The 72,089-nt window shown below is 39.6% G+C and overlaps 1 long non-coding RNA gene and 1 pseudogene across 2 annotated transcripts; one reads left to right on the plus strand and one right to left on the minus strand.

The window, feature by feature from the left end:
- Positions 1 to 30,212: 30,212 nt before the first annotated feature.
- LOC133784112 (uncharacterized) lies at positions 30,213 to 31,745 on the minus strand. 2 transcript variants are annotated; one of them, XR_009871139.1, is made up of 4 exons: positions 31,630 to 31,745; positions 31,055 to 31,165; positions 30,376 to 30,467; positions 30,213 to 30,295 (listed from the first exon to the last, which is right to left on the minus strand). It is a non-coding gene; the product is annotated as an uncharacterized LOC133784112 (long non-coding RNA). The 2 variants fall into 2 exon arrangements; XR_009871138.1 differs by lacking the exon at positions 31,630 to 31,745 and having other exon boundaries at positions 31,055 to 31,471.
- Positions 31,746 to 46,985: 15,240 nt separating this feature from the next.
- LOC133782362 (uncharacterized) lies at positions 46,986 to 49,647 on the plus strand (annotated as a pseudogene).
- The last annotated feature ends 22,442 nt before the right edge of the window (positions 49,648 to 72,089 follow it).

Here is a 72,089-nt window from a genome sequence, read left to right on the forward strand (position 1 = left end):
TATCATTATATGATTACGTGAGTTATATTAGAATATGACTAGATATGCATGTTTAGGTGTATTAAATATGCATGCGGTCCCATTTCTCATAAGAAGGGGAATTTTCATAATTTGGCCCGTTACGGGTATAATTGGAGTATATGTGCATATATGTAATATATGTGTGAGACCATGTTATTATGTGGATATATTTGGGTTACTCAACACGAGGCGATCCTAGGGAGCAAGTTAGCGGGAAAGTCATAATGGGACCAATACTCGACTCGGGGTAAGTCAAGGGGTATTTTGGGTATTAGTACATTACCAGGATATTGCGTAATGGGAATAAATATCCGAGGATATATTAGGAGTTAGCGAGATTAGGAGGGAATTCTGGGGATTTTGACCATTTTACCCTCGGGGACGTTTTTGGTACCCCAAGCCTTGGGATTTGCTTAAGGTTACTTGAACTCTAAGTAATCTCTCATAACTAAACAACACATAAAACTCTCTCTCGTTCTCTCATTTTTGCTCGTTAGTATTTTTTGAGGGAAACTCGAGTTTTAGAGCTCGGATTCAAGTGAGGTTAGAGTCATAATGATTCTAGGGAAGATTAGAAGCTTGATAACTTGGAGATTTAGCTGGAAAGCGACTTAATCAGAGGTAATTTAAGCTTTAAATTTCTGAGTTTTGTTTTCCTTGAGTTCTTAAGCTTAGATTGGATTTTATTGTTTCGGTGAGATTTTAATTTGTTTGAAAGTTGATTTTTGTTGCCTGGGATGTTGTGATGATGTCTTCGGATTGAATTGTGGGTTTGGTATTGTTTGGATGGGATTTTGGAGGGACTTGGCCTGAGAAAAATGGAGAAAAACCTGGGCTTTCATATCGAGTCACAACCCTATTCTTGGGGCACCGCGACTCTCATGAACCGAGGGAGAAGCAGGAGATGTCAAGCCATTTGAGACATGGCACCTGTAATGGTGCGCTGTGGCGTGTGTGGTCCAGAGGAGAGCCTTGGGCTCTCTAACTGTAGCGCACCAATTTTTTTTATTATTTTAATTTTGTGCTTTATTTTATTTAATTGTTAAGTGTTGTGAATTATTTTATTTATTTTTTTAAATGAATTGTTAGAATTGTTTGGTAGAATTTTTGTGAATTGTTTATTTATTTATTTTAATATGTGAATAATTGAGTTTTGGTTGAATGCACCAGGGTGCATGGTAGGTAGTGATGCACCCTAGTTATTGGAGTGTGCATGTGCATGGTTGCATGGTGCACTTGTGTAGAACTTTCTAAACACTTTATAGTTTCTTTTATTAGATTTATTTAATTATTTTAATTGAAAAAAATAAAAGAACAAGAGGAAATGGCTTGGGTGTGTGAAGCATAGTGGGAAAGTGAGTGATTCTATTCCTATTTTATTTGGAAATTAAAATGAAGGCAATAGCTATAGAGGGAATGAAGGTTGCCATCTTTATTTTTCTACCAATTAAGATAAAATCAAATAAAATTAAAATAAAAGAAAAATAGCAAGAAGAGGAAACTTACCCATTATGTTCATTAGGTTATTTTTTGCTAGGTTAGAATAAAGAGGGAATGAAAGAAGTGAAGAGCATTTTTGCTCAATGGGGCCGACGGCTAGAGAGAGAGAGAGTGAGAGGTTTCCATTTTTCTAGAGAGAAGGAGAAGGAAAAAGATGTGAAGAAGGAGAGAAGGAGCGAATGAAAAAGGAAAAGAGGAAGAAGGGCATTTGAAGTCTCTAAGGTATGGGCTCGGGTTGTGATTCTCTTATTCTCTTCTTCTTGGTTCTAGTTTAATGGAAGTCCTTGACAATGCTAGGTTCTAATCGCACAAGAGCATAGGGATTGTTGTTTAGGGTTTCGGCCTACAAGGGTAAGGGTGTTTTGATTTTCCTGATGTTGATTTATTTGGGATTCTTGGTTTTTTGGTCAAGTGATTTGGTGGTGACAATAAGGTGTTGGAAGCTAGCAAACAAGAGGGTGACCATAACTATTTTTTTGGGTTCTTTGATTTTGATCAAAGGAGGTAATGGAACCTCTATTCTTGATTTTGATTTTTATTGTTGTAACCTTTATATATATATATATGTTCATGGTATGTGTGTCTTGGATTGATTGTTGATGTTATGTTGCCTAGGGTTTTTCCTATGATTTGATGCTATGTATGGTTTGGCTTAAATGTTCTATGTGTAAACATGAAATGATTTGATTATTTTGGGCTATAAGGATTTTGGCCTAGGTGTGGTTATTCAAGCATGTTAATTCACCTTTATGTGCTCATGTCAATGTACTCTTAGAAGCATGATAGGTTTGTAAGATCTTAAATAAATTATTTTAAAGTGTTAATAGATGCATGCTAGGTTAATTGGATAAATGGAAGATTTGTACTAAATCCTTGATAAATTGATGTATTGGTGGAACATGAATATTCATAATTGAGTTTTGAAAAGCATGTGTTTGGAATGAAATTTTATGATGAATATGCCTGTTGATTTTGTGTTTAAGTGATGAGAAATATGATGAAATTAACAATTTTGCATGCTTAAATGATTTTGCAAATGCTATGATGTATTTTAGAAATTAAAGGGAATTTTAATAAACATTGAAATGGTGTTTGTCAATTTTTTCTTTGCTTTGACCTGAGGTAAGGAAGTTAGATAGAATTCTATTTGTTTATGCTATGCAAGGTAGGATTGGCTTGCTAAGGATAAATGATATATATTAAGCTGCACCATGTGATATGATGTATGAAATGATGTTGTGATATGATGATGAATGTAAGAAATCATGTATTTTTCCTTGGTTTTGATATGATTGGATTGCATGTATTTTTGTATGTTGTATGATATGTAATGGTTGTTAGCGTGATGAACGCGACACAACAAAGGGGTTACTAAAGATATGAAGAAGTAACCTGAGTTACTAAGGATATGAAGACATAACTCATAAGGTGGATGCACCGAGGATATTCAAGGTCCAAAGATTCTGTTTACCTAAAGATGTGACAAGGACAAGTTAGCGGGCCATGTTCACAAAGATATGATGATGATTTTTATGATGATAATGTTTATGATGTCTATGATGATTATGCTTATAATGATGATGTTTATGATGATAAAGTTTTGTATGATGTATAATGATGTACGAACGTTAATATGTTTGTTGTGTTTACTTGTGTGTTATTTGTACTTCCTTACTAGGCTTTTAGCTCACCCCCTTACTTTCCCTTCCAAGTGGCAATAGGTTTTCTCTTTGGCACGCGTGGTGATGTGGGGAGTTCCGACGTCATAGTGTGTGTAGTGACCCAAAATCGCTAATGAGGCTTGGGGCCTTGATCAACGTGCCTGGAGGGAAATAATTGTTATACTATATTAATATGTGAATTTAATGAATATGTGATTAGAGTGCATGTTTAGGCGATTAAATATGCATGTGAGCCCCATTTGGTTGTTAGGGGCATATTTGTAAATTTTAGCTCGTTGAGGGCATAAATGTAATATTTGTACATGTTGTGATTGATACCACATGTGGGTGGTGATATAACTGTGATGCATGTCCCGAGACGGTCCTAGGGAGCTGTTTTGCCAAAAGTCACAATGGGGTCAAATACCTGGCTCGGGAGGAGCTTAGGGGTATTTTGGAAATATTATAACTTGAGTATGGGAGTATTTAAGGAATGGTTAGTGGTACTTTGGTAACTCGGGTAACCATAAGTAACTTTTGAGGATAGTTGTTGTAAGTGGGAAAGTGGTATTCTTGTAAGAGATTAAGGAAAAGTCAAGGATGCCTTGAGGGTTATCTAGAAATTAGGCTAGAAAGGAGGGAAAATGGGTCATTTGACCTTAGGAGAAGATAATTTTGGCTGAGGAAAATTCATATACGTTATTTCACTTAGGCATAAAATGAATGTTTTGTTGGAAGTCTAGAGGAACCAAAAAGCTAGGGAAGGAAGGTGGAAAAGAGCTGAGTTTCTTTGAGGCTAGGAAGGAAATCAAGGCTGAGAATTGGGGCAACTAGAGTCAAGCTTAGGCCAAGAGCAATTCAGAGGTAAGGCTTCATCTCTGGTATTGGGTCTTTTTGTATGTTTTTGGGAATTTCAATTGAATGCTGAGAGTTGGGTTTTGGCTAGTGACTATGAGTTTCAGCTTGAGAATCAAAGGAAATCAAGCTTGGAGTTGGATTTGAAAGAAGTTCATAGTCGAATTTCAGTTTGAGGTAAGAATTTCGTGCATCTTTGAAGTTGATTGCTGGTGTGGTTTAAGTTTTGTAAGTTCTGGTTTAAGTTTTATGAAGTTCTTAACCAATTTTCGAATCATGGGTTTGAGTGTGTGTATGGGCTTGCTATTGATGTTTTTGGGTTGCCTTATGGTCTATTTGGGGCTTTTGAATGAATTTGGGACTTAGGTATGTCTTGAGGTTGATTTGGAAGAGTTTTGGCTCGGGAAAACGTTGGGGAAAAGCCCAGATTTCTGGGTTCGCATATGGGCGCCGCGGCCCTATTCTTTCGTGCCGCGGCACTAGGATGCATCAGGGGAAGGGCACCATTCTCGGTGACGCGGCCTCTATAGAGGGGTGCCACGACGCTAGGCCATTTCTAGGCAGTGGAAAAATGTGATGTTGGGGTTTTTGTTCAGGGGGCTCGGGGGATGCTTCCACCACCTTGTGGGGGGAAACGGGAGGTCCCGAGAGCTCGGGATTGGTTCCGGGAGACAATTATAAATTGGTTAGTAATGAGGGTACTATATTTGTGTTGTTACTAGGTGTTCAGCAAGGCTCGGATTAGAGGACCGTGCTTGAGGTTTCAATGGTCAAGAAGCTCGGGACATAGGTAAGAAAATCGATGTACCCATAGAGCAGGGCGAGGCCCCATAGTTGTGTTGCAGGGCACGACCCTATAAGATTATATGAAGGGCATAGCCCATTGATTATGCTAATACATGTTTAGGTGTTTGATTAATTATGCCATGTATGCAAATATGTAAATGATGGCAAGAGCCGGGAATGGTGAAGGTCGAGAACAGCAAGGGCCGGGAATGGCGAAGGCTGAGAATGGAAAAGGGGCGGGAGCAGCATTTAGCACGCGGAGTGCGAGTTGCCAGGGTAGGACCCTAAAGGATACTTGGGATATCCTTACGGTATAGACCGCGAACCCATGGCCTGGTAAGACGCCTGGGACGGCTCGACTGTATATGTTTAGCCTGTTGGCGGGTTTGTTATATGTTGAGTGAATGATATGCATATGTTATCTATTTGTGTGGGTTTTCTTGCTGGGCTTCGGCTCACGGGTGCTCTATGGTGCAAGCAAGGGGAAGATCGGCCAACCATGAGTATGGAGAGCGTGAGGCGACGCGTACATGTCTGGTCTGCTTGGCTGCCACGGCCAGGGGTATTTTTTGGAGATGTTTTGTACTGGAATCTTATTTTGTCGATTAGTCGACCTAAAGCACATTTTGAGTTGTAAATATTTATAAACAGTATTTTGGGATCCCTAATGTAAAACACTTATAATTTTCAATGAATGATTACATTTTCAAATTATGTGATTTTAGTACAATTTAGTTACACTTTTGACCTAAATGCTTGGTTAGCAAGTTAAATGCACATTTTAAACTCACTTAGTAACGACTCTAAGGTAGTAGGGCGTTACAACTTGGTATCAAAGCGAGCCAAGGTTTATGGTTCCTAGAGATTGACCGAACATGTACGCTCGCTATCAGTGACAAGCTCGACTCAGGGTTGGTTGGTAATGATTGACTTATATGCTGAATATGTGTTTATATGCATGTTTGCCTGCTTATTTCATAGAGAGCATGCTGAATGAATTAACATATGCATGATGCCAGGGCATGGCCCGTTGAGTGTTATATGCTATTGGTATGCTGTGTGGATTGTTGTTTGTGGTTGACTAATGTAATTGGGAGGTGGTTTTGGATGTTGTTATCTTGCCTGATGAGCGGCATTGTTGATTGCAGGCATATTGTTGTGATGCCTCGACAATCATCTAGACTCCACGGCAGTCGGGCCAAGGATGACACTCAGGGTCAGGACCCTCCACCTGCCCCGCAGAACTGGCAAGAGATGTTTTCCGAAATGGAAGCAAGATTGCAACGAACAGAAGAAGAACTCCGACAATTGAGGCAGTAGGCCCCTCCACAGGTCACTGGGCTACCAATTCAGCAGGGTGTGGCGCTAGTGTCGGTTCAGCCTGTGATGGAGAACAGGTGGGAACCTTTGTATGAAAGGTTTAGGAAGCAGCATCCTCCTACCTTCGAGGGTGGACCAAACCCACTACGTGCAGAGCAATGGATGAATATGGTTTCCTCTATCCTGGATTTCATGAGGGTTGAAGGAAACGAGAGGGTAGCCTGTGCCAGCTACATGTTTAGAGAGGATGCCCGCATCTGGTGGGATGTAGTGGTTCAGAGAAGGAATGTGGCAGTTTTGACTTGGGAAGAATTCAGGAATATCTTCAATGGGAAGTATTATAGTGTTGCAGTACGAGCTGCGAAGGTTGATGAGTTCATCAACCTAACTCAGAAGCGGTTGACCGTGACAGAGTATGCCCTGAAAGATGATTGATTGGCGAAGTTTGCACCAGATTTAGTGCCGACAGATGCGGCAAGAAAATACAGGTTTGTACGGGGATTCAACGTTATGATCGCCCGTGATGTGAAGATCACTTTGGATCCAGAGACTACTACCTATGCTTAGGTTGTAGACAAGGCCCTTACAGCTAAGGGGGCCGAGGACCAGATCTGGAGAGAGAGCGTTGTTAGGCAATATGCTAGGAGGACAGTGCCTCCTTTTATTGGATCAAGTCGGGGTAGTGGCCCCAGTGAGTAGAAGAGGAAAGCCCCAGATTCCTTTGTTCCTCCCAGTTTGGATAGGAGGGCACGGAGTGCTTTTAGTGGCCGTCAGGGCGGAAGTGACAACTGGAGGAGTTTTCTGGTGTGTCCTTGGTGTAGACGACTACACCAAGATGAGTGCAGGATCAGGGCCTGCTTTGTGAGCCAAAGCAGGGTGACAGTCTCGCTCCTGCCAGAGTGTTTACTTTGACTCAGACTGAGGCGGAGGCTAGCCCCTCAGTTGTGACAGGTCAGATTTCTAGTGATGGTTCTTTGTATACTACATTGATTGATTCGGGAGCTACCCATTCATTTGTGTCTGCTAGAGTGATAGATCAGCTGTGTAGACCTAGTGCTTTGTATGCTAGGGGTTTTCAGACTTTGTTGCCAACTGGGGAACTGGTAGTCTCTAGGAGATGGATTAGAGCTTTACCAGTAGAGGTAGATGGTAGGGAATTGTCTGCTGATTTGATTGAGCTTGTGATGGATGACTTTGATATGATCCTAGGGATGGATTGGCTATTGAAGTATGGGGCGACGATTGATTGCAAGCGCAGGATGGTGACTTTTGAACCAGAAGGGGAGGTACCCTATTTGTTTGTGGGGATGGTTAGTGGACCGCGGGTACCTATGATTTCGACACTGAAGGCTAGAGACCTGATGCAGGAAGGTTGCATAGGATTCCTAGCGAATGTTGTGGATACTTCCAAGGTTGTGTCGGTTGGACTGGGAGAGACCAAATTGGTATGTGCGTTTCCAGATTTATTTCCAGCAGATTTTCCAGGACTGCCGCCGCAGCGGGAGATTGAGTTCGTTATAGAGTTGGCACCAGGGGTGGAGCCAGTATCTAGGACACCTTATAGAATGGCTCCGGCAGAGTTGAAAGAGTTGAAAATTCAGTTACAAGAGTTACTAGACATAGGGTTCATCAGACCGAGTTTCTCGCCATGGGGTTCTCCAGTGTTGTTCGTCAAGAAGAATGATGGATCTCTTAGAATGTGTATTGACTACAGGGAGCTGAACAAGTTGACCATTAAGAATAAGTATCTACTACCTAGGATTGATGATTTGTTTGACCAGCTACAGGGAAATACAGTGTTCTCCAAGATTGATCTTCGGTCAGGTTACCATCAGTTAAGGATTAAAGAAGAGGACATACCAAAGACCGCTTTTTGCACGAGGTATGGACACTATGAATTCCTAGTCATATCATTTGGATTGACCAATGCCCCAGAAGCTTTTATGGATATGATGAACAGGGTTTTCAAGGACTATCTGGACAAGCTTTTGATTGTGTTCATCGACGACATTCTGGTATATTCTCAGTCAAAGACGGAGCATGAGCAGCATCTACATCTGGTATTGCAGCGGTTGAGGGAGCATAGGTTATATGCTAAGTTCAGCAAGTGCGAGTTTTGGTTACCACAAGTTACGTTTCTGGGCCATATTGTCAATAAGGAGGGGATTCTAGTTGATCCAAATAAGATTGAGGCAGTGAGAGATTGGCCTAGACCGAGCAACGTTCCAGAAGTTAGAAGTTTTCTGGGAATGGCAGGATATTATCGGCGGTTTGTTGAGGGGTTCTCCAGGATAGCTGCACCGTTGACAGAATTGACAAAGAAGAGGACAAAGTATGTTTGGACGGACAGATGTCAGAACAGTTTTAAAGAGTTAAAGTGGCGACTGACCACCGCGCCAGTGTTGAGTTTGCCGACAGATAATGAGAAATTTGTGGTTTACTGTGATGCTTCCAGACAGGGTTTAGGGTGTGTTCTGATGCAAGCTGGTAAGGTGATAGCCTACACATCGAGGCAGTTAAAGGAGTATGAACAAAGATATCCCACGCATGATCTGGAGTTGGCAGCGGTGGTATTCGCACTTAAGATTTGGAGACATTATTTATATGGTGAGAAGTGCCAGATATACACCGACCATAAATGTTTGAAGTACTTCTTTACTCAGAAGGATCTGAATATGCGCCAGAGACGGTGGCTGGAGTTGATTAAGGATTATGATTGTGACATCCTATACCGTCCTGGGAAGGCTAATGTGGTTGCTGATGCATTGAGCTGTTGGGGTTTTATGCCCTAATTAAAACTCAAATTCTTTGTAATCTCATTTTATTATCAATAAAAGAATAGAAATCATTTTTTGACTTGGTCAATCACTTTGCTCACATGTTTTATTTTCATGATTATTTGTTTAATATAAACTTCTATTAAATCCCGAGCATATAGCTAATCTTATTTATAGTGACGTAATCATAGTGGAATATAAATATGATGATATGTTCAAAATAAGTTAGTCCTAAGATTAGTCAGTGCACCAGATTTACACTGACTTGCCAATCTACGATATGATCTACTTACACATTACAGTGTTATGTTCTTTCCAGAACATTAGCAAAGTAGATAAAATCGGATGTATTTGTTACATCGGACAGGACTGATATTGACAGTTGATAAGATAAGTAAACATACCGTTATTATCTATTCTAGTCATATCATATAGTTGACCATAGGTCAATTCAATCTCAATTCTGAGTGGTTAGTATTCTAACTGATTGTATTATTTGAGTTCTTTGACTTGTTCGTTACCAGCTTACCCTACGGACTAGCCCATACTTACATCTTGGGAACTCGGTAGTATAATTGAGTGGGAGTGTTAATCATAGATATGAACATCTATAGCTTCTGATGAAGAAGTGAAATGATGGTTTCCTTTTAGTTTGGTTCAAGGTGATAAATGATAGAGATCTCATTTCAGTAATTAAATTAGTTTACTGAAATATCATTTACAAGGAACTAAGTGTTTTAAGGATAAAATACAATGCGAGGTAAAATGGTATTTTAGTCCTATCTCATTGTAGACCGTCTATAGAGGATTGAGTGACAATTATGGTTGTAATAATGGATAATTAATAGCGTATCTATATTTGTTATAGAGCGTTCTATGAATTCAAGAGTGCAATTCCAAGTCTATAGTGGAGTCACGAGGAATTAATAAGTTAGTAAATTTATTTGTTAGATTTATGATAACTTATTGGAGCTTGATTTCATAGGCCCATGGTCCCCATTGTACCTTGGATAAAATCATCTAGATCGTCTCAATTAATTGATTTAATTATCAATTAGAATTATCAAAGTTGACCAGGTCAATTTTGGATAGTTTCACAGAGTTGTGTAGTTTTGAGAAGAAAAGAGAAATTATGGCAGATTTATTAATTAAGATAAATTGGTATCTAAATTAATAAATAAATTTAAATCAAGGTTCAAATTATAAATAATTAATTTGATAAATGATTTTAATAATTATTTATTTAATTAAATCAATAGAAAATAATACAGGCCTTGATTTTAAGTCCAATGGGCTTATAATCAAATGGGAAATTTCACGGGCCTATAGCCCATGATAATTTTGACCTAGGGCTTCAAAATGGCTGTTATTTTATTGATTTTTTAATTAAATTAAATGGCCTAATTGAGTCTATAAAAGGAGTGCTTAGAGAGAAGTCAAAAGAATAAGTTTGATAAGTCATGTGTTGAGAATTGCCCACACTAGTCTAGGTGGTTCTAAGGATACATTGGAAGATTGTGAAGAAAATAGAAGATCGGTTCAGTTTCTTGATAATACTCTGCGACAGAAAGGATACAAGAGTTAGAGAAACTGAAGGAAGGACTCTTTAATTCCACTGCGTATACTGTAAGTATTATATTATTTGTTTCTCTTTGAATTCAATTTTAGAAACATGTGTTTAGGCTATCTTGTATTAATTTGTTTAATATTAGATATACATGAAAATAAATAAAGATCTTGTATAAGCTAATCCAACATGAGCCAGAAAGGCCCAGGACAGTTGTTCAGTTCGAGACAGATATCTGATAAGCTAGCTGAGGAGATGACTAGAGCAGGTATAGAGTTGGTGGTTGGTCGGTTAGCCAACATCACTCTTCAGTCTACACTCCTTGAAAGGATCAAGGAGGCGCAGGGGAAGAATTCCCAGTTGAGAGGTCACAGGGAGAATGTCTTAGTTGGAACGGCTACAGACTTTTCTATCTCGAAAATGGGGTTACTGAAGTATAAGGGTCGGATATGTGTTCCGATGGATTCTGATATCCGATGGGAGATCTTAGATGAATCGCAAACCACTCCCTATTCTTTACATCCAGGTACGACGAAGATGTACCAAGATCTAAGAGCATTGTATTGGTGGTCGGGCATGAAGAGGGATGTGGTGGATTATGTGGCCAAGTGCTTAACGTGTCAGTAGGTTAAGGGTGAACATCAGAGGCCAGCTGGGTTGCTGTAGCCTCTAGGAATTCCAAAGTGGAAGTGGGAGGATATTACCATGGACTTCATGGTTAGCTTTCCGAAGACCGTGGGACAGCATGACTCGGTGTGGGTGATTATGGATAGGTATACCAAGTCCGCCCACTTTCTACCGGTTAGGACGACCTATACTGTGGAGCAGTATGCTGAGTTATATGTGAAGGAAATTGTTCGACTTAATGGGGCTCCGAGGTCAATAGTATCTGACAGAGACCCCACCTTCACCTCCAAGTTTTGGGAGAGTCTGCAGAAGGCTATGGGCATGCAGTTACGGTTTAGTACCGCTTATCATCCTTAGACAGATGGACAGTCTGAGAGGATGATTCAGATACTGGAGGACATGCTATGAGCTTGTGTGCTAGATTTTGGGGTATCTTGGAGTAGGTATCTCCCTTTAATTGAGTTCTCGGACAACAATAGTTACCAGACGACTATCAAAGTGGCTCAGTATGAGATGCTTTATGGAAGGAAGTGCAGATCACCTATCCATTGGGATGAGACGGGAGAGAGGAGTTATTTGGGTCCTGAGATGGTTCAGAGGACCAATGAGGCAATTGAAAAGATTAGAGCTCAAATGCTCACCTCCCAGAGTCGCCAGAAGAGTTACTCAGACCTAAAAAGCAGGAGCGTAGAATTTCGGGTCGGCGACCATGTGTTCCTTAGGGTTTCACCTTTGAGAGGGGTGAAACGGTTTGGTGTTCGAGGTAAGCTGAGCCCTAGCTTTGTTGGCCCCTTCGAGATTCTGGAACAGGTTAGAGAGGTAGCTCACAGGTTGGCGATGCCTCCAGCCTTATCAGGGGTTCATTATGTGTTTCACGTATCCATGCTCCGGAAGTATATGTCAGATTCGACACATATACTCAGTTATGAGAATTTGGAGCTAGACCAGGATTTGTCTTATGAGGAGAAGCCAGTTCAGATTCTTGACCGGAAGGATAAAGTCTTGCAGAGCAAGACCATCACCTTGGTGAAAGTGTTGTGGAGGAACAACAAAGTTGAGGAGGCGACATGGGAACTTGAATTAGATATGCGGGAGCAGTATCCCGAGTTGTTCAGCTAATTTTGAGGACAAAATTTCTGTAAGGAACGGATAGTTGTAGCGACCCAAAATCGCTAATGAGGCTTGGGGCCTTGATCAGCGTGCCTGGAGGGAAATAATTGTTATACTGTATTAATATGTGAATTTAATGAATATGTGATTAGAGTGCATGTTTAGGCGATTAAATATGCATGTGGGCCCCATTTGGTTGTTAGGGGCATATTTGTAAATTTTAGCCCGCTGAGGGCATAAATGTAATATTTGTACATGTTGTGATTGATACCACGTGTGGGTGGTGATATAACTGTGATGCACGTACCGAGACGGTCCTAGGGAGCTGTTTTGCTAAAAGTCACAACGGGGTCAAATACCCGGCTCGGGAGGAGCTTAGGGGTATTTTGGGAATATTATAACTTGAGTATGGGAGTATTTAAGGAATGGTTAGTTGTACTTTGGTAACTTGGGTAACCGTAAGTAACTTTTGAGGATAGTTGTTGTAAGTGGTAAAGTGGTATTTTTGTAAGAGATTAAGGAAAACTCAAGGATGCCTTGAGGGTTAGCTAGAAATTAGGCTAGAAAGGAGGGCAAATGGGTCATTTGACCTTAGGAGAAGATAATTTTGGCTGAGGAAGAGTCATATACGTTATTTCACTTAGGCATAAAATGAATGTTTTGTTGGAAGTCTAGAGGAACCAAGAAGCTAGGGAAGGAAGGTGGAAAAGAGTTGAGTTTCGTTGAGGCTAGGAAGGAAATCAAGGTTGAGAATTGGGGCAACTAGAGTCAAGCTTAGGCCAAGAGCAATTCAGAGGTAAGGCTTCATCTCTGGTATTGGGTCTTTTTGTATGTTTTTGGGAATTTTAATTGAATGCTGAAAGTTGGGTTTTGGCAAGTGACTATGAGTTTCAGCTTGAGAATCAAAGGAAATCAAGCTTGGAGTTGGATTTGAAAGAAGTTCAGAGTCGAATTTCAGTTTGAGGTAAGAATTTCGTGCATCTTTGAAGTTGATTGCTGGTGTGGTTTAAGATTTCTGAAGGGTGGTTTAAGTTTTGTAAGTTCTGGTTTAAGTTTTATGAAGTTCTTAACCAATTTATGAATCATGGGTATGAGTGTGTGTATGGGCTTGTTATTGATGTTTTTGGGTTGCCTTATGGTCTATTTGAGGTTTTTGAATGAATTTGGAACTTAGGTTTGTCTTAAGGTTGATTTGGAAGAGTTTTGGCTCGGGAAAACGTTGGGGAAAACCCAGATTTATGGGTTCGCGTATGAACAGGGCCGAGGCGCTAGGGTGCATCAGGGGAAGGGCACCATTCTGGGCGCCGTGGCGCTAGGCCATTTATTGGCAGGGGAAAATGTGATTTCGGGGTTTTGGTTTAGGGGGCTCGGGGGATGCTTCTGCCACCTTGTGGGGGGAACCGGGAGGTTCCCGAGAGCTCGGGATTGGTTCCGGGAGACGATTATAAATTGGTTAGTAATGAGGGTGCCATATTTGTGTGGTGACTAGGTGTTCAGCAAGGCTCGGGTTAGAGGACCGTGCTTGAAGTTTCAGTGCTCAAGAAGCCCGGGGCTGATGGATTAGCTTATACAAGATCTTTATTTATTTTCATGTATATCTAATATTAAACAAATTAATACGAGATAGCCTAAAACATGTTTCTAAAATTAAATTCAAAGAGATAATCTAAAACTATCAGAAAATCTGACTTGTGACTTCTGTTTTGACTTCTCTCTACGCACTCCTTTTATAGACTCAATTAGGCCATTTAATTTAATTAAAAAATCAATAAAATAATAGTCATTTTAAAGCCCTAGGTTGAAATTATCATGGGCTTTAGGCCCGTGAAAATTCCCATTTGATTATAAGCCCATTGGACTTAAAACCAAGGCCTGTATTATTTTGTATTGATTTAATTAATTAAATAATTATTTAAATCATTCATCAAATTAATTATTTATAATTTGAACCTTGATTTAAACTTATTTATTAATTTAGATACCAATTTATCTTACTTAATAAATCTGCCATAATTTCCCTTTTCTTCTCAAAATTACACAACTCTGTGAAACTATCCAAAATTGACCTGGTCAACTTTTAATTCTAATTGATAATTAAATCAATTAATTGAGACTGTCTAGATGATTTTATCCAAGGTACAATGGGGACCATGGGCCTATAAAATCAAGCTCCAATAATTTATCATAAATCTAACAAATAAATTTACTAACTTATTAATTCCGAGTGTTCCTCGTGACTCCACTATAGACTCGGAATTGCACTCTTGAATTCATAGAACGCTCTATAACAAATATAGATACGCTATTAATTATCCATTGTTACGACCATAATTTTCACTCAATCCTCTATAGACGGTTTACAACGAGATAGGACTAAAATACCGTTTTACCCCTCATTGTATTTTATCCTTAAAACACTTAGTTCCTTGTAAATGATATTTCAGTAAACTAATTTAATTACTGAAATGAGATCTCTATCATTTAACACCTTGAACCAAACTAAAAGGAAACCGTCGTTTCACTTCTTCATCAGAAGCTATAGATGTTCATATCTATGATTAATACTCCCACTCAATTATACTACCGAGTTCCCAAGATGTAAGTATGGGCTAGTCCGTAGGGTAAGCTGGTAACGAACAAGTCAAAGAACTCAAATAATACAATCAGTTAGAATACTAACCACTCAGAATTGAGATTGAATTGACCTATAGTCCACTATATGATATAACTAGAATAGATAATAAAAGTATGTTTACTTATCTAATCAACTGTCAATATCAGTCCAGTCCAATGTAACAAATACATCCAATCTTATCTACTTTGCTAATGTTCTGGAAAGAACATAACACTGTAATGTGTGAGTAGATCATATCGTAGATTGGCAAGTCAGTGTAAATCCTGTGCATTGACTAATCTTAGGACTAACTTATTTTGAACATATAATCATATTTATATTCCACTGTGATTACATCACTATAAATAAGATTAGCTATATGCTCGGGATTTAATAGAAGTTTATATTAAACAAATAATCATGAAAATAAAACATGTGAGCAAAGTGATTAACCAAGTCAAAAAAATGATTTCTATTCTTTTATTGATAATAAAATGAGATTACAAAGAATTTGGGTTTTAATTAGGGCATAAAACCCCAACAAACTCCCACTTGCACTAATTGAAACTAATTCCTTAATTCTACTAATCCCATTTGCTTGATATGCTTATCAAATGTAGCTTCTGGTAGTGTCTTTGTAAACGGATCTGCAAGATTGTCTTCAGTTGCAATCTTCATACTCCTCTTGTGACTTCGAGGTTCTTTCGAGTTGGCTATCGCTCCTGTATTGTTACAAAACAACACAAGTGGTTTATCCATTTCTGGAATAACACCAAGATCCAAGTAGAACTTCTTTAACCAGACTATTTCCTTAGCTGCTTCTGACGCGGCTATGTACTCAGCCTCCATGGTGGAATCTGAGATTCGAGACTGCTTTACGCTTCTCCAAATCATAGCTCCACCCCCAAGAGTAAACACCATTCCAGAAGTAGACTTCCTGTCATCGATATCAGTCTGAAAATCTGAATCGGTGTAGCCTACAGGGTTCAGAACACCACCCTTATAGACTAACATATAATCCATAGTCCGTCTCAAATACTTCAGGATATGTTCCGGTCCTGGGTTTGACTGATACCTGCTCACTACTCCCACTGCATAGCAGATATCTGGTCTAGTACACAACATGGCATACAACAGACTTCCAACTGTAGATGCGTGAGGAACTTTTCACATTGAATCTTCCTCTTCAGGAGTCTGGGGAAACTGCTTCTTTGAAAGATGAATTCCATGGCGGAACGGTAGACGCCCTTTCTTGGAATTTGTCATTGAGAAACGTTCAAGCACTTTATCTATGTAAGCTACTTGAGATAGAGCTAAGAGTCTGTTCTTTCTATCCCTGATGATCTGGATACCTAGAACATAACTTGCTTCACCCAAATCCTTCATATGGAATTGAGTGCTCAGCCAATTCTTCACATCTGATAATTTCTTAGCATTGTTTCCAATGAGCAAGATATCATTTACATAAAGAACCAGGATTACCATTATTTGATTTGCCTTCAGTTGGTAAACACAGGGCTCATCAATATTTTGTTCAAAGCCATAGGTTTTGATTATTTCATCAAACCTAAGATTCCAGGAACGAGAAGCTTGCTTAAGTCCATAGATGGACCTATTCAACTTGCAAACTTTTCCTTCTTGTCCAGATACTTTAAATCCTTCTCACTGATCCATATAAATGACTTCGTCAAGCTTTCCATTAAGAAAAGCTGTCTTGACGTCCATTTGCCAGATCTCATATTCGAGAGCGGCTGCTATGGATAGGATGATACGAATGGATTTGAGCATGGTTACCAGACTAAAAGTTTCCTCATAGCCCACACCTTCTCTTTGGATATAACCCTTCGCCACTAATCGAGCTTTATAAGTCTCGATATTTCCATCAACACCTCGTTTCTTCTTGTAGATCCACTTGCACCCAATGGCCGTAAGGTCACTAGGTGCTTCCACAAGATCCCAGACAGAATTTGAGTACATGGACTCCATTTCCTGTTTCATGGCTTCGAGCCATAGTTCCTTTTCAGGGCTAGCCATTGCTTGTTTGAAAGACGACGGATCATCATCACTAGTGTCACCAACAACCATATTGGTTTCACCATCCAAACCATAGCGAACTGGGTTCCTAGAAATCCTCCCACTACGATGAGGCTCAGTGACTGTTTGCTCAGGAACAGTGGTACTTTCTTCATTTAAACCGACTTGCATCGGTTGGACGTGAAGAGTGGGAATTTCATCATCAACTCGCGTTGATGATGATGGAACATTAGTTGGATTCAATTCTTTAACCATCTTCTCTAAAACTACTTTGGTGCGAGGTTTAAAGTTCTAGACATAGTCATTTTCCAGAAAAGTAGCATTTGTAGAAGTAAACATTTTCTTTTCTGAATGACTATAGAAAAGTCCTCCCTGAGTACCTTTAGGATATCCAATAAACATGCAAACTTCAGTTCGGGGTTCTAGTTTTCCCTCCTTTTTCCTCAGGACGTGAGCGGGACACCCCCAGATTCTATAATGGCGTAAACTAGGTTCACGACCATTCCAGTGTTCTAAAGGTGTTTTGAGGATTGATTTTGAGGGCACTACATTGAGAATATCATTCGCAGTTTCAATTGCATGTCCCCGGAACAAAGTTGGTAGAGTTGAGTAACTAAGCATGCATCTAACCATTTCCAATAAAGTTCTGTTTCGGCGTTCCGCTACACCATTTTGTTGCGGAGTACCTAGGGCAGTAAGTTGTGATAAAATCCCAAGTTCAGTTAAATGATCTTGGAACTGCATATCCAAATATTCTTCACCCCTATCAGATCACAAGATCTTTAACGTTTTACCTAATTGGTTCTGAGCCATTGCTAGGAATTCCTGAAACTTTGAAAATGTTTCTGATTTCCTATGCATTAGGTAAAGACATGAGTATCTAGAGTAATCGTCAATGAAAGTGACGAAATACTCAAAACCACCCTTGGCTTGTACATTCAAAGGTCCACAAACATTTGAATGCACAAGACCAAGTGGTTCTTTGGCCCTATCACCCTTTGCAGAGAATGGACGCTTGGTCAGTTTGTCTTCTAGACAAGATTCACAGCCAGGTAATTCACCTAAGGGGAGTTCCCTCAAAGGTCCATCCTTTGTAAGTCGTTGAATCCTATCATAGCCAATGTGACCTAGTCTCAAGTGCCATGAATACGTCATATTTTTGTTATTGGTCTTTTGACGTTTATTGGTCCTAGGTTTAGCTACTTTGAATAAATCATTGTTAAGCGTGAGGGGTTCGTTAGGTCGCAGAATATAAAGCCCATTTTCCAAACATGCAATGCACAATTGTGATCCATTGAATGAAATAGATATATTAGAACTTGTGAAAGTCATAACAAATTGTCATAATTGCAACATGGAAACTGAAATTAAATTTCTACTAAAGTCCGGAATAAAAAATACATCTTTTAAAATTAAGTATTTATTTACGAACTTCAGACGAGCTATTCCTCTAGCTTGGACCTTAACGAACGCTCCATTCCCAACTCTAAGCTTTAAGCTGTCTTCGTCCACTTCCTCCCACGATTCAAGAAGCTGTAAAGAGTTACAAACATGGTTGGTAGATCCAGAATCAATAATCCAAACAGATTTATCATTCTCTAAAACACATGTTTCTAAGATAAATGAACTATAATCATTACCTTTGTTTTTCGCTGCTAGAAACTTGGGGCAATCTCGTTTCCAATGCCCCTTCTCTTTGCAGTGAAAACATTTATCTTTACCTTTCTTGTTTTTCATGTTCTTCCCCTTAGGCGTCTGTGCACGTGGTTGTGCACTTGTCTTTGCAGCCTTTGCAGGCTTGGGGTTGTTGTTTTGTCCACGTTTCATCTTGTTTCTAGCTTTTGAAGATGAAGTTGGGTTAGCTTCAGCCTTAGCTTGATCAACAGCAACATCTGTAGTATTATTTTCTCCTCCTTTACTAAGTCCACCCATGATAGGCTCAAAATTTTGAAGCTCATTCATGAGCTGCGATAGACCATAGTTGAGTTGATCACGAACATGCAGACACGGTGCCATCACGTATGTGTGGAGACGGTGTTATCCAAGCATTTACGGTGCTATCAAGAACGTGCGGAGACGATGCTCGTTCTGGGGATTCCTCAATCATGACGAACTCGGAGTTTTCTCCAATCAACTTTATGTTGATATTCTGCTTCCAATTAAGGAAATTTTTTCTAGTGAGTTTCTCCATTGAAAGTTGAGAAAGTATGGGAGTATACACATACACTACTTAACTTAAAACTACAAATTATCAATAAAGTAGAAATCAATCACATTTGCTCAATAAAACTTCTATTCACACAAATTTCAAGAAATAGCACAACATATACTAAAATATGTAAGATATGAGAAAAAAATACCAAAAACAATCATATCTCTATTTCTTTATGTTTTTAACTAATCTATGATATCCTTGTCCCGGTTGGCGTGAGTCAAAACTACCACTAGTTAGATAGAGTTGTAAACTCATTTAATAATGGACACCATTATTAACAGCCTACTATTCAATCAACATAAGAAAACAAAATCTCTTATTTTATGAGCTAGACCCACGGTTTCAATAATCATAGATTTAGTCCTAGTAGTCACCGTAGGGGTGAGTCTAGTTGAATTTGACCTATAATTATCTATCTTTCAAAATCTAACTTTGTCAAAATAGCTAATGAACACCTTCCGTAGGGGGACGAATCAAAGCGTCTCGAGGCCCCATTAAGCTATTGACTATGTTAAACCAACGGTGGATATAGAATAAAATTATTAAAATAAGCTCATTATAAATTAAAAATAGTATTTTTATTATTTATTTTTATAAAATTAATGACTATGGTTTTCCAAAAAAAAATTCAACAAATTAAATTTTTAAAACCAAAGTCCTATAATTTCCTATTAATTCTAAAGTGTCACATTGAAACAAATTCAATTAATTTTAGAATTAATTTTTTGCTAATCAATATTTAGGCTTAACTAATATAATGAACCTATACAATTAAGTCCAACTCAGGTAATTGGGCCTTAACAATTGGGCTTGTATGGAGGAGGGATGGGTCCAGTATGTCGTTCCTACTACAAAGGCCCCTATCTTCCATACAAGGTCCAAAAGACATGAATTTAAACCTTCGTTTTATTAATTGTTATTAATTGATTATGCCCACTATAGTCATACAAAGAAAATGGGCATTAATAAGTGGAATCACCCACAAGAGAGGAATTTAAACTTTACATTTTCTAATGGGCACAAATAAAACCTATCATTTTATGAATATTTTATTTGGCAAAATACCATATATCTAACAAACATATGGGCTACTATATGCATCTAAGTCCAATTGCAAAAATACCACATATAGTGCAAACAGACATGTTATAATTGGATGGGCCTAATCATGTTACTATATGAGAAATTCTATGAATTTATGCAAAAATACAACAATTAATTTTATTTGCAAAAATACCACAATTAATTGTCTAGAATTTATCAAAAAAATTCAAATTAATTAAATTTTTACAAAAAATAAGTCAATTTAAATGAAATTTATCAACAATTAACAATAGTTAATTTAAATTTCATTTATCAACAATCAACTTGGTTTTAGGTTAATTTGAAAAAAAAATATTAATTTAATTTAAATAGGATTTATCAACAATTAACCAAAGTTAATTTAAATCCCATTTATTAAAAATAATATTTTATTAATTGGCTGAAAAAAAATGATATTTTTCAAAATTTGACCAATTTTAAAATTTAAAATCAATATCTTAACTATTTTCCAAAAATATCTTGTGTTGTTACAACTATTAGCTAATATTTTAACCATTCAAAAAAATATATATATAAATAGTTCTAACAACCCTAAAATATCTCAAAACAATTAATCAAATTCAAATATCCATAAAAATATCTAACTAACAATATTCAAATTTCAAATAATTTAAATATTAAAAACTATAGAATAAAAATTGTATGCCCTGAATATCCGCACACACTTTGGCAAGCTAGAAACAACCAGCCCGAGCTGATGGATCGTTTAGCTGATCCTTGCATGGAGCCATTGTATCGACATAATAGAAGCCACGAGCTAGTGCCCCATTAAGTTCGTGGTGCATCAGAGGTCTAACACCCCCGAATCCTTATAAAGTCAACCACGCAATATAAACGTGCATATACCAGACATCACGTGTCTGTTCCATTCCTGAATTCTTGGATACGCAGTATAAACGTGTGTGTTCAGACATCCCACACCTGAGTTGGGCCATGCGGCCCATTACCCATCTTTACCTATTGATTAGACCACACTTCACTATAAGGTTTAGGAATTAATCATCGGTGTCACATAAATGACATGATGGATGAAGAGATCACGGGATGACCCCAATACCTACTCAGAGATCAATCCCCTATAAATACCGAAAACGTGGGTAGTGCGGGGGATTGGCTTCTTCTTGAAAAAGCAAATACTTTGTAAGAAATAGTAAGGAGATATCAATAATATCGACTGGTGGACTAAGGGGATTTTAACCTCTGAACCACCTAAAAAAAGGAGTGAACATCTCTTCCTTGCAATTAATTTCCACATTCTAGGTTACTATCATTTTCATATTATGGTTTATCAATCAACACTAATCCATCCTATTTATTCGTATAATTATCTGTTGGCGAAAAATCGCGTCAACAGTTTGGTGCTTTCATTGAGAGAAATTTAGATTAGTGCTATCGCGAAAGCTTGATCATGGTGGTTACTCGTTCGAGGCATGGTAACGAGGGGGATCAACATGGTGGGAGGAGGCCCACCATGCCGTCATATCCAACGAACCAAATCCAGAGGTCCAGCAGCGATCGGGAAAGCAGCCGATGGGCCATGACGACACCGGAAGTTCGGCGCCCCTACCGCCAAATCCGAACCCGGGTTACCTGATGGGGATAGAAATGGAGAACATGCAGTTGAGGAGTCATCTATCCAAAGCAAATAAGAAAATCGAGGAGGTCTTGGCCCGACTATCCCCTCTTGAAACCGATGTTAATGTCGGAAAGAGGCAAAGCAGGACTCGCATGTCCCGCAGGGATAGTCGATCCAGACCCAGTCGGTCGGTTAGAACCTCAACCCTGAGTTCTGCGCAATGTCTCACAATAACCAGGAAACTATGTTTGAGGAGTTTCCCAGGGCCAATAAGCAAGTTAGCCGATCAACTAAAACTTCAACTCCAAGCTCGGCTCCACCATCGAACGCACCTAGAAGGGCTCGTGGCAGCTCGCGGAGGAGGTCCGGGGAAAGCTCGCGCAGACAACCTGCTCCGGCTAGCCCTCCCATGCCGTGGGCAGACTGCCAGGCGCAGGAAGCTAGAGGCGGTAGAGTAGAACGACCGTGAGCTAGTTTGATCCAGCCAGATGGGACTAGGATCGCTTCACCAGTTAGGCATCCCCCTTCACTGATAAGATACCCATCTCCTCCTCATCGTGCTTGAGATATTCCTGTGCACGGGAGCAGCAGAAGGAATCCTCATCCCGCCGTTCCTACCCATCGCCCGAGAACACGCTGAAATGTCCCGGATCCTCACCCCCGGCAGCAGGCTCTAAGCTTTTCCAATGGGAGCTATTGGACCGAGAGCCTCCAAAGTGGCAGATCCGATGGAGACTTGCACAATCATCTAAGTTCGGCGCAAAGCCCTCGGGCCGCCTCGAGAACCGACCTTTGAGATCGCCTCAACTTGCAGAGGGGGGATACGAATGGAAATGAAAGTCATACTCACCGAGAGGATGGTCCTTCCGAAATACGTGACCATGGGAATATCCCACCAAACCAAGCTCAAGCTTGGAGGAATAATAACCCGCCTAACGCGTACAATGGAACAGGAGTTGTTGAACAGCCCCCGAACAACCAGGGGATCAAGGATCAGACCCTTGAAAGGTTACCTCAGATGAAGGAACTAATGAAGAAACTCTTATCAGAAAAAGGCAAAGATGAATATGACTCGGGAGACGAGATTGAGCCTTTTGCCCCCAACATAGCAGCCACGGCATACCCGCATGGTTTCCAGATGCCCCATCTATCCAAATTCGATGGGGACGGGGACCCGTTGGATCACATCGGGATGTTCAATACCCTGATGATGGCCCATAATATCGGCCTCGAGCTAAGATGCTTGATATTCCCTTCGACTTTGATCGGGCCAGCTAGGCAGTGGTTCAAGCAGTGTAAGAAATAGTCGATTAGCTCATGGAAGAATTTCTCTGCCGATTTTAAGAGGGCATTCCAAGCCTCTCAAGTGGCTCGCGTCAAAGCGGACACCCTGGCGAACATGAAGCAACAGCCCGGGGAACCCTTAAAAGCTTATCTGATGTAATGCCCCAAATTCTCCGATGTGTTTAACGGCGTGAATAGTAGGCCGGGAGGGCCATACTTGCTTAATTATGTTATTAATTGATAAGATGCATGTATATGTGGATTATATTATGATATGATGTGAAATGCAAGCATGTGTGTCCATATTTGTTATTACAGGGGTGTGATGGTAATTTGGCCTGTTGAGGGTAAATTGTTTATTTGTATGCATGTTGGTGATATATTTTGAGACCACATTATAATGTGGGTTTGTTCGAGCCATTCGGCATGAGACGATCATGGTGTGTTAATTATCGGTTTGGTCATAATAGGTTTAAGCTCGGGGCTCGGGGTGAGTCTCGGGGTGTTTTTGATGATTAGAATGTTACCGGGCATTAAAGGGTAACGGGATGTGAATCATTGGTGTTTGAGAATTTTGAGATTAGCGGGAATTGGGAAGCGTTAATTATGATTAACAGGATAAGTGGAAAGTACCAATTTTACCCTTGAAATGGTTTTAGAAGCCTTAAATGACCTAGGGGCATTTAGGTCATTTGGTTTGGATATATGTGAAGCTTTAGATGGCTGTAGAAAATAGAACAAAAACAGGGCTTTACTTCTCCTTCCCGTACATCCATTTCTCTCATTTCCTCTTTGGAGTGTTTGAGCTCAAAGTGTGGAATCAAGCTAGGAAATCAAGGGGCTGAGTTTGTAGACTTGGTTCTACCATTGAAGAGGGTTTGATTTCGAATTTGAGGTAAGTTTTATCCATTAACTTTCTGGTTTATCTTTGTTTTAGCTTTGAGTTTTCAGCTTGTAATTCTTTGGTGGATAGTTGGAATTAATGGGAGTTAGGTTGATGTTTTACTTAGGTTTTTATGAGGGTGAGTTATAGATGAAGTTTAGGGGTTAAATTGAGTGTTAGGTTGGTGTTTTGGATTGGTTTGAAGGGCTGGTTTCAAGGGAAAATGCAGGGGAAGCCGAGCTGGTGAGTGTTGGTTTCTGGGCTGTTTTGCGTAATGAGCCGCTGCATGGCATAGGTGAGCTGCGGCCCATGGTGCCTGTCAGGGTAAGGCCACCTCTGTTTGGGGGCGCGCCGCAGCGCAGCTGGGGAGGGTCGCGGCCCTTAGTGTTATTTTTGCCAGAAAAGTGTTTTTAGTTTGGGGATTCAAGCCTTAGGCCTTGGGGTCGATCCTACTACCCTGTTAAGTAGTGTTTGATGTCTTGGAGGCTAGGTTTTGGTTTGGGAACCTTTTATGATTCATTTTATTAATGGAATCCCATAATTGGTTATGACCAGGTAACTGCTAAAGGACCAAAAGGTTGATCGTTCTCAAGGGTCGTTCTTTTATTCATTCTAGCTCGAATCAGAGGTAAGAAAACTGCACTCCAAATGTGACATGCATGGTTATCCATGAGGCATGTTGGTTGTATGAATGTGGGCATGATTTGATTATGGAATACTTAGCAAATGTTGCTCACTTGTGCATGGTACTGACTCATTAGTCAGGTTCGACAGTGGTACTTGGCACTGGTCACGTTGCACTGACTCATCAGTCAGAATTGGCAAAGGTGTTAGTATCAACTGTGAAGCTGTGACTCATTAGTCAGGTTCGGCAGTGGTATTGGGCACTGGTCATGTTGCACTGACTCATCGGTCAGAATTGGCAAAGGTGTTAGTATCAACTATGAAGCTATGACTCATTAGTCAGGTTCAGCAGTGGTACTGGACACTGGTCACATAGCGCTAACTCATTAGTCAGAACGGCCTAAGCGTGTATCACGCAAGCCATCAAAGATTAGATCAAATCGACTATCAGCATTGAATGACTCAAAGAGCATTAATGCCAGACCGACCTCAAGGGTCGATGAACATTATAAGCGCTTGAAGGCTAGAGGCTTACCCAACAGCCACCCTTCCATTTGAATTAGTGACCTGCTTTCCAGTCACTCAGTATGGTTTATCGGAACCTCAAGTGATATACACTCATTTGTTTGAAAGCTTTATGCTCAGTCTGATTATAATGATAATCATTTGATAATGTTTACACATAATGTTATGTTTTCTTGCTGAGCTTTGGCTCATGGGTGCTATGTGGTGCAGGTAAAGGAAAAGAAAAGCTCACCCAGCCTTAAGTGGAGAGCTTAGGTGGTGATGTGTACATATGCGGCCGCTTAACCACCACGGCCAAGGAGTTTTCAGAGGAACTAGGGAGTTTACCCTATTTTTGCCGCTTAGGTCGGCGGGGTTTATAATTTTGGAACAGTAATGACCTTTTTGAGTTGTAAATAAATTGTAAATGTTCTTGTGGGCCCATGAACAGTTTTATGTATCAATAAAACATATCCTTTCCTTTTTATTGGTTTTCACCTTAACCTATTAATAACACTTAGAACACGTTTTTAACCAAAGGACTCAGGCAATGAGTCAAATTTCCAGTTCACCATTCACCATAACTGTTCTGGGGTAACCAGGGCGTTACATCTGAGCAGGTTCGCAAACGTTGCGGCCCGAGCTAGGGACGCAGACGATAGTTCCAAGCTGATGGCTATGAGGACTGAAATCCTTGTTGGGGGCGGGCTGTGGAAAGAAATCCAGAGGAGAGGTGTCAGCACTGTGGATGAATTCTTGAACAAGGCCCAGGAATGGATAAACTTGGAAGAAGTGCGAGCATTGGTCGCGGGAACCAGCCAAACCCTTGACCAGCCTGTTGGAGCAGAAACGGACGTCGTGAAAACGACTCAAACCGTTGCCCAGAATAACCAAGGGGTGGAGGCAAGAGAAAGGGGAACAGCGAGGGTGACCAGCATGGTCCAAAGAAGAACAAGCCCGTGGAAAAGTTCAAGCCAGTCTACGCAGTTTATAACGAGCTCACAAACACTAGTGAGCACATTTTCCTAGCAAATTATGCCTGCCTTCCCTGGAAAAATCCAGAGCCCTTAAAAAATCAGAAGGCCAAGAGAGACCCTTCCAAATTCTGTTGATTCCACAATGACATCGGCCACAACACAGATTATTGTAGGCATTTGAAGGAGGAGATTGAGACACTCATCAGAGCCAGACCTTTGGCTCAGTATGCATGGAATCGAGTCCCTACCAGTCAGCAAGCTCCGGAGGCTCCCATAAACCAGCTCGGGGCCTGAGTGAATCCAGACACCCGTCATCCCATAATAGGAGGAGAGATAACCACCATCTCCGGAGGCCCTCATCTGGCATAAACGAGCAGAGGTGCCTAGAAGAGGTACGTCAATGAGCTGAGGTCTCATAACGGAGTTGAGTTTATCCCGGAGCAGCATCTACCCAAACAACAGTGATTGGAGAGGCAACCAATCAGTTTTACCAAAGAGGACGCTAGTCATGTCCAGTTCCCACATAACGATCCTCTAGTCATAACTACCCAGCTCGCCAATCAGAGAGTTAGGAGGATGCTAGTTGATAATGGGAGTTCGGTGAACCTGCTATTCCGATCCACACTAGAAAAGATGGGGTTGTTAGTATCCGAGCTGAAGGCCACCTCCGTGATGTTGTATGGATTTTCTGGCGAAGGGTCAGCAGCGATAGGGACGATCGAGTTAGTAATAACCTTGGGAGAGGGACCCCGAACTGTCTCCAAACTCCTCGATTTTGTGGTTATCGACTGTCCCACGCGCACAACGCAATTCTGGGCCGACCTACGTTGATGGCATTTGAAGCCATAACTTCTATCTGCCACCTCACAGTCAAATTCCCCTCCTATACGGGGGTATGTACGGTCTGAGGTGATCATGTTGCTGCCAGGGAACGCTATAGAATTTCCATGAAGGGAAAATCACAACCCGGGCAGCAGACGATGACCATTCAGGGCAGATGCGCGGAATCTCAGGAAGTAAGATCTGATCCTGGGATATAAAAACCTCAGAAAGTCGATGGCGTAGGTACCACCTTGAGTGATGATATCAACCTAGGAATAAGCGAAGATAGATCCGAGCTCCAGGCCATCGAAGAGCACGAAGAGGTGAATATCGATCCTAGAGACCCTACGAGGGTGGTTAGGCTAGAGAAAAACCTTAGTAATGAGAGAAAGGAAGAGCTGTTGAAATTTCTACAAGAAAATCTAGGCGTGTTAGCCTGGTCTCATGAAGACATGATAGGAATCAGCCCAAGCGTCATCATGGATACCCTTAACTTGGACAAAAACATGCTTGCGAAGTCCTAGAAGCAGAGGCGCCTGGGCACGACCCGAGCTGAGGCCCTAGAAGAGGAAGTAGCTCGACTTTTAAAATGCAGCTTTATTCGCGAGGCGAAATACCCGATCTGGGTTGCCAATCTTGTTTTGGTCTCGAAACCCAACGGGAAGTGGTGGACCTGCATCGACTTTTCTGATATGAATAAAGCATGCCCCAAAGATTGCTTCCCCTTGCCGAGAATTGACCAATTGGTGGATGCCACTGCGGGGCACGAGCTCATGTCCTTCATGGTTGCATACTCAGGGTATAACCAGATCACTATGAATCCTTCGGACCAGGAACATCCTAGCTTCATGACCCCAACCAACGTTTATTGTTACAAGGTCATGCCCTTCGGGCGGAAGAATGCGGGAGCTACATATTAGAAATTGGTCAACAGAATGTTCGCTAATCATATCGGGAAAAACATGGAAGTGTATGTTGACGACATGTTGGTCAAGTCAAAAACAGCCAATAACCATGTTCTCGACCTAAAGGAATGTTTTGAGATCTTAAGGAAATATGGTATGAGGCTGAATCCCCAAAAATGTACCTTCGGGGTTGCGTCAGGAAAATTTCTGGGTTTCATAGTCAACACCCGAGGAATAGAGGTGAACCCTGATAAAATCAGATCGCTACTGGAAATGCCATCACCCCAGTCATGAAAAGACGTCCAAAGTCTGACAGGAAGGGTGGCAGCCCTTAATCGGTTCATTTCCAAATCAACCGACAAGTGTTTGCCATTCTATAACCTGCTCCAGGGAAATAAAAAGTTTGAGTGGACTGATGAGTGCGAGCGTGCCTTCCTCGACCTAAAAGCACATTTAACTGAGCCGCTCGTGTTGTCTAAACCAACAACAGGAGAGCCTATTTTTCTTTACCTAGCTGTCACGGAAGATGCGACTAGCGCCGTGCTAGTCCGGGAAGAGGACCGGTCTCAGAAGCTGGTCTATTACATTAGCAAAAGGCTCCTCAAAGCCGAATCTCGATATTCGTTGATGGAAAAAATGGCGTTCTGCCTTATCACGGCCTCCAGAAAGCTCAGGTTGTATTTCCAGTTCCATTCAATCCACATCATAACCGATCAACCTTTAAGGCAGGTATTGCATAAACCTGAGGCATCAGGACGTCTTTTGAATTGGGCCATCGAGCTCAGCCAATTCGAGATAAAATACGTACTGCAAACTACAATCAAAAGCCAAGCTCTGGCTAATTTTGTGGCAGAGTGCACTGGATTCCAAGAGGAACCGATGGAAGAACCGGTGCAGGCCTTGTGGAAAGTCTTTGTGGACAGTTCGTCAGATGAGAACGGGTCCAGAGCTGGAATCATTTTGATATCCCTAGAGGGACATCGTTTCCACTCCGTGTTACGATTCAGATTCGAAGCGTCCAACAACGAGGCCGAATACGAAGCTTTGTTGGCTGGGCTAAGCGTGGCCCGAGAGCTGAAGGACAGTGCCATCCAGTGCTATAGCGATTCCCAGCTCGTGGTAAACCAGGCGTCAGAGGAATACCAGGTGCGGGGAACCAAGATGGAAGCCTACATGGCCAAGGTAAAGAAGGAGCTGTCTGCATTTGAGTACAGCCTAGTCGAACAGATCCCTCGGGAGCAGAACACCAATGATGATGCCTTAGCAAAGCTCTCCACCTCCAGGGAGGCCGAAACCCTGGGCTTGATACCGGTGGAATTCTTGGAAAGGCCAAGCGTAGAGGAGACTACAAGAGAGGTCAAGATGATCGACGCCAGGCCAACTTGGATGACTCCCATAGTCGAATACCTTACAACAGGAAAGTTACCTGAAGAGCAAAGCAACGCGAGGAGGATACTTTACCAAGCTCTGAGGTATACAATCGTAGACGGGACGTTGTACCGGCGTGGTTTTTTTTTGCCTCTTCTGCGATGTGTTTTGCTAGATGAGGCCAAGACTATTCTGCAGGAGGTGCATGAAGGCTTTTGTGGGATCACGCTGGGGGGCGAAGCCTGGCCTTGAAGATATTGAGGCAAGGATATTATTGGCCCACTCTATTTCTTACGCCCAAAAGTGTGACAAGTGCCAGGGGTTCGCCACGATCTAAAGATGATCTCATCCCCGTGGCCGTTTGCGGTCTGGGGTATCACTACAAGAAAAAACAGTATTCATAACACTTAAAAACTGCTAACCAGGAGTATTGATAACGCTTCTGAAAACGCTAACATAGCCCTTGTTATTAAAAGTCCTGTCTTTTCTATAACAGTTTTCGAATGTTATGTTCGATGTTATCTTAAACTATTCAATAACACATTTTTAGTTGCTATTATATTCAAATTGTAACATTTAGTTAGAGTATTTGGTTATAAATTTGAAGTTTAATCTTATACTTTATGCATAACACTTTTTAACTGTTACATTTGATTATTTTGATAGCATTTTTAATTTGTTATATTATATAAATTATAACGATTTGTTATGCTTATGATATGTTTCGAAATCATAACATATTAAAAGTCCAGTAATAAAATTTTGTTACTTTATTTAGGATAATATATTTTAAATTTTATTATGATAAGGATACTTATAAGGTTTTTTTTTAATTAAAAGATTTTCATTATTTTATTTTGATAAAAAAAATCAAAATTAATCATAAAATGTAATTCTCAATAGATTGATAAACCATAAGTATTACATTAAACAATAACTAATTCAAACCATGAATGTGTCTACTTCATGAGATCTTAGTTCTAACTTAAGTATGAAAGCATAACATAATAAAATTTTATAATCTTGAACAATTTTTACTTCAAAAATGAAAAACGGAAAAAATTACAAGATACACAAAAGTAAACCATGCATGAAACTTGCTCCATCCTTCAATTCATCATCCTTTGTGCACTTGTCTTTGTTGTGAGTCCATTTTCTTAGCTACAACAAAATATAAATAATTAATGCTTCAACTTAAAATTAATAGTAAACTAAAAGTGTACATAAAAAAAGTTAATTACCTAATTATGACTTTATCAGCTGGCCATGCAATGTTAGTTATGATATCTTGTCTATCTCATAGAGTGAACCACAGGGAAACCAGTCGAAATATCTGTAAGCACACTTGTTAGTTTCTTGAGGAATAAAAATTACAACAATGACAATGTCATGTGTGATCCTTTTAACTAAAAATCATACAATTTCAGCAGTATATAACATAAAAGATAATAACAAGCAAAAGGTAACTAACTGACTTTGAGAGCCAGATATAAAAGACAATAACAAGCAAAAGGTTTCTACCTGACTTTGAGAGCCAGATAATAGCATGTTACCAAAGTATCCTTGGAAAGAAGTAAGAGGAAATCAAGGATTATAGATGTTATTTCCTTTTTTATAGGCTTTGTAGTTAATTATGTTTATTACGTTTTATTCTGTAATTAAGAGTATTAGTTGTATAAACCCTATATATATGTAATGGTTGTATTACGTTTTATTCTACAAGAAATACAAGGCAGTTTTGTTTTAAAAAAAGAAAGAAATATTTCATTAACAATAAAAAGCCTCAAGTCCAGCATGACCATCTCAGTTATATAGTGGAGCAAGTACTTGTAGTAGAGATAAACTATGCCCCAGAAGTTCTACTATATAGATGGTAGAATTATATTGAAGTAAAAAAGAAATCTTAACTCATCATTGTACCTGTGCAGATTTTCATTGAAATGGCCACTTTTAGTTTTGCTCACTCTGTGAATTATCTCCCATGTAAAGCAAGGAAAAATTCCAGTTTCCAGCATGCCAAGCAGCCTCATACTGCAAAATAATTGATGACCAAAAAGACAGATGGTAAATACTACACTAGAGAGGTCAGCTGATAATGATATCACCCCTAAGAAAAAGAAAAAAAAAGGGACAACCATGAGTACATGCTTATTTCATGAATGTATAACAATAGGATAATGACAGATGCAAGAAAGTTGAGCACAACAAACTTTCACTCCTCTTTCATAGATGTCCATCAGAATACAAGTGATAAGGTTTTAAATTTTCACATAACCTTGGCACATGGAACATACAAGGACAATTAAGGTAAAAGAAGTTAATTTTTTGGGAAGAGTGTGATAAATTAGTAACAAATCAGTAAATCTCAAAACAACAATCTCTGAAAAAAAAAAAGAAACCAATCTAGCTGGTCAAAACTATTATAGCAAAGCTTGTTCAGTTGTATTACTTACCTTTAACTACAATTCAAAGCTAAGTATACATGTATTACTTACCTTGTTGGACAGAATGATCCCATATAAGCTGTCAAGTTCATTGATATGAGTGACTGCTGAGACAAGTATCTCAATATGTTGAGGTAACTGAAGCAAAAGACCAAATAATACACATTAGAGAAATGGTATCAAACCAGAGGTCAAAAGGCCACCAGAAGTATAGGACTTTGCAACTGCAAGATAATCAATCGAAAGCCAAAACACTTGGGAACATAAACTTGTCAAAAAATGAGAAAGAAAGCAACAAAGTATCACATATATTAATTTCAAAAGTAACAAATCAATTGTAGAAAAGCATTGTGCCAGATCCATATATATGTAGTATTGAAAAAGAAAGATTCACTAATAATATTACTGAATGTATTTTTATTAATTGCTGTACATAGTATTACTCACTATTGTAAATATGCCTTAGTTTTATGATCTTGTACTAGTTACCTGTTGGTGTCTATAGCCCTTGTTCTATAAGAACCCATGTATACCTATATTTTCTGAGTAAAGACAACTAAAGTTTACAAGAATAATGGTAAATGGTTAAAAATATAAAGAGAATAAAATCTACTTAGAGGCTAGATGCAAATGACTATTCTTTGCCTGCTTTACATTTAATAGGTCAATCAAAGATGTGGTCTTCAACTCCACACAGGAAAAACCAAGGATGAAGGATGTATGAAGTAACAGAAACTAAAAGCCACATCATGAACTTAGAATATTAATGCATTAAACAAAACTGAAGGCCAAATTGTTGCTGTAGCCAGTTCCAAAGAAAAAAGCAAAACCAACCAAAAAAAAGTGTTGCATTAGCATATTCGCATGAAAAATTACCTTCTTCCATAAAGAAGTCGACAATGACATTGTAGCCTTTCCAGAAGATGTATGCATTGTGAGTAGAATACTCAACAACCTCAAAACAACAGAAATTTCAACAAATAAATAAGAAACTGTATAAAATAATATAGTATAATAAACCTTAGTATTTCCTTGCTTGGATTGTACACAATAAGATCTATATGTGACATAACATAATCGAAGTTCATTCAAGGCATTCAGCAAGACTTGAATTGATTTGGTGCTAAAAAATGTTGTAGTGAATACAAGATCAATAAAGTGACTATTCAAAAACTAGTTTTCTGGTTTGGTGCATCTTCCTTTGTGTTCTATTTTTCTTCTTGCTAAACTATTGAGATTTGTTTCTAGTTCTTGTAACTGTGTTCTGTTTCCATTTTGTACTACACGCTTCAAGTTAAGAAACTTCAAAATGAAATATATGCATTAGATAGTTACATATTAAAGATGGATACATCGGAACAGAAAGAAAATAAGATAAAATGAATAGCACATTTGGTACAGATCAAAGATACATACATCACCATGAATATTGACTACACAAAAGTCAAAACATGGATCAAATCACGTTTTTAACTCCTATGTATTGAGGATGTCATTGCAGTTAGGTTTAATGTGAAGTATGAAAAAAAGAAAAAGGGTGGAGGGGAATGTTTAGTTAAGCAAACAGGAATTACTTTAAGTTACTTGACACAATCACAATATATAGAACTTGATACTTAAGAAAACAAATCTGCAACTTGACACAAATCACAATAGCTAATTCAACAAAAAAGAACAAGTTTATAAAGTATACTATCATCACTATCAAAAAACTACTCATATCAACAAAAAAGAGTACCAACCCCTCACTTCTTTCTTTATCTGAAAATTATAAACAGTAAAGCATTGGAAACTTCATGAACTGAATCAGATATCCTTTTGGAGCCCAAAAGTACAAACCGTCACACAATAACTCACAAAAACAGAGAGAGAAAGAAAGCAAGAGGTTATTACACAAATATCAAACAGATTCACAGATGCAACCAAATTTTGAAATATATATAAAAATAGAGAAAAAAAACCTTTGGTTTTGTGTAAACTTTTGGTAATAATCTACAGAAAATGAACAAAAAGATAGCAAGAAGTAATTGAGCCTATAAGTAAAATTGCTTCAACCATGTATTTACAAGTGCAAAATGTTGAGTTTGAACCTCACCTGTATTATACATGGCCAAAGCTATGTCCATTAATTGTTAGGATTACAATTGTTGATGATTAGTAACAAATAATACACACTAATAATAGAATCCAAAACAAAAATAACAACCTTCATTCATTTTTATCACAATTGTGCTAGTCCAATAAATATTAAAAACTAAACAAGTGCTCCTTTGGTAAGAAATTACCATAAACTAATTTTAGTTTTCTAGATCCATTAATGTAACGACCCAAAATCGCTAATAAGGCCTTAGGGCCTTGATTAGTGTGCCAAGAGGGCATTAATTGAATTATTGTGATTTAAATGAGTAATTATATGTTTAGTAATGTTTATATAATAATTGATGATATTATGTGTTAATGTGATATGAAATAAATATGTGATATATGTGAGAACCACATTATTATGTGGACAGGTTCGCAGAGCACGACTCAAGACGATTCTAGGGTCAGATAGCGGGAGAAGTCACAACGGGACTTAAGATATGACTTTGGATAAGTCGGGGGTATTTTTAGATAGCGGGTAGCAATTTGGACTATCGGGTCATGAAAATAAATATATGGAGATATATTTGAGGTTAGGATGTCTAGGCAGGAATATTGGGGGATTTTATCATTTTGGCCTTGGGGACGGTTTCGGCACCCCGAGCCTCGGGATTAACTTAATGAGTGAGATAGACATAAGGAAGCCTTTAGAAAATACAAACCGACTAAAACTTTTACCTCAAATCTCTCTCACTCTCAAGGAAAACAAAGGGAAGGAAAAACACAGAGAACTTAAGGGGAACAAGCTGGAATTTCTGAGATTTGTGGTGAGGATTTGGAGGTTTAGCTCAGGAGTAAATCAAGAACTAAAACAGGGATTAAGGTAAGCATCTAATCTTCTTTTCTGTGGTTGAATTCTGAGTTCTAGCTGGATTTTGGTCAAGTTTTGAAGCAAACATGGTTTTGATGTCTTAAGGCAGAATTAAGAAGGAAACTTGGAGATTTAGCTTGGCTTTGGCTTGGTGAGGTGATTCAAAAGAAGAGGTAAGTTTCAACTCATGGTTTAGAGGTTTTAGATTGGGTTTGAATGGCTGGTTTGAATGTTTATAGCTCTTGAGTTTCAGAAATTGAAAAGAGAAGATTAGCGTGTGTTGGGTTGAGTTTTCTGTGGAAATAAGTTGTTTAAGTCATGTTAAAGGTGTTGGATTTGTTGGGTGTTGAAGTAGGGAGCTTAAGGTTGGTTTTGGCTGAGGTTTTGAACTTTGAAATGGTGTAAATTCTGGGTTCGAAGGGGAGGACCGCGGCTCTGTTCTAGAGCGCTACGACCCTAGCATGCAAAGGAGCCAAGGAGGCTCGGCCAAAGGCGAGCGCCGCGGCGCGTGTCCTCCTTCAGGGGTGGTGTTGGTTCTTTTTTGGGGAAGGGCCGCGGCTAGGCTTCGGGGGCCGCAGCCCTTGGTTGCACACATGAGTTTTTGAGGGTTTTAGGCACGAGAAAGTGGTCTAGGGTGCTCGGGATTGGTTTCACCACCGTGCTTGGTGGAATTTGGATTCCCGGGAGTTAGTTTTATAACTAGAAACCTATATTCGAGTATTAATGGAACCTTATACTTTGGTTGTGACTAGGTGATAAAGGCTTAGGCTTGGGAACGGATTGTGCTTGAGGGGCGTGGCTCGTAATTCAATAACTGTTCAAATTAAAGGTAAGAAAACTGCACCTGGTTGAATATATGTGACGGGACTAAGGGCTCCCTAATGTAAATGCTTGAAAGGATGGTATTATGCCATGAAAGCCATTTAGTGAACCAACAACCTAAGGGTTCCAAGGGTTTCACTAGCGCATAGGGCGCGGCTCGGCCACTGGTAGCCGAGGACACCTTATTTGCACTGAGCTCAGTTTAAGTAGGCCGGAGTCAGTGGGTTAAACAGAGGGTGCGGCCTAAGTCATCGACCCTGAATATTATGTGATATGGGTGTGATATGTGATTGATTATATCTTGAATCTGAATGTATGTGCTAAATATCTGTTGTGGTTTGTCTTATGGGAAATACATGCCTAATGAGTTAATTGTCTGTTATCATTGATTGAGTTGTATAAAATGTTTTCTTGCTGGGCCTTGGCTCACGGGTGCTACGTGGTGCAGGTAAAGGCAAGGGAAAATTAGACCAGCCTTGATTGGAGAGCTCAGCGAGTGGAATGTACATAGCCAGGTGCTCGACCGCCACAGTTGAGGTCTAGGCAAGGACGTGAAACCTGAAGACTGTCTGTTTTGCCTTAGTAAGGCTAGAGAATACTCATGTAATTTTTGGGAGTCTGTAAACTTATTCTAACCTTGTTTTCTTATGGGATCCCATGTTTACTACAGTTTACATATATGAATTGAGTCTTTTGAGACCAAAACCTTTTTAACCCTAGCTCCTACACGTTTAGTGACACGTTTTTGAGATAACGACTTGATTAGCGAGTCTTGCACCTTTATAAGTACACAGTGTAACGGTCTTGGCTATCCAGGGCGTTACAATTAATAATGGTATAAGTGGCTTAGTATTGATCACCAAAGGCATGTCTTCCAATGCATGTTGGTTTGTTATATCATGAGAATTAAATAGTAAGAAAAATAGAAATCTCCCCTGGCTGAATGATAAGAACACCACAACTTTCTAAAAAACTTGATATGTAGTTCGAGAATAAAAAATATGTGCGTAAACTCTGTCTTGATATGATGGAAAAGATACTAATATATAGTCACAAAAGTTGACTTTTTCCATACAACAAAAGTCATCTGTAAGTCTAACAATTGATTCAGTCAAAATACAAAGTAATATAGTAGTTGTGGCAACCATGAGAAATTGTTATATGTTATTTAATATATGACAAAGATAAATAGATAAACAAGAAAATATATATTAATATAACCCATTAATTTTTGGAGCTGACATAATATATATTTTCGAAGCTATTTTTGAAAGAAATGTGAATCTAGGTGACTAATGCAAAACAATAATAGAACTAACAACCAAATAAAATGAACAAGAAAGAAACATGACTTAATCCAAACCAACCATGATATCATATATGGCATGGGGAAGAATTTACATAACCCTATAAAAGACACTACAACCAATTCAACAACCCCAAATTTGAGACTAAGTGGCATGGAAGAGAAGATGTAGAAAGGTCATGTAAAATCATGTTATAGAACCAGTGAAGTTCTCTTATTTTCTGAAATTAGAGTTCAATATAAGGCAAGCATTTATAATCAAATATTAAAACTAAACACAATAAATGAGGAAAAATATGGTCTAATATATGAAAAACACTTTCCACTTGCAAGCATCTTAAATCTAGGCTTCCTTGGCAATATATAAGAATAAAAATATAATAGATACATTAGGCCAAATGTGGAGTAGAAAAAACAAGAAAAGATAACAAAATTGAAGTAAATTAGCAAACAATATAGAATAGTTAATTATATGTGCTTACTAACTGGAAGTCAACAATTGATATAAAGTGCAATGTCCAAATAAAAAATAATACTTAAAAAGCGAATAGTATAATTACCATAAGAAGACAACATAGGTAGACCAATTTCTCAAGCTTTTAAGAACCTTCATATAGAGTTTTATCATAAGATAAATAAGAGGAGCTTTTGTGCAATGAATGAAGAGATATACAGCTAGCTATATGACACCCAACAAAGATAAAGCAAGCAATTAGTAGCAAATCACAGCTCACAAGAGACAAAGACTCAAAAACTTAAACTAATAGATCATAAATCTGTATATGGTAAACTATCACAAAAGCTTTCAGTTTTTATCTTCAATATGTACTGTGAAACACTATCTCAAAAAATCATTTCAGAAGAAAAATAAAAATAATTTAGCTAGCATTGTTACCAAAAGTAAACTGAAAATAATGGTGAACCTCATTTGCACAATACAAAAATATCAACATTCAGGGCATTAAAGTATAGCAGAGGACAAAAAGAATGGAGAACTTACCCTTCCAATAGAGTAGACTATGAGACATAGTTGACCAAAGACTTTAGAGATGACTAGAGACACTCAAGAAGACCAGAGGAGAAGCAAGTAGGGGCACATCTTCAATGGTGAAATAGAGATTTTGTTTTCCTAAAATGTTGATATAGGGAAAATGTAAAAAAGAAAAAACCCTTACAGTTACCAAAAATACAAAATAATGAAGAAAATAAACAAGAAAATGCATACCAAAACAGTGATAACGATTCCCATAGAGTTGAGAGAGAAGCGGTTCCAACACAGAATATTATATTTACCAAGACTTTTATTTATTTAATTCAATAAAACTCATAAACATTTGAAATCTTAATGTCTAAGAAAACAAGGGCATCAACCCAGTGTCTCTTGAATCATTGAGCTAAAATAAGAATTCATAACCAAACTACCACTACCTCATGCTAGAAACATAACCAACCAAGGATAAAGGACCACTACCCAAAACAAAATACCAATTCGCTCTCACATCTAATTCTTTTGTTGCCTACTATACGTGAAGCATCTTGGAGGCCTATCACATCTAATACCTTTCCTAATTGCAAAATAAATAAAAAACTAAAACAAAAAATATAGAAAGAATATGCTGATATTGATGTTCGTGCCACACTAATCCTTCTCATTTGCTGAGAATGATAGGTCACAGGTGAAATTTCAATGTTTGATTACTGCCATGACTCATCCTTGTTAATATTCAGATATAGTGTCCAAATGTAAAAAGATCAACTTTGACGTTTTTCCCACAAGCAAATCCAAAGATGAGACCAAAAAGAGGGATTTAGGGATGTTAAAGGATAAAGTTTTTTATCATAAGAAAGTTTAATAGAGGAGGTCATGGCTGTCTGTATGTAGCTGAATTGAGCTGACTCTAACAAATATAGCAGCCTCAGTTTATGATTATCTAATCTCAAGTCTAGGTCCATACATGAAATTGACATATGAAAAAACCATTTGGCAAAATAATTGGGTAAAATAGCCTCAGTGGAAGCATCACAACCAAAAATTCAATACAAAATTTCCACAATTGAATCTTAAAAACTTCCGACATTTTTATTAGGAAGGCATTCCACTACTATTTTTATAGAAAATATTACATAAAAGGAACACATCATTGTTGTAATCAAACCAGCTAATAGGGCAGCATAACAAAAGAATTGGTCAAAGTGAATCATACTCTTTATATATATATATAATACTGGAGGAAAGGAACCCTTTTTGGTCACTAAAACAATAAAAATGGAACCCTAATTTAGTATAAAGCAAATGGCCAAATCAAGCACTGTCATATTCATATCTAAAATAGAGCACAATTCAAAACCAACATAATTGAGAAGAGTAGAAATTCCAATCCCAAATGATTGAAATAGAGAAGTACCTGAGAGCCAGCAAGCTCCTCAAACTGCTTGACCCAATCATCCATCATAGCATCATTACCCAAGTCCGGAACAGGTGGCCTGGCAAATAATATTAAGCATAACATTTTCTTTTATAATATTAAGAACTATTATAATGGGAGTTATAACTCATAAGTGTTATTCATGATAAACTTAAACCAGTAAATGAAATTGCAGTCTAAAGGAAAGCAAAAAATGTCTACAATCACTTCCAAGATACAATAATCCGCACAAAACCAAACCAGAATTGGTACAAAACTGAGCCAAAATTGGCACAAAACCAAACAAGAATTGGCACAAAACTAAGCCAACGTTACCACAAAACCCAGCCAAATTAATCATAAGAAATTATATAAAGATATAAAATTTGACTTATAACTATAGTTAAACACCCCTTGTAGCACAAATGTATATACGTGCAAAATTAATAAACCCATTTATAAAATTTTCTTGTTAAAGGAAAAGCAAAATTAGTGTGAGTTTTACCTTTTAATGCCTTGAGATATAGGTTCAAATACATATCTTTAAGCATAAGAAATCATAATCTTAAAGTACAGTAAGATTAATTAGGATACCTTCATTGTAGTCAATTCAATAGAATAATCATATACTTAAAGCTGATTATAGTTTGTTGTTTTTCCTTAATAATCACACAACATGACAACTAAAAATCAAGCAATCCCCTAATTCAAGGCCTGCAGTTTAACAAAATACAAAAGCCCAAGCATCCAGTAATTCACAATCCAATCAGCAATGTCAAACAAATCTTTAATATAAGATTAAAAAACCTAATTGTGTATAAGCTTGAAAATGTGAACCAAGAAAACTTTGAAAGAGTAGTTTAGACCATATAGATGCTATTTTATGTGTACCCCACATTCAGATTATATACACGCATACACATATCATCACAACATCATCAACACACAATACTTCAATATATATATATAATGAATATTAAAATTATACGGAAGCATTAATATATAATGAACAGGGTTTAGCACCGATCCAATCAAAGATTGCATCCATATACAATACTCTGATTCAAGAAATCCACAGATAATAACAAGATTCAAAAAGAAGATATACCTAGAATGAAGAACAAACATTTGATGTGGTAAACAACATATGAAAATTAAACAGTGTAAAAAGATTAATACCCTCATACGAAGACTACGTCCACCACGAATGGCAAGGTTAGCCACCAAAAGAGCACATATATATTACTCGGAGATCGTGAGCTCAAGCACCGCCGCACCCACGCCGTAGACCCACTGCCGCAAGCACCATCGCACCCACGAGCGAGCCACGCTGTAGACCCACGAGTCAAGCCTCCCTGTCACACGACCCAAGCCGCGGGCCCCCATCACCTTGTTACACACCTGCAACAAACAGAGAGAAAGAAAGAAAGATTGAACGAGAGAGTTGCTCAGATAGAAAGATAGAGCAAGAGAGAGTTATTGAGTGTGAGAGAGAAATAGAGGAGGCGTAGTGTTATTAGGGATTCTTTTGCTTTTGTCTTTCATTTGGCGCCTAAGTGTATCATTTACCGCCTAAAATTTTTAGTCGTGTCTTTTCTATTAGAAAAAACAATAGCGCTTTTTAAAATATGTTATATTTTAATGTAATATATGGGCATAATTGTTGTAGTGTATTGACTTAGTCAGTGCCCTACCCACGGTAAAAGGAGGAGTTTGCTATGCGGTAGTAGCTATTGACTACTTCACGAAGTGGGCAGAAGCGGAGCCCCTGGTGACAATAACATCAAAGAGAGTCCTTGATTTTATGTTTAAGAATATTGTCTGCCGGTTTGGGTTGCCGAAGAAGATCGTGTCGGATAACGGAACCCAGTTCGACAGTGACCTCTTCACCGAATTCTGTGGGAAGGCACGACATCCGTGGCCTACCCCCAGGCTAATGGGCAGGTCAAGGCTGTGAACAAAACGCTCAAGGCGAGCCTTAAGAAGAGGCTGGACGAAGCAAAGGGAGTTTGGCCTGAACAGCTCCCTCAGGTGCTGTGGGCGTACCAGACCTCACACCGAACTTCGACGGGGCATACTCCTTTCTCCCTGACTTTCGGAAGTGAAGTCGTCCTTCCTGTCGAAACAAAGATAGCCTCGCATAGAGTCCGGGCGTTCAGCCAAGAACAGAACGAATAATTGCTTAGCGCGTCCCTCGACCTAATTGATGAAAAATGAGAAGCTTCGCAGTTGCAGCTCGCGCATTATCAACAAAAAATCACTCGTTATTTCAACTCAAAGGTCAAGAAACACATCTTTAACTTAGGCGACCTGGTGTTCCGAAGACTCTTTTTAGCCAGTAAGGATCCCAAGGACGGAGCTTTGGGACCAAACTGGGAAGGACCCTCTCAAATAATAGAGGTTGTGAAGGAAGGGACCTTTAAACTAGCTCAGCTTAATGGAGAAACAGTCCCACGGACATGGAACGTGGTACACCTAAAGAAATATTATCAATAGTCATACTTTTGTAAGGCTTAATTATAAAAGCCACCCTGTTTTATTAGAAAAAGGAGAAGTATATTTCTTGTATCGTTGTATGTTTTCGTGTGCATATAGGCTTAAAAGAGCGGGTTCAAAATAACGAGGTATCGATAAAACTAATGTGAATTAAGTTTTTTCTAAAAAGCACGAGGGATCGATAAAACTAACGCGAACTAAGTTCTTAAAATTAATATCCTGGACACAACTAGGTCTTAAAACTTAGAAGTTGGTTAAATTGATTAACCAGTGTTTTTTCTAAAAAGCATGAGGTATCGATAAAACTAACGCGAACTAAGTTTTTAAAATTAATATCCTGAACACAAGCAAGTCCTAAAACTTAGAAGTTGGTTAAATTGATTAACCAGTGTTTTTTCTAAAAAGCACGAGGTATCGATAAAACTAAAGTGAACTAAGTTTTTAATATTAATATCCTAGACGCAACCAGGTCCTAAAACTTAGAAATTGGTTAAATTGATTAACCAGTGTTTTTTTCTAAAAAAAGCACGAGGTATCGATAAAACTAATGTGAACTAAGTTTTTAAAATTAAATATCCAGGACACAACCAGGTCCTAAAACTTAGAAGTTAGTTAAAATTGACTAGCAATACTTTGCAATCTCAAAGAAAAATGGTCAATAAACTAACACGAAGTAAGTATTTACCAAACACATCATATTAAAAAGAAAAATAAATTGGAATAAAACGCGAGGTAACTGAAATCAATAAATTGTTTCGAGGAGAAAAACCTCGTGGTGAATAGTTACAGAAATAAATAAAAATGAAAATACAAAAAAAATTCTAAGCCCCACCCAGGCCGCTCTAAGGATGTCACCTCTTCAACATCCTGCACGCCGGCAGCATAGGTCTCCCCGGTCTCAGTTGCCGCCGGCAGCTCCTTTTGCAGCCGAGCTTTGAACTTCTCAAGGTAGTGCCCCCATTCATCAAAGGCCATGAAAGAGAAGTTGCCGTCCTGGTTGAAGGCCCAGCAGTGGTACAACATACTCTCCATGGAGGATGCCGACGCTTTCTTCTCCTCCAGAACAGCCGCCTCGGCCTCCAGCAGTTTTTCCTTGGCCCCCTGCCCCCTCGAGCTCAGCCTGAAGGGCTGCCGAGGCAGCTCTCGCCTCTTGCTCACCTGCCTGGGCAGTGGTAAGGGCAGCCTTCGCTTCCTGCTCGCTCGCTTGGGCCACCGCCAAGGTGGCCCTGGCATTTTGCTCATCCTTCTGAGAGGTTGCGAGAGCAGCTTGGGCCACGGTCAACTCGACCTTGACTTCCTCATTCCTGGACCTAGCCCGGGAGATGTTGCGTTGAAGAGCCAAGACCGCCTACAAAAAGCAAAGGAACAGTTAGACGCATACCTGAAAACTAAGATATATATATATATAAAAGTGGTCAGGAAAAGTGCTTACTGTGAGTTTCATCCCGAGGGAAGATTCCATAACGTTCTCAGGGCTCCTCTTCTCAATTGCCCTCAGGTCGGTGGGTTTGGCCTTATAGTAGTGCTCCACCGAATAGTTTTCCATTTCGTAGATGGTCCCCCGAAAAGTGTCTGGGATTAGCTCTAGATCCTGGGGGTTGATAGGGATGCGAACTGTGGCAGCGGGGGCCACTGGAGCTTGGGGACCAATCGGTGCTACTGGTTCCCGAGCAGAAGGGGGAGGAAGGCGAGGAAGGGTCGCAATCGGTCCGGCAGCGGGTGCAGCTCCTTGGCCCGAGCTTTTCCCCTTAGCCGAGGATTGAGAGACGGTTGCAGCCGAGGGGGCGTTTTCTTGGAAGAAGGCTGAAGCCTCTTGACGAGGGGACCCTCGAGTGACTTCCCTCCTAGGAACATCGAGCGGATGTCCGGCTCCCCCCTCTGTGCCATCTCCTCGCCTGAAAAGTAGAATGAAAAATGTGTTAAGGATGCATGTATGTTCTTCAAAAGATAGTTATTAACAATAGACATACGGGAAGTAGAAAAATTCCTACCCTCCGACCTAGAGGAAGAGTCTATTTCCACAACCTCTGGCCTCGGAGTTACTATAGGGGAAGGAGAATCTAAAACAACCACTTCTTGGATTATGGGAGGTGCCGGCTCAGGCTCTACCTCAGGACTAGATTCCTCCACATATTGCCTAAGTCCAGGGGCGACTATACCCTCTAGAAGAGAGGGCCACGACCTAAGATTGGTCCTGTACTCCTCAAAAAAGGCCGACCTGAAAGACAATGTGTTGTCTACTACTACGGTGCCCCTGAGACGGTCGCGTCACCTCGCAGCACTAACTGATCTACGCATTGGAGTAAGGTTATGTTGCGAACTGGATCGTTTCGATGGCGGTGCACGAGCTGGTTTGGGTTAAACCTAGCTAACCTAAGGTCCGCTGCTGCCCTATCTAGGTCCCGAAAGGGATGGGGATTACCTTGGCCGGAGGGGCCGGCTACTACCCCTGATTAAGCTCGATCCAAGTCTGGATCCCAAGCAGCCTCTGGAGCTCTTCTCTTCCGCACGAGGGGCATCTCAGGCTCATCTTCCTGCTTGTCGGCACCGCCATCCGCGACATCGACCTCAGGAATGGTCTCCATCACGCCGGCTGCTGGATGATTGGCCCGCGTCCTCCTCAAGGCCAGGGTTTGGCCTGCTGAGATCAACTTACATACCAACACCGTGTCGTCTGACACGAGCTGGCGGTAGTCCTTCTCGCTGGGCGGAAGCCCCGCTAGGGTATCGTACTGACCCCCAAGGGTCACAGATTTGGCCGTCCTCACAAAAATAGTTGCACGACGATGTTCCAGTTAGTATACATGCGAAAGAAGGAAAAATAAAAGTTTTTCTTTACATGCGGGCTAAGGATGGAAAGCTTACGAGGATGGTTGAAGTAAATGGTACTCGCAGTTGCGAAACCCAGTCGACATGAAGAATTGGTCCTTGAAGTCGTTGGGATGGCTGGGCAGCTCGATGACTGCAGGAGAGTTCGGGAAGCGGGTTAGGTATTAGAACCCATCACCTCATCCCCGTTGATCCGGGCTGGCTTTGAGGCAGAAAAAGTAGAGGATGTCCGCGGGAGTAGGGACTTCCCACTTGTGTTTCAAGAAGAGGTACCTCAGCCCCGCCAGCAGACGGTAGGAATTAGGAGGCAGTTGAAAAAGGGCCAGCTTCACATAATTAATGAAGTTAGTGAAGTACTGGTCCAGGGGGAGGAAGGCCCTGACCTTGAGATGTTTGTCGCTCCAGGCCGCGAACTCCTCGTCAAGAGGCGCGCAGCTCCTCTCACCCTGAAGGGGAGGGCGGGCTATAAGGGCGCCTGTCCCAACCTCGATGTTATGGGACAGCAGTATCTTGTTGACCCTCCCTTGGGTCGTGATCTTCAAGACTATCCTCTCTACCTCGAAGAAAGCATCAGATCCCACCTCGACCTCCTTCTCCACCGTGGGACAAAACTGGGGGATGGGAGACTCCACCTCGATCTCTTTCCCTTTGCTGGACTGCTGGGACGATGAGCTGGCCGTGCTTTTCTTGGACATGTTCTTTCTAGGTCCCATCTGGTCGCCTAGCGAACAAGAACGAGGAAAAACTTAATAGGCGACCTGGAAGGTAAAAAAGGGAAAACAGCGCGAGAAGAAGTGATTTTCATACATGAGATAAGGTAATCTCAGCCCGCGGTGTGTGAGGCCACGCGTTGCCATGGTCACGTGCCCACGTTTCCAACGGATCCCTGATCTCCAGGGATCTTTGTGTTAAGAAGGTCAGATTATTGCTTGCCTTGTGTAACGCCCTGGTTACCCCAGAACAATTACGGTGATCAGTTAACCGGAAATTTTACTCCCTACCCGAGTCCTTTGGTTAAAAACGTGCATCTAAGTGTTATTAACAGGCTAAGGTGGAAAACCAATCAAAAGGAAAGGATATATTTTATTAAATACATAAAACTGTTCATGGGCCCATAAAAACATGTACAAGTTATTTACAACTCAAAATAGTCATTACTGTTTCAAATTTACAAACCCGCCGACCTAAGCAGCAAAAATAGGGTAACCCCCTAGTTCCTCTAAGAACTCCTTGGCTGTGGTGGTCAAGCGGCCGCATATGTACACATCACAACCTAAGCTCTCCACTCAAGGCTGGGTGACCTTCTCTTTCCCTTTACCTGCACCACATAGCACCCATGAGCCAAGGCCCAGCAAGAAAACACAATATAACATGATATAATATCAATAATGATCATAATAATCATTCAGGACTTTTAGTCAAAAACAGGTAAGTGACAGAGAAAAAGTCGCTAAAGTGGGTACAACTTCCTTTAGCCATGTGACGTTAGAGCCACCGGGGCTTAACAGATAAGTGAACCTTTCACTAGCTTTAACAGGATAGGTGCATGGTGACTAGTCAACAACATAACCATTCCTCATGACCATAGAGTCATAACCCTGGAACATCGTTCCCTAGCCATGTGACAAACGGTCACCTGGGCCTTAGGTCCTGGCTCTGAGTAACTAGCTTAGACTATTCAAGTGCTTATAAGTTTCATTGACCTTAGGGTCAGTCTAGCATTACTGCCTTAGAGTCATTCAATGCTGATATTGACTAGATCTAATCTTCATTCGGCCCCGCGTTCAGGACGCTTATGCCGTTTCTGACTCTTAGGTCAGTAATACGTGACCAGTGTCGTCCCTGACTAATCAGTGCCATACACAAGTAAACAACATTTTCTAGAACTTAATATGCAATCCATGTCCACATTTATCAACCAACATGCCTCAACAACACTCATGCATGTCATATACATAGGGTGCAGTTTTCTTACCTCAGGTTCGAGCGAGAAATATAATAAGAACAACTCTTGAGAACGATCAACCTTTAGGTTCCTTAGCGGTTACCTAATCACAACCAATTATAACCTCCATTAATGAAAATCAACATTGAAAGGGTCTTAACCTAAACACAACTCTCGGGACCTCGAAACATGCCCACACGGTGAGTATATTCGATCCCGGGCCTTAAGGATTGAAATCCCAAGCCAAACACTACACCAAACACCCATTACCATAACACATCATTATAATACTATTTAAAAAGAGTTATGGTATATTTATATATATATGTGTGTGTGGGAAAAAAAGGGCAGTAATTTATTTTGGGAACCCGCTTGCCTTATACTTTTTTACTAATTCCTTCTTCTTTTTCAGAAAAACTCCCCCATTTTCTTCCGTCTCTGAAGTCAATCCACGCTTCAGCTCCGACCACCTAACCACCATCCTCACAACCATTTTTCTCCAAGCCAAGCTCTAAATCTCAGGCACCCGTGAACCCAACCCCCAAACCAAGTGACCCCAGGTGAGAGCCCATTTCTGCGTGCCTTTGACCCAATGCGACTTCCATTTGTGAGCCACCACCACGCGCGATTCTACACCCGTTCCGCTATATCTCTCTCTCTGACTTTCTCTCTCTTCTGCAACCCAAAAAAGAGCAGTGTCTCTCTCTCTGTCTCTCTAAAAAGCAGCCACTTTCTCTCTCTAAAGCTTTTCGCTCACTCTTTCTTTCTCTCCAAGCACCAGAAGCGTGGTTCTAGATTGAGTCAGTTTCTGGTTTTCTGTGATTTTACTCGGAAGGTCCTTCGGTCATGGCCATGAAACTTGGTAACTGATTAATATAAGAATATATATTAATAATTATTGTATATTTTATATATTTTTTTTGTCTGTTATACTTATTAATAATAATAATAGTATTTAGGGTTAGGTTTTTATTGGTTGTTTTGTGATTTCAAATTTATTTGGGGGTTTTGACTGAGAAATCTTCTTTGCGGCCCTGAATTCTGGATCTCCTTCATACTGTCTTAGAGTTTCTCTATTTTTAGGGCCTAGGATTGGATTAGGTCAGTACCTCACTCTTCTTATGTTTATCAGATTTAATCGATTTTCAGGTCCTGTTTCTAATTCTGTGCAAGAAATGGTTGTTGCTATTTGCCTTTTCGTTTTTGTTTATTGTTAGGGTTTTCGGTGGGATTGTACGTCTGTCGGTTGGTTGGTCGGTCCCCATCCATAATAATGTGTGTTTGAAAAACTAAGTGAAAAGATATATGAAGTGGTATATATGTATTGGTTTATTTCAAAGTAGGAGGGTTCCTTTATTTTGACAATTATGGGTTCATTTGACTGGTAAGCAATGCATGTGTTGACTACGGAATCATATTATTTGTTCTAATTGAATTTATATTCTATTTCAACTGCAAATAGGAAAGGATTTGAGACCCGTGACTCATTTTATATTGGGAATCTTTTATCTTGAGCAATTAGGTTTATTTTATTGTGTTCAAATCATTATTTATTGTGGTGATTACGGGAATTTGAGAACCTACTGTTGGTCTGCTGGTCATTTAAATTGATGGGTTCATTTTTTTATTGCAATTTTTCAGAGGAACTGCTTTTGGGGTGAGAGAATGTGGAGCAAGAGGTGAGGTTTTATGATTAGAAGTTTAATTGTGGTGTCAATTTTTGAGCATGGGGGTTGTTTGTTGTGTTACTGTTAAGGAGAAGACTATAACAAATGGGTCGACTAGTGAAATTTTGCATCGGAACATTCGATGTTCCCCAACATGGAGCTTTCGATGGGATCATAGAGGACGGGTTGCTGGAGAAGAGACTTCAATGAGTTGGTTTTCTGATGGGGTCAGCAGGAATGGTGGATCTGAATCTAAATTTGAATCAGCATATGTTTCAGAGGAAGGAAGTCCATTAGAACATTCTCGAAGGCGTACATCCTAGAAGTCCTCATTTTCGGAGGGAGCTGCTGGGCATTCAAGAACTCCTGCCTCAGGTAATTTCCTAGAATTGCAACTACTGGCGAGGGAACTTTGCTTAGTTACATAGATGCCAACAAAAAGAATATGTGTAATTCCATATTTGAAGTTATATGAATGACCAAAAACAACACGTTTACACATGATTGTGTTCAACTAATAAAGCTTTCCATCATGTTGCTTAATATTTACATTGTTTTTTAATCGTGGGCAAATAGTCTCATATTTGTCCTGATTCCATTTCTAATGTTAATTTTGACATAGTAACAATAAATAATCCGATGTTTCTTAATATGTTTAATCGTTCGTTTCTTCTAGTGATATTGGATAAATTTCCAGCTGCCTTCCTTTTTATTTTTTTATTTTTTTACTTGTCAATTAAATCAATTTTCCTTTGCACGTTTGGCTAACTTTAGATGATAATTAGGCAACACAATTGCTTTCTGGTTTTGATGCTTGTTACTAATTTTTCTTTTTCTTAAACTTTTAAATAATTTTATTTGGTAATTGAACAACTTAATTGCGTTGTGCTTTTGAAGTTTTCAAATTTGTAAATGTTGATCTCTATTATGTTGTAATATTGTGATTTTATCTGAATTTTTCAATGTATATCTATGGCAGATAAACCTATTAGAAGGAATGCTTCAATGGATGCAAGTCTAGAACAGGTACATTTATTACCAGTTGAGGGAATTTTTTTCCTTGGGACTTTGTAGTGAAGGTTATCCTTTGCTTGTATGTTTTCATATTATGTCTTTTTTTTGTTCATTTGTTGGGTCCCGTCCTGCAGCCAAAGGAGTTAACTAAATCTCCTACAGTCTCGTATCCATCTCCTGCAAAGTTATCAGTTCCATTACCATCTACTTCATCCTTTGCTGCATCCCCTTTGTCATCCCAAGGACAAGTTCTTCCAGCCAACTCAACCCCTTCGAGGTGGCCTCGGCATTCTCCTGGACATCAGTTGTCAAGGCAAGAATCTGACACACAAATGCCAGGATTCAAATCACCAAATAGCTATTTTGTTTCTGAAGAAAGGGCAACTCTTCCCTCTTGGAGCAATGAATCAACTAGGGGCTCCCGAGGAGGGTCTTCAGATGGTTGGTCCATGAATGCATTTTCTGAGCTCATGGGGTATATTTGGATTTTTTGTCTTGAATGATGCTTGAGTGAATAGTTTATCGTTCCTTACCAGAAATTTTAGATTTTAGTATTCTGATTGTGAAATATGTAGATATAGTTTTGGAGGTATATAGTCAAGATCCCTTCAAGATATTTTAGCTATATACAATCACAGATTAGTATTCTGATTGTGAAATATGCTCACTAACTTGTTACTTTTCTGTTTTTGGTGCAGAGGGGCAGTGGTTGTATCTGTCAGGAATCTTGTTGGATATGTGTTGATCAATGCGGATGGTAGCTGGTCGTGTGAGACCAAAAACAAAACAGAACATCTTCCTAACCCAGTAAGTAGCTTTAAAAATCGATGCTTTCTGAATGGAGCTTTTTAATTTCAGTACTTTTATATGTCAAATGCCTTTGCTTATTGCTGTCTTTGGTTTAGTTTAGTTTGTTGTTCACTTTACTTGGTTGTTTATGTGATACTCATGCTAGTTGCTTCTACCTTTTTTTTACTGGATTTTACTGGGTGGTGGATAACTTATGGCTATCTAGAAGTTGGAAGATTGAACTTCTGAAGTTGCAAAATAATGATACAGTATTTTTGTTTCTTTATCATTCTCACCAAGTACTAAGAGGTTGTTTTTGCTTTTTTTTTTCTTGATGCATTTACCAGTTGGGTAAGCGGGGTCTTGGATCCAGAAGGCAGCGCATCTAGAGATGTTGTTACATCAGTTAAAAGGTAGGCTCTTATTTGTTATTTTTGTTTACCTATTTATGTAGTTTCTGCTTTAATAGTTGGTGTAATTTGTTTTAAAACTCTATGTCTACTCTTTCATATAGGGGCATATGGGCAATGATAGCAGTTTTTCTCGCTTATTGCTTGCTGCAAGCCCCATCATCGTAAGTCTTTTGATATAATTTGTTCTAAACAAACTTTTTACTTTGTACAATTTCTTAATTGGTTCTGTTATTCTGTTCTTCTAGCATATCATTGTACTCAGCTAGAATTTTGGTTTTTTGTCAGACTAAGTTATCTTCCTTCAACGTTTATTTTGTCTCCCTTCAACATGTATTGTTCACTGATCTTTTCAATTGACTTATAGTGATGATTATATCATGTATAATAGTATTTCTGCCCTGTGATGGAAAAACTCATTATTGGAAACAAATTCTCCTTGGTTTTTCATAATTGCCCTTTACATCTTTGCCGCCTCATTATCACCACCACCACCATCATATCTATCTATCTCTCTTTCATTCCTTCTTTACTACTACTGCTACTACTCTCTTTATCTCTTACGAGGTGGGTGAAGATGTAAATGGGCTTTGAAAATAATCATAATTTTTCTTAATACATAGGGTTAAATGATAGGCTCTATGGAGCATATTAGGCTCTATAGTTATCTGTGCTGTTTTCTAGTTTTTTCTACTGTTATTTAAATCTATTAAATAATTTGTGCCAAATTCTGCATTGGTCTTAATCCTGTGAGTTTGGAGAAAACTAGATGATTTCTTTCAAGTTGATTTACTCTTAAGTCTGAAATGTATGCTATTTTAAATGTGATCACTCTTCCATTTTCTGCAATTTGTATAGTCATTAATCTGTCCACAATGCATTTCAGCTTTGCTCCATTTTGTCACTATCCTTATCTACATTTTTTTATTCTTCCAATTTCCAAATATCTCAGGAAAGCCTTAACGTACATGGTGGGGCTGTATCATTGGGACACCCATTAGGATACAGTGGAGCTCGTATCTTGGTCACATTGTTAGGGGTAATCTATAAGCTTCCCTTCTCTTTCAATGCATTCCTAGTTTGACATCTAATATCTAACAATATTTGAACTAAATGTATGCTTTGGTGTATTGAGCAAAACTCATATTGCAGTTCTGAGAGCAAAATATGGTTCTTTTGTTATTTCATTGTTGCTATTAGATGGCTGTCTTTACTTGTCCCTAACTGACAAAATAATATTTTTTTCATTACTCTCTTTTTCAAAGGCAAAAAATGTCCAGTTAACAATAATTTCCGCAGCTAGTCTTATGGTGCTCTAAATTTGATTATTGTACCCTTCCTAAGACTATTTCATGGTTTGGAAAACTATCTATGGCTCTGAGGTTTTTTTTCTTAAAAAAATAGATTTTAAAGGAGATAGCTTCTGACTAGACAATCTCTATAAAAAGGTTGAGATATGACTTTACCTGTCCATTCAGGCCATTTTTGCCAAGTACTTCTGATTTCTGTTTTCCATGGTTGGACTATGTGCTCTTTCTTCTGCATTGCTCATATTTTGATGCTTCTCTGAATTTTCATAATGTGTTTTCTAACAGGAAGGCAATGTTGCCAACCAGAGGGAACATCTAATTCTTCTCCTTGCCAATATTCACATTCAGAAAGCTAAAGAAGCAGTCTGTCTTAAAGGTATTCTGATTGTTAATTAAGGTTGTAAAGCTTTGGCTTTAACTAATCCTCTTATATAAATTTGACTTTATGATATTTGGAGTCTAATGTCAAAACTGGATATTTATGCAGCATTGTTCCTTTGTAAATTTCTTTTTAATTTGCATTTGAAACATTAGTGGTGAAATTTGGGTTTTCAAGATAACAATTGGTTTTTGTGCTGTGGATCATTAGATCTGTTTTATTAACATAAGGATGTAATATTTGCTTCTACATTTACTATCATTCTATTCATAGAAATTTAGTATAGTTTAGTTACCAGTTTAATTGTTTTGCACCTATAAGTGCTTTATAACCCATGCTTGCAAACTGGAAGTGACATCAGGGAAATAGTGTTTGAAGTGTTTGTTGATAAGGAAGTTTTATACTGTATTTCATATGAATCTGAATCTACTTTTCATGAGGTTTTTCTTAGTCGTCTTATGGAAACTGGTGCAACAGAAAGTTCATCTTTATGTGACCTTCCTAAACAGATGGAAGGTGATCAATAGAGAGCCTCTGAACAGACTAAGAACATCTTAAGTAATTTAGTTGCTGCTGTTGACAATTTGTGGTATCTAAAAGATGGAATACATATTGTAGTCTTGAAAAAACTTTCAGAAAATTGTAAGAGCTATGTGGGTTTTACAGTTTTATTTTTGTATGATACTTCAAGCACTGATCTGTAGACTTATCTCAGTTTTTGGTGGATCCTACTCCATTTTCTAGGATCTTGCAGGCAAAGGACACCAAGTGAATTAAATAGAGAGGTTAAGAACTTGAGGGTGGCATTTAATGACCTGTTTTTGAAGCATAACACTTTCAAAGAAACTGCAAAGCCATCGAGATATTGATGCAAAGAATGGAAGAATGTATTTCACTAATTTTTGTATACATTTCTTGTTTTGTATTTAGTGATAAAGGAATTTGAATTGGGCATAAATTATGTTGTAATATGATTTCTTAAGCCTAGACTAGTAGACTAAATATTGTAATTACATTTGAGTAATTAATAAAAATCTATTTATGTTACCTTATTTGGCTTCAACTTTCATATTTGTTTTTCTAGTTTTGTGTAAGTAAAAAAAGATTATGTTTCTCTAAGCTAATATAACATATGTATTATACTAAAGTGTAGTATAATACAAATAATGTGTTATACTAAAGTTTAGTATAACACAAAAAATGTGTTATACTAAAGTGTAGTATAACACTAAAAATGTGTTATACTAAAGTGTAGTATAACACAAAAAAAGTGTTATACTAAAGTGTAGTATAACACAAAAAAAGTGTTATATAATCGACTATAAATAACATAATTAAACACTTATCTATATATTAAAATAACACAGAAATTGCGTTATCGTTGACAGTACAATAACACATCTGTATGACACTGATAAAGTGTTATGTAAAGTACCCTGATCTACGATAACATAGTCGGTCTTAACACTTCAGAAAGTGTTATCGTATGTTTTGATAACACATTTTTGGTGTTATTAAAAGCATTTTTTCTTGTAGTGAAAAACCCTTAAAATCACTCAAAACGAGATTCTGAAGGAACAGAGCAGTGCTACAATGCTGCTCACTAGCGCCCCAGCGCTATTCTCCAAACCCCCAAAATGCCCAAAAGAATCCTATGTAGCGCTATAGCACCCTAGGGTGGGCACTGTAGCGCTACCCCTAGACTGAAACTCCCCTGAAACTTTCTTCTTCGACTCCTTTGATTCCAACCTGTTTCCAATGCTTCCACATCCCATTTTTGGTGCCAAATGAACCCAAAAACCATCCTAACATACCCCAAACATCACAACCATAAGAACCCTAGCAAAATCTCCCAACAAAACCAAGTATTCAACCTAGAAATCACAACAGAAAACTAGAACCAAAACATGACAAACTAGAGAATTCAATGGCTAGAAACTTACCCCAAGCTCAGCTTGTGATGCTCTTCAATAGTGGAACACTCTCCCAAACTCCCAAGGCTTACTTCCCAAGCTTGAATCCTCAAGAATGGTTCAAAAATCTCAAAGGAAACTGAAGGAGAAAAAGATACGGGAAGGCTCTTGAAGATGCTCTATTTTTCTACTTCTTTCACAGCCTAAAATGGCTTATATCAATCCTAGGGGTGAAAAGACTATTATACCCCTAGGTCAATTAAAGGTTTCTAAAGGCTCCCAAGGGAAAAATTGGTATTCCCCACCTATCTCGTTAATCATAATTAACACTCTCCAATTCCCGCTATTCTCAATAATCTCAAACACCAATAATTTATATCCCAGTAACGCTCTAATCATTAAAATCACCCCGAGACTCATCCCGAGCCCCGAACTTAAACCTGTTATGACTAGACCGCTAATTAATATTCCATGATCGTCTCATACCGAATAGCTCGAACAAATCCACATTATAATGTGGTCTCAACAATATATCACCGACATGCATACAAATATACAATTATACCCTCAACGGGCCAAATTACCAAAACACCCCTGTAATTAAAATATGGACCCACATACATGCATTTAACATCATATTATAAAATAATTCACATATACATGCATATTATCATTTAATGGCATAATTAAACAGTTATGGCCCTCCTGGCCTACTAATCCAGCCATTAAACCGCATTAGGGATTTTGGGGCATTACACCTTGGAGGGGAAGTTTCGAGAGGAAAACCACCTAGGAAGCATGACCCCTAAGCTACCCGGTTTTACACCCTAAAAACCTCTCACCTTCCATATTCCAAATAGGCATCTCCTAAATTTATCCAAAAATTTACCCAGAAAGTTATCCAGAAATTACCTAGTTATGAACATCGCATTCCTAGACATGTTTTTTAAATATAATCAATATGCCTAGAATCGAAACCTATGTGCCAAAAACAACCTACTGTTTACAACTGAGAAATAGGTTTTCCCAACAAAGAAACGAGGATATCGAAACATACAACGGACAGGGAACTTACAATGTATTTTTCGAATGAAAGTTACAGGCAGTGTAGGAGTAGGAGTCCTAGCGAAATCCTTAAAGCTGGACTTCTGAAAGGCTCTTGTGGCGAGAATGTAGGGATTTATGGGATTATGACCAGAAGAAGAAGAGCTTCTGAAACTCAAAAGATAGAGGATAAGGAAAAAATTTCAAATGAAGGGTGACTAGAAATGAAGATTGCCAACCTTATATATACGTAAGAGGCATAAGGAAACGAGGACCGTTCGATCAAATTAATGTGAGATACGAGGATCATAACTCAAGAGACAAAATGACGTCAGAAAGGAGGCTAGGCCATTTAATGCAATTCTCAGAATCCGAATAGTCTCCAACCACGGCGTTCCACATGTCCGGTACCCATGTAGTGGGCAGGACATGAAGAGTCGAAAGGGAAGTTTAAAAGCCCCCACTGTGAAGATCAAAGATGACATCATAGGTCACGAGCAGGGGCTTGGGGGGAAAATATACACCCTGAATATCCGCACACACTTTGGCGAGCTAGAAACAACCAGCCCAAGCTGATGGATCGTTTAGCTGTTCCTTGCGTGGAGCCATTGTGTCGACATAATAGAAGCCACTAGCTAGCGCCACATTAAGCTCGTGGTGCATCAGAGATCTGACGCCCCCAAATCCTTATAAAATAAACCGCGCAATATAAATGTGCATATACCAGACATCACGTGTCTGTTCCATTTCTGAATTCTCGGATACGCAGTATAAACGTGCCTATTCAGACATCCCACGCTTGAGTTGGGCCATGTGGCCCATTACCCATCTTTACCTATTGATTAGACCACACTTCACTGTAAGGTTTAGGAATTAATCATCGGTGTCACATAAATGACATGATGGATGAAGAGATCACGGGATGACCCCAATACCTACTCAGAGATCAATCTCCTATAAATACCGAAAACCTGGGTAGTGCAGGGGGTTGCTTCTTCTTGAAAAGGCAAATACTTTGTAAGAAATAGTAAGGAGATATCAAGAATATCGACTAGTGGACTAAGGGGATTTTAACCTCCGAACCACCTAAAAAAAAGGAGTGACCATCTTTTCCTTGCAATTAATTTCCACATTCTTGGTTACTATCATTTTCATATTACGGTTTATCAATCAGCACTAATCTATCATATTTATTCATATAATTATTTGTTGGCGAAAAACCGTGTCAACAAAAAGATATTTATATTTTCAAATAAAGATTTAATAAAAAAATCAAGAATTTAAATGAAAATATGTCAAATATCTGATATCATAATTCTAACATTTTAATATATTAAAAGATTTAAAATTAAGTTGTCAGTCTATTTTTAAATTCGAATTTGAATATTTGAAGAAAATATCTAATTATTTAAGTCTCAACTAACAAAAATATTTTATTTAAAAAAAAAAATTAAATGATAAAACAAAAAAGGTATTTTTTGTTTTGATTATAAATAATAAATTTCAACAATTTTAATTTTCTTTAATTTTTTTTTTAAAAAAATGGATGAATAGTACCTGCGGTACTGTTCATCGCGGGTGTGGCAGCCAGGCGAAAATTTACGAAAAAAAAAATTTGTGTAATTTTTCAAACCAAAACCATTTTTTAATTAATTTTTAACATGTTTTACACAAAATAAAGCATATATAAAATTAATAGCATAGAAAACACAACAAAATAACCTAAAAAATTGCTAAAAATCACATAAAATCAATATGCTTCATAAAAACATGAAAATCCATCCAATTATTCAAACATATCAAATAATCCAATTTTAAACATGTTCATGCATGAAAATAAAGATTACCAAACACTCTGAGGCCAGTTGATGGATTAGCTTATACAGGATCTTTATTTATTTTCATGTATATCTAATATTAAACAAATTAATACGAGATAGCCTAAAACATGTTTCTAAAATTGAATTCAAAGAGAAACAAAGAATAGAATACTTACATTGTACGCAGCGGAATGAAATAGTCCTTCCTTTAGTTTTTCTAACTCTTGTATCCTCTCTGTTGCAGAGTATTATCAAGAAACTGAACCGATCTTCTATTTTCTTCACAATCTTCCAATGTATCCTTATAACCACCTAGACTAGTGTGGACAATTCTCAACACATGAGATAGATATAGAGAGAAGAAGAGAAAATAACAAAGAGGCTTAGGAAAGGACTTGTGTTTAGAGAGAATCTAAAACTATAAGAAAATCTGACTTGTGACTTCTGTTTTGACTTCTCTCTAAGCACTCCTTTTATATACTCAATTAGGACATTTAATTTAATTAAAAAATCAATAAAAAAAATAGCCATTTTAAAGCCCTAGGTCGAAATTATCATGGGCTTTAGGCCCGTGAAATTTCCCATTTGATTATAAGCCCATTGGACTTAAAATCAAGGCCTGTATTATAATCTATTGATTTAATTAATTAAATAATTATTTAAATCATTCATCAAATAAATTATTTATAATTTGAACCTTGATTTAAACTTATTTATTAATTTAGATACCAATTTATCTTAATTAATAAATCTGCCATAATTTCTCTTTTCTTCTCAAAATACACAACTCTATGAAACTATCCAAAATTTACCTGGTCAACTTTGATAAGTCTAATTGATAATGAAATCAATTAATTGAGACTATCTACATGATTTTATCCAAGGCACAATGGGGACCATGGGCCTATGAAATCAAGCTCCAATAAGTTATCATAAATCTAACAAATAAATTTACTAACTTATTAATTCCTCGTGACTCCACTATAGACTCATAATTGCACTCTTGAATTCATAGAACGCTCTATAATAAATATGGATACACTATTAATTATCCATTGTTACAACCATAATTGTCACTTAATCCTCTATAGACGGTCTATAATGAGATAGGACTAAAATACCATTTTACCCCTCATTGTATTTTATCCTTAAAACACTTAATTCCTTGTAAATGATATTTCAGTTAACTAATTTAATTATTGAAATGAGATCTCTATCATTTAACACCTTGAACCAAACTAAAAGGAAACCGTTGTTTCACTTCTTCATCAGAAGCTATAGATGTTCATATCTATGATTAACACTCCCACTCAATTATACTACCGAGTTCCCAAGATGTAGGTATGGGCTAGTCCATAGGGTAAGCTGGTAACGAACAAGTCAAAGGACTCAAATAATACAATCAGTTAGAATACTAACCACTCAGAATTGAGATTGAATTGACCTATGGTCCACTATATGATATGACTAGAATAGATAATAACGGTATGTTTACTTATCTTATCAACTGTCAATATCGGTCTAGCCCGATGTAACAAATACATCCAATCTTATCTACTTTGCTAATGTTCTGGAAAGAACATAACACTGTAATGTGTAAGTAGATCATATCGTAGATTGGCAAGTCAATGTAAATCCTGTGCACTGACTAATCTTAGAACTAACTTATTTTGAACATATAATCATATTTATATTCCACTGTGATTACGTCACTATAAATAAGATTAGTTATATGCTCGGGATTTAATAGAAGTTTATATTAAACAAATAATCATGAAAATAAAACATGTGAGCAAAGTGATTAACCAAGTCAAAAAAATGATTTCTATTCTTTTATTGATAATAAAATGAGATTACAAAGAATTTGGGTTTTAATTAGGGCATAAAACCCCAACAGAGACATAGGTAAGAAAACCGATGTACCCATAGAGCAGGGCGAGGCCCCATAGTTGTGTTGCAGGGCACGACCCTATATGATTATATGCAAGGCATAGCCCATTGATTATGTTAATACATGTTTAGGTGTTTGATTATTTATGCCATGTATGCAAATATGTAAATGATCGGCAAGAGCCGGAAACGGTGAAGGCCGAGAACGGCAAGGGCCGGGAATGGCGAAGGCCGAGAAAGGCAAGGGGCCGGGAGCAGCGTTTAGCACGCGGAGTGCGATTTGCTAGGGTAGGACCCTAAAGGATACCTGGGATATCCTTACGGTATAGACCGCGAACCTAGGGCCTGGTAAGATGCCTGGGACGGCTCAGCCGTATATGTTTAGCCTGTTGGTGGGTTTGTTATATGCTGAGTGAATGATATGCATATGTTATCTATTTGTGTGGGTTTTCTTGCTGGGCTTCGGCTTACGGGTGCTCTGTGGTGTAGGTAAGGGCAAGGGGAAGATCGGCCAACCATGAATACAGAGAGCGTGAGGCGACGCGTACATGTCTGGTCTGCCGGGCTGCCACGGCCAGGGGTATTTTTGGGAGATGTTTTGTACTAGAATCTTATTTTGTCGATTAGTCGACCTAAAGCACATTTTGAGTTGTAAATATTTATAAACGGTATTTTGGGATCCCTAATGTAAAACACTTATAATTTTCAATGAATGATTACATTTTCAAATTATGTGATTTTAATACAGTTTAGTTACACTTTTGAGCTAAATGCTTGGTTAGCAAGTTAAATGCATATTTTAAACTCACTTAGTAACGAATCTAAGGTGGTAGGTCGTTATAGTGTGTATGGCGTGGGGGTATCCTATGGGCAAATAAATGATCAGCTTAACGCCAATTTCTAAGGAACAATGTTATGTTTATTTTTAACTTTTCAGAACTTATCAATGGGACTTGAATTTTATTTATTTATTTTAAAACGTTGAATGAAAACTATTATTTTTATTTTTAATCTATTGGGCCCAACTTGCATGTTTTAGCAAGGCCCCACAATAAGTGCCTTTCTTTTATAAGTTTATGAGCATGTAATAGTTTTACAAAGCATTAGATTAGGGCATTGTACTAACTTGGGGCAAGCCATGACTCTTTTGTTTTGAGTCGCGATGCTTGAAGGGATTTTGAGCCCCAGAGGGTTTTGAGTGTAGGAACTCCATCCTAAGGGCTCGGGATTGATCATACTATCCGGTTTAGTAGAATTTGACGTCCCGGAGGCTTGGAATCAGTCCAGAAGCCTTTATTTGCTCGTTATTGACGAGATTCTATACTTGGTTGCAACTAGGTTATCACTAGGGGCTCAGTACCAGGATCGTGCTTGAGGGTCCAGTTTTAACCTATGCATGGACCATAGGTAAGAAAACTGCACCCATTATGTGATATATGTTATTAGGGCTTAACCTGGATTGTTAAACAGGATATGAATAGGGCTTGGGCTCCTAAGAATGAGCGTGATTATGATTGTGCCTGTAATTTTCGATTAAGCATGCTAAATGATTTGTGTCTGGATATTTTCTATATGATATATTCTTGTCTGCATTATACGATTGAAAAGACTTGACTTGTAAGTCAAAAATGGCAATAGTGTGCTAAGCGTTGGTTGAAAGCATTGACTTATAAGTCATGGGCGGCAATAGCGCACTGAGCGCTAGTCGATATGGTTAGGCCTAATTAGGAGCGCATCACTCGCTTGTCCTACCCAATGGTCATGGAAAATTAATCACCAGGTACGCTTGGCTAGCTCCAAGGCTAGTTATAAAGAAGGTAAGACAAAGAGCCCCAGGGTGACTCATTAGTCCCATATCCTAAGGCGTTGAGCCCCGGTATGATTCATTAATCATTTATCTAGGGAATCTGGCCCCCATATGACATTTTGGTCATTTATATGTATGGTATGAAGGCATGAGTAGGGTTATTAATGCTAAGCATGCTTATTACGGTTTGGTAACGTGTTATTAATTTCTTATGAGCATGTTTAAGTTTTCTTGCTGAGCCTTGGATCACGGGTGCTATGTGGTGCATATAAGGGGAAAATGAAGCTGGACCACCCATCAGTTGGAGAGCTTCGATGACGATTTGTACATATGCATCTGCTCGACCACCATAGTCGGGGTTTCTTAGAGGAACTAGGGTCAAACCCTATTTTGCCGTTTAGGTCGGTTGGTTGTAACTTTTCGATTGTAATTAACCTTTTAAAATGTTAGTTTGAGATCACATGTACGAAAGTAAACGTTTAAGTGAAATGGTTATACCTTTTGACAAAACTTTTTAACCTTAAACCAATAATCACGTTTAGTTACACGGTTATGGCCAAATGACTCATTTAGCGAGTGTAGCATTATTTAAAATACACAGTGTAATGATCCTTGATTAGGAGGACGTTACAGTAGCCCTCCAATCCGAAATCTGAATTGGATCCCCTCTCTGGGATGACATGCAACGGAGTAAGGCGACCACTCTAGAAGAGTTTATAAGAATGGCTCAAGGCTTCATCAACTGGGAAGAAGCTCGAATCCAAGCTTTAGGATAGCCTCCAACACCGCACAAACCATTCCTGGGTACGGGATACAATACCTAGAAAATCCTTATCCAGTACCACCAGCAATGTCCAAACTCGCTAGAACTCTCGGGATGCAGTTCATGACCCCGACCGTTTATGCGCCCGCTACATCAAGATATGCTCCACATCTTCAGCCCATTTTCTAGGTACGAAGTGGCACCAACTGGATATAGTGTCTCTCCCAAAGAAATTTAACCATCCCAGATGGAAGTAGTAAAAGAGAGCATAAGTCATTCCCGGGGAAATGTTCCAGCAAGAATCAGAGCCAGACCGAGCCCACAAAGAAGGGAAAGAGGGGGTACGAGCCCCAATACACTGAATACACGAACTTGGTGGATACTTGGGAGAATATCTACCTCGCAATAGGTAACATAGTTCACTACTAGAAACCAAGCCCAATGTTTAAAGGGAAAAAGAAACCAATGGATGCAAGCAAAAAATGTGCCTATCACAAGGACATAGGCCATACAACCGAGGAATGTCATTAGCTGAAGGAAGAGATCAAAAATCTAATCAAGTTGGGGAACCTCCACAAGTGGATCAGGATGCCAGATCTAGGACAACCTATATCTCCCAAACAACCCCTGGTCTAGGGAGCCCCTAGACAGTTTAGACCTTCTCAAGGACGATATGTTCCAGGACTGGGAGCACAAGCCCCTCAGGGGGCCCCAATAGTGCAACCTTTTGGAGGCCCTATGACTTCTGGACCTGGAATGTCGTATTTTCCTAAAACTGGGCCACCTCGAGTAGATGGCCATGTGGCCACCATATCTGGAGGCCCGCATCTGGGAGGAGCATCCGGAACGAACGAAAGAGGTATTTCTATGAGCTCGACCATAATGACGAGATGTGCGCATTGGTCCAAAGTTTGGCCCAGTGCCCAAAACTGATGACTCTTCCAATAACATTCACAGAGGAAGATTCCCAGAATGTCCACTTCTCGTATCATGATCCCTTGGTCATTGATGCCCAAATCGCCAACAAAAGAATCTTCCGAGTGTTGGTAGACAATGGAAGTTCTATCAATGTTTTGTTCAAGCCGACCTTCACAACAATTGACTTAACTGAGGCGGACCTAGCCTCGTGTTCCACGTAGATATACGACTTCAATGTGGTCTCACTTATCCATATTGGAAAGATATAACTCCCTGTTACATTGGGAAATAATGCTCAAAACACTTTCAAGTACTGCACATTCGTTGTGGTAGATTGTCCCACTGCATACAATGTGAGTTTTGGGTGTCCTGCTCTAGTTGATTTCGGTGCCATGACCTCCATCCGCCACCTATGCTTGAAGTTCCCATGTGATAACGACAGAGTGGGGACAGTATAGGGAGATCAGAAGAGCACTCGAAAGTGTTATCATGTGTCTGCTAGACCAATATTCATGGTCCAGAAAGAGCCCTAGAAGAGGAGGACATCGCCCTAGTCCCACAACCACAGCCATCACGGGGGGTGGTCCGTGAAGATAATGAATTGGATCCCCAAATAGAGGTGGACAAACCATTAGAACAAATGAGGTTTGTAGAAGAGGTGTGTATTAGTGACATCAACCCACCAGAGTAATCCGAGTAGGAATAAATTTGAATCTGGAGGTGAGGGTTGCCATAATCGCCCAAGTAAAAGAAAACCAGGACATCCTGGCCTGGTCCCATGCAGATATGACCAGGATTGACTGTAACATTATAGGTCACGCCTTGAACATCGACGGAAATGGAACTCTAGTCCGACAGAAGCAAAGGCCATTGGGCACGAAACGGATAGAGGCCATCAAACTAGAAATTGAAAAGCTACTCTTGATTAACTTCACCCGGGAAGCACTATACTTCGTGTGGCTGGTAAAAACCCGGTGTTTGTGCCAAAGCCAAATAGGACATGGAGAACTTGCATAGATTTCACAGACCTCAACATGGTGTGTCCAAAATATTGCTTCCCACTGCCCTGGATAGACCAGATGGTGGACACCACTTTTGGATACGAGTTGCTAAGCTTCATGGACACTTATTCCAGCTACAACTAGATTCTGTTGCATGTAGCAGACCATCAACACACCAGCTACCAGACGGACAAGGGTGTATACTGCTATATTGTCATGCCTTTCGAGTTAAAGAATGTCGGAGCTACGTATTAAAGGCTTGTTAACAGAATGTTTCGGGACCTACTCGGAAAGAACATGGAAGTCTACATAGACGACATGTTGGTTAAGTCCAAAACATCGGCCCAACATGCAGACAACCTAGCAGAGGCATTCACCATTATTCGAAAGTCTCAAGATGAAGTTAAATCCCCAAAAGTGCACTTTTGGCGTTGCGTCCGGGAAATTTATAGGCTTTATAGTAAGCTTGAGAGGGATAGAAGCCAACCCGGATAAGATCAAAGGCTTGATCGACATGCCATCACCACGGAAACACAAAGATGTTCAGAACCTAACGAGCAGAATAACGACTTTGAGAAACTTTGTGTCAAAGTCCATTAATAAGTGCATCCTGTTTTTCAACATACTTCGTGGAAATCAAAGGTTCGAATGGACAGTCGAGTGTGAAAAGGCTTTCTGAAAATTGAAAGAACATTTAGCTCAAGCACCAATCTTATCGAAGCCGATGAATGGAGAACCATTGTACCTATATGTGGCCATTTCAAAACATGCCATAAGCGCTGCCATAGTGCGAGAAGAGGGAAAGGTCCAACTCCCGGTCTATTACGTAAGCAAAAGGTTGTTGGGCGCGAAGTCCAGATACCCTTTCATCGAGAAACTATCATTTTCCTTACTGAATACCTGCAGGAAGTAAAGGCTTTACTTTCAAACTCATGCCATCAAGGTACTAACGAACCATCCCCTACGACAAGTATTGCAGAAACCAGAATCATCAGGAAGACTTTTCAAGTTGTCCATGGAGCTGAGCCAGTTTGATATCGCCTATGTTCCTAGAATCTCCATCTAGGGACAAGCCCTAGCCACTTCATCGTAGAAAGAATCAGGATCACTCAAGACGAAGAGGTAATCGTTCCTGTAGTGCCCATGTGGAAAATCTTCGTTGATGAAGCCTCCAATGACAAAGAGGCTGAGGCCAAGATTATCTTAATATCCCTCTCAAGGTCACCAATTGCAAAGTTCCCTATGCTTCTAGTTTGAAGCATCAAATAATGAGGTTGAGGATGAGGCCATGGTGGCCAGATTATGCTTGGCTTGGGAAGTAGGGGTAAAGAACATCGAACCCAAGAGTTACTTCAACCATTCAAGAGACACATCATCTGCCAGATCCCCACGAAAAAAAATTTGTTCGTGGAAACACTGGAAAAGTTGGCAACGAATGTTAAAGTAGAACTCTCTAGAGTAGTCCCAATCAACCATCTATCCACGCCCAGTATTCAAACCCCCGCAACTATGAATGCCATCGATTACACCATGTCTTGGATAGGGCCTCCCCGGAGTCGCAAGGCCTCAAGTAAATGGGCAAACAAAGGCCATGAACAAGATTTTCAAGGGGACACTGAAGAAAAATCTACAAGCCTACAAGAGGAAGTGGATGGAAGAGCTGCCCCGCGTCCTATGGGAATACCGGACCACGGAAAGAGCCTCAAGTATATATACTCCCTACTCAATGGTTTATGGATGGGAAGCAGTCATCCCAGTAGAAACTATAGTCTTATCCCACAGATGAGACACATACGATCTCATCCAGAATCATGCCTTGCTCCAGGAATCCCTGGATCTCATCAAAGAGATCTGGAAAGAATCACAAGTGCAACTGTAGATGTATCAGGGAAAGATCACAAGGCACTTTAATTCTAAAGTTAAGTGTTGATGATTCAGGATTGGTAATCTGGTCCTAAGAAGAGTTTTCCCTGCATCTCAAGATCTGGGAGTGGGGGTTCTAGGACCTAATTGGGAAGGACCAAATGAGATTCAAAATGAAGTATTTCCGGGAACATATCTCCTAAAGCGGCTAGACAGAATAGAGGTCCCAAGGGCCTGGAACGTTGAACACCTCCGCCAGTACAACCAGTAGTCGAGAGGATTCAGCCGTATCTTCTTTTTAACGTTTTAATTTTCAAGTATTGTATGCCTCAGGGGCATTTCCTAGTTAATGAAAATGGTGTGAACAAAACACCACAAAAAATGTTTTAAGAAAAGAAATCCATGTCCATCTTTGATTTTGACACGAACAAGTGACCTAAGACTACACTCTTTGTTCACTTGGGGGGTAGGACCATCTACACATTCTAGGTCAAAAAAGGATTCAAGGCTCAAAGCATAGTCCTAATCTGGATTCGTGTGGACTGGGGGGGTCCAAAACCCAATTCCCAAAAAATTTATTCAGACCTAACATGGTCCAAGATAGTTTAACCCTCATTCATTGTTTCCTTATAACAGTCCAACCCGTTGGAACCTGAACCTTAGATTCAGGACAAAGCGTTCAAATTTTGTATGAAGTCCATAACAGTCCAGGCCATTGGAACATGAACCTTAGATTCAGGATAAATCAATTAAATTATATCTGGTAAGTCCAAAACTTTCCAGGTCGTTGAAACCTAAACCTTGGTTTAAGGATAAATTAACTAACTTCCACAATTTTTCCCCTAATGGTGCTGGCCATTGGAACTAGGATTCCATATTTAAAAAATTCATGAATAGTGGTAAAACACCTATTGAATTTATAAAGAAATAAATGAATATAAAGCATAAAATAAAGAGGTGCGAGGATAAAAACAGATTTAATAATAAGATAATAAGAAAAATTGTCTTAAGCACCTCTGCCCCCATAAAAAAGATTATACCAAAAATAAAAATAAAAAGTATGATCTACAAAAAGGGAAGTCTTAAGTAAAATTGCAAAGGCTCAGACCTAGGCTTCGTTCTGATTTAGAACATCTAGAGCGGTTTCATCCTATGGATCCTTAGCAAGGAGCTCCGCGTCCTCTTTCTCCTTGGCCTCAAATTCAGCCCTCTTTGCATCCGGGTATGGATAGACTTGGAGATTCATATTTTTGTCCTGGAGCAAGGCCATGTAAATGGATTCATCAATAGTGACTGCCAGCAACTCTTCAACATGCTCATTCTCCTAGCGAGACTTCTCTCTCCACTCCAACTCCAGCTGGGCTCGGACCTCCAAAGCTTGGATTTGGGCCCTGAGAGACTCCACCTTCACCCGCTCTTGACGAAGCTGGGCCTCAGCCAACTCCAAGAGTGCCTTGATTGAAGTTTCTGAGTCACAGGCACTGGACAATTCCCCCTGCGACTTCTCCAACTCGTCGGTCAAGTTCTCCACAACCATCTTGTGGTCAACATCCTTCCTGGACAAGGCTTCCTCATGCTGAGCTTGAACCCGGGCAGTCTCCTTGTTAAGGGCCTCCTTGGCAGCTTCCCATTGATTAATGCCCCCCTCCAGCTCCATCTGGATTGTCTCTAGCTTCATCGCCATCAAGGCCACCAGATTTGCGTTCCTATGAGCCAGCAATGGAACCTGGAACAAAGAAAAGTTAGAAACAACACAAAAAAGATGACAGTAATACAAAAATGAGACGAACAAGTTACTTACTGATGTGGCCTGATGACGGATGGCCTGGGAGATGAAAAGGGCATCATTGCTAGCTAGGGTGCCACAGCATTTAAGCCAGAGGATGGACATGGAGGTCTCTACTTGGGCCAAAAAATCTGCTGTGAACAGGGCCAAGTCTTGCCCCAGCTTAGGCCGAAATCTAAGCTTAGCTCCCAGCTGATTAACAATTTGTTGGGGAGTGTTGAAAGCCTTGGGATTCCCAGAGAACTCCACATTCTAGCGAGTAGTCAGAGCCTGGGCCACCTATTCCCATTTGTCATGACCCTCATCCCATGTTCGGGACACCATCCTCATCCTCTCTGCTAGGACAACAGACTCCCCTTCCCTAGGAAGAGTCGGGTTGATGGGGAGCACGAGAGCATCCAGGAGCTCCAATTTAATAATAATGCCATCTCCGGGGGAGTGCGCCTCAATCACAGTGGGGTCCCCCACTATCTTGGCCTTCTTGGCCCACTCCACAGATGCCATGGCAGCGACATCTGTCTTCCTTTTATTGGCCCTGCCTTCTACTGAAGGCTCTTGCTCCAAATTTATGACTTGGAGAGGAGCAAGTGGAGGTAGATGCTGCTCAACATATACCATAATGGCCGGGGCAGCAGCTTGAGCTCCCTTTGGGGCCCCCGCGGCCGGTTCTGTGGCATCGACCATCAAATTAATGATCTTAATCCTGGCCAGGCCCTTGGTAGCCTTCTTTGCTAACGCCTTGGCCTTGGCAGCCCTGGCCTTAATCATTTCTTTCATCTTGGCCATGGGAACAACCAAGTCCGGTTAACCTGAAGTATGAAGCGGGAAGGATAAATACAAAAGAAACATGCAAGTCAAAGTCCTCCGGGATGGACCCTTATCTATGGAACGGGCCAGACTTAATTCTCCTAGGGCTAAAGCATGAATTTGATCTCCCATGTCATCAGGACGAAAAAGCTATCATATTGAAGAAACTAGGACGAATGCATGAGGGTCAGCGTGTCCACGACAACGGGGCGTGGAAGTCCCATGTTGCTAGTTGTCCCTGTTAAATAGTCCCGGTTCTATTGCCTATTCCTAACACAACCCTCAGTATAAGGGGCATAAGTAAAAAATGGAGGTGTTTTACCTTGCCCCGAAATGCTGTCTCTAGGAGCTCCAGTATTGGGTTGCCTCTACTCGAGCAAGGCATCCATCTCCTCAGACTCGGCCCGCTCAACAAGGCACGCACGTTTCTCCTTCAACGTGTCCACATCTTACCTGACCGCAGCCTCAACCGCCTCAATGTGAATTAGGGACAACTCTCCCCTCTGAGTAGGGTCCCTCTCACATTGCAGTCCTCGAAGATTGGGAGCGTCTATTGATTGATGGGCGACAAGCAACTCGGCCAGCTGAAGATTCTCCGTGCTCACTAACCCCCACACGTCTAGATCTTGGGCACTGAAGGTTGCATATTTGTTCTTCCAGTCCAAGATGAACTTAGTCTTTTGGGTCTGAGCATACAGATTTCTTCAAAGGAATGTCAATATCCGATGAAAGATAAAAAGAAAAAAGACGAAGCATAGAGTGGGAAAGGAAAACTTACCCACACGTTGATAGTCTAGCACTAAAGTGGGATTTTTCTCCAGGAGGAACCTAGATGTCATAAACCAATAGTGTCTGATATCCGGGGGGTGTTTCTAGGTGCTTGATAGAGCCGGACCAACATTACATATCTTTAATCTGTAAAACTCGTCCCCCATCTTATCTTTGGAGTTCAACTACGACTCCAACCAATGTTATCATAGCACCTCCACGAGGGTAGGCTCTACCATCTCCTTCCAGGAGCAGAACACATGCCACCTCGCGAGCAACTTGTAAGCCTAGGGTAGGAGCTAAAATGGTGCGATCACCATGAACTGGAGAAATCACGCGAAATAGTCGTGAAGCAGAAGACTGGCTCCCGCACTAATGTGTCCTGTGCTTCAGGCCCCAAATACACTCACTCCAGTGTGGGCCTTTTCCTCCTTCAAGGCCAGCCTATTGAAGAAGAGTCCTAGAGTCGACTCTACCCTAAAGGATTTCTCCAACTCAATCAGCATCCGTTAGTTTCGGTACTTGTTTCTCTCCACATCCATTTCCCACGTGTGGCCAGTGGGAAGCTTATGCTCCTCCAGGATGACCGGGCCCACATTTACAGCATCCTTCAAGTAAAGTGTGACACCATGAGTCATGTTCAGGGACCTAGAAGCGACAAGAAAAGCAAGAACCAAGCAGTTAGCACCAAAATCGAAGAGAAATTGTTAAGGAATAGGGATTCTCCTAAACTTCTTGGAGAGGTCCCCTTCGGACAGTGCTCTGGGAACAACTAAGGTTTCGGGAGCATAAGTCGGGAACTAAAAGCAAAACAACTTTGTAGAAGGAAATGATTCACCCAGATGGTTTTCAAGCGTCCGAGTTCATCACTTCATAAGTCACAACCCAGGTCAGAAATCTACCCTAAAATTTCTATTATTCATCACACTACCTAGAACCACCCTACACGGTGGTCACGAACCTAACAGAAAACATAATCACGGAGGCAACACGATAATAGAAAACAAAGAAATGACCAAGAAGAATTACTTGGGAAAATTTAAGCTTGAGGTTAGTTGATGAAGAGGTGGGAACGTTGGCAAAAACTCAGCCTTGAACTCGAGAAAATGGTAGAGCAACTGGTCAATGTATTCTGAAGGATCGTCCGGGGAGAAGTTGTCCTCCTGATGAGCGAAGGGCGGGTTCGATGGCAATAGTTGGGCTCGGAAATATAATAAACATTGGAAAATCTCGTCTGAGATTTCAGACATTCAAGGTTTTAACTCTCTGCTCTCTGGTTAAAAATTCAAGATCAGTAAAAGTGATGAAGGGAGCTCACTAGCATATTTATACAAGAGAGATCTCCATTCCAACCCAACGGTTCACATAGAATACCCCCAAAAAATCCTCATTCGACGGTTGCAGATAGCGAAGGCACATTAAATTGCCGAATCAAGTGCTAAATCGTTGATTTGTCAATCCGCGATCCACGCCTCTCTTATCCATATATTGAATACCCTATGACAATCCACATCCGACAGTTCCAGACAGTGCAAGTACATTAAATAGCCCACTCGACTACTAAAAGCACCATTTCACCTGGATGGGACGCTTCAAAAAACACGTTGACACCCATCACTCACCCAGGACAACAAATGAATTTCCCCACGTCTTTTAAGCACGAGTGGCACCAACATACCTATAACCTCGAGACACATGCCCAAATCATTGGGAATCTGAAAGGTTGGGGTTAATCAGTTGGCCACCAAGGAAATGACCGGGGCTTGGGTAAATAAACTGGGACTTAGGTAAATGAATCGGGACATAGGTAATTGATTATGGACTCAGGTTATTGAACCAGGACGAAGAGGAAAGTCTCCACCACACAAACACGGATGAAGATTTGGGGGGTAAATGTTGTCAATATTTTCCACAAAGAACACTTGGCAGTGTTAAGGGGGCTTTATGAGCCCTCAGGAGAGGCTAGGGCCCAACGAACATTGAGCAACCAGAGGCCTGAAGGCCCAACCCCGTCCTAGATCCAATGAGTGGCAAATAATACAAGTGTAATGAGAACCTAGACCCAAGATGAAGGCCCAGACCAGCTTCATGAGTGCCTGCAACCTCCATCCTCTGGGAAGTAGATTGTCGTGGTGGATATCCAAGTTCAATTGTCACGCCCTGCCATGTGGGATCCAGATAAAGCTTCTGGATCCATCCTCATCTTTCAACTCACTATCAAGACACACCCTTCGAATTGTCCTCACAAATCGATGACCGCCTTGGTAAATGAACCCGAACCTGGGTAAATGACCCCAGACGTCTTGGTAGAACTATACCAATACTCCATCCAGCTGACGTGTACCCGAGAAACATGACAATTGATCTGCTCAACTAACCTACAAAAGGAGTATGAAAAAAACGTACAATGTTCTTAGGGATTGGTACTGCCACTACTCTGACAGATCATGTCCCTCGAATTCCCCTGATGGCTCACGCGCACCAGTCTGTATTAATGTACAATGGGCAGCTGTAATGCTCTACCACGCTTAAGCTGACCCAGTGGGCCTAGACTAAACATTTCGTAATCACGTTATACACTTGTATTATAGCTCCATTAGATAGCAATTGTGCTTATATCTTTATTGGGCCCAGATTAGTCCGACCCAAGCTACATGGCCACCTACACATATGACCATTAGTGCACTGTAGTCGGGACCCAACTTTTCATACATGCAAAAACGTTGTTGAACATGCTGAAAACCTCCATTGCTAAACTCTCTAAAGCTCAATACAATTGACTCGTGAACTAAGGCTCATTAATGCCCCAACCACGTAAAAACTTTGATCTTGTTTATTTCTTTTCCTTTCTTACTAGATCTTATTTCTTTATATATTTATAGTTTCTAAAAAACTGGGTAAACAGGTTTCACTAAAAAAATTCACATAAACATATAGGACAATCCTAGATAATCATGTTTCCACAAGCAAGATGCATGATTAATTAAAACTATGTGGGGTTTCATGTGTTTTCCTAAAATATTTGCATGATGATGCGACATGTTTAAGATGCACATGGACAACACATGACTAATTATTGATGAAGACCTAGTCGACCAATGACCAGGGTATTAAGAAGAAATTGAGCTACGTGATAGGTGCAAGGAATATGCTGAGCAGTAGGGAGGAAGATTTTCTGACATATGAGATCAGATATGCTCGTAGGACCGAAGCCAGTATTCAGGGACGGTTATGAGTTAGATATTTCCAGGATAATTGATTCTCTTTATATGTAAATATCATTAGTTCTGTTATTATTTAAATATGCTTGTAGCACAAGTTAAGGATGGCCCGTAGGCCCATATGTACATCCTTGAGCCTATAAATAGGACACATGGGATCAATTTATTTCATACGCTGTATTTTGTATTCAGAGAGAGGAAAAGTGCTATTATACTCGATTCCCTGTATTTAACTTCAGAGCTTGTGAAACTTAGTGAACCTTAGTTCGCTGATCGTAGGTTTCACTGTTTACATCAATAAAAACACTAAGTGGATTTAGGTTATTACCAATCTCTAGGGTCGAACCACTATAAAATCATTCTGTTGTTTTAGTTCTTGTGTTCAGGATTATAATTCTTATCGTTTTTAGTGACTCTGTATCATTGACTTAATCGAGGGTCAACATTTTGGTGCTTTCATTGAGAGTTAAACTCAAGAACTTCAATTAACAATGGAAAAGAACTCCAGGAGAGCGGGTCAAGCTGGACAGACATCTAAAAATGTGCCAAATCCACCTCCTCCACCAGGTGTAGCAGAGGACAAGC

This window comes from Humulus lupulus, chromosome 6 (genome assembly GCF_963169125.1).
Source record: "Humulus lupulus chromosome 6, drHumLupu1.1, whole genome shotgun sequence".
Classification (NCBI taxonomy): domain Eukaryota; kingdom Viridiplantae; phylum Streptophyta; class Magnoliopsida; order Rosales; family Cannabaceae; genus Humulus; species Humulus lupulus.